The sequence below is a fragment of the Micromys minutus genome (genome assembly GCF_963924665.1).
Source record: "Micromys minutus genome assembly, chromosome: 10".
Classification (NCBI taxonomy): Eukaryota; Metazoa; Chordata; class Mammalia; order Rodentia; family Muridae; genus Micromys; species Micromys minutus.
This window is the reverse complement of record NC_137979.1, coordinates 56,322,635-56,394,723: the sequence shown is the minus strand read 5'-3', so window position 1 is coordinate 56,394,723 and position 72,089 is coordinate 56,322,635.

Here is a 72,089-nt window from a genome sequence, read left to right as displayed (position 1 = left end):
TAGGACCTGATAATTTCTTGAATTTCCTCAGTTTCAGTTGTTATGTCTCCACTTTCATTTCTGATTTTGTTAATTTTGATAATCTCTCTTTGCCCTCTAGTTAGTCTATCTAAGGGGTTATCAGTCTTGTAAATTTTCTCAAAGAACCAGCTCTTGGTTTTGTTGATTCTTTGAATGGTTCTTTTTGTTTCTATTTGGTCAATTTGTGCTCTGAGTTTGATAATTTCTTGCCGTCTACTCCCTTGGGTGTTTCTGCTTCCTTTTGTTCTAGAGCTTTCAATTGTGCTGTCAAGTTGCTAGTGTATGTTCTCTCCAGTTTTTTTTTTTTTTTTTTTTTTTTGAAGCATTCAGAGCGATGAGTTTTCCTCTCAGTACTACTTTCATTGCATCCCATAGGTTTGGGTATGTTGTGGTTTTGTTTTCATTAAATTCTAGAAAATCCTTAATTTCTCTCTTTATTTCTTCTTTGACCATGCTATCCTTTAATAGAGCATTGTTTAGTTTCCATGTGTATATGGGTTTTTTGTTGTCTTTGTTGTTATCATAGACCAGCTTTAGACCATAGTAATCTGATAGGATGCATGGGAGTATTTCAATCTTCTTATATCTATTAAGGCTTGTTTTGTGACGATAATATAGTCAATTTTGGAGAAGGTGCCATGAGTTGCTGAGAAGAAGGTATATTCTTTTGTTTTAGGGTGATATGTTCTGTAGATGTCTATTAATTACAATTAGTTCATAACCTCTGCTAGTTTCACTGTGCCCTTGTTCAGTTTCTTTTTCCATGATCTGTCCATTGATGAAAGTGGGATGTTGAAGTCTCCCACTATTATTGTGTGTGGTGCAATGTATGTTTTGAGCTTTAGTAGGGTTTCTTTTATGAATATGGGTGCTCTTGTATTTGGAGCATATATGTTAAGGATTATGAGTTTCTCCTGACAAATTTTCCCTGTAATGAGTAAAAAGTGTCCTTCTTTATCTTCTTTGATAACTTTTGGTTAAAAATCTAATTATTTGATGTTAGAATGGCCACTTCAGCTTGCTTCTTGGGGTCCTTTGCTTGAATGTTTTTTTTTTCACAACCTTTTACTCTGAGATAGTGTCTGCCTTTGTCTCTGAGATGAGTTTCGTGTATGCAGCAAAACTCTGGGTTTTCTTTATGTATTCAGTCTGATAGCCTATATCTTTTTATTGGGGAATTGAGTCCTTTTATGTTAACAGATATTAAGGAATAGTGGTTGCTGTTTTCTGCTATTTTTGCTTTTAGAGGTAGAAGTGTGCCTGTGTGTCTTTCTTCTTTTGGTTTTCTTGCTTAGGTATTTTCTTGCTTTTACTAGGGTGTAGTTTTCCTCCTTGTATTGGTTTTTCCACCTATAATTTGTTGTAGTGCTGGTTTGTGGTCAGACATTGTGTAAATTTAGTTTTGTCTTGGAATATCTTGGTCTCTCCATCTATGTTGATTGAGAGTTTTGTTGGGTATAGCAGCTTGGGCTGACACTTGTTTTCTCTTAGGGTCTGCATGATGTCTCTCCAGGATCTTCTAGCTTTCATAGTCTCTGTTGAGAAGTTGGGTGTAATTCTGATTGGGTTGCTTTTATTTGTTACATGATCTTTTTCCCTTACTGCTTTTAGTATTCTTTCTTTGCTTTGGGCACTTGGTGTATTGACTATTATGTGTCTGGAGGAATTTCTTTTCTGGTCTACTCTATTTTGGATTTCTGTAAGCTTCTTTCATGCTCATGGTCATCTCATTCTTAAGGGTAGGGAAGTTTTCTTCAATGATTTTGTTGAAGATATTTACTGTGCCTCTTAGTTGATTTTCTTCACACTCTTTTATTCTTATTGTCCTTAGGTTTGGTCTTCTCATTGTGTCCTGGATCTCCTGGACATTTTGGGTTAGGAGCTTTTTGGCTTTTGCTTCTCTGACTGTTTTGTCTATGTTTTCAATGTTGTCTTCAGCCCCCGAGACTCTCTTCCATCTCTTGTAGTCTGTTGGAGATGCTTGCATCTGTGACTCCTGATTTCTTTTTTAGGTTTTCTACCTCCAGGGTTGTCTCTTTTAGTGTTTTCTTTATTTTTTTCAATTTCTATTTTCAATTCCTTCTTCAATTCATTCATCTCTTTGGTTCTGTTTTTCCTCTAGTTCTTTGATTTCTTTGAGTGTTTTTCTTGTTTCCTCTTTAAAAGCTTCTATTTCTTTATGCTTTTCTTCCCGTTCTTGTTTAAGGGTCTCTATCATCATCTTGAGGTACGATTTCGGGTCTGAGTCTTCTTTTTCTGGAGTGTTTGACATTCTGCTGTTTGCTGTGATGGGAGAGCTGGGTTCTGATGTTGCCAGGTTGTCTTGGTTTCCCTTGGGTAAGTTCTTTAGCTTTTTCTTGCCATCTTGTTGTCTGTGGTTATATACTGTCTTATTGTCAGTGATTGGTTCCTGTCTCTCCCAAGTACCTGGCCTGTGTCCCTGGATCTCTGCTGTTCCCAGTGACAGATGGCCTGAGCACCTCTTTTGTACACACAGACCCTCCGGTTGGAAACAGAGTCCCTAAGTCAGAATTCCTGCTCCCCTGGGGGGCGCTTTCCTGGCACTCGGCCCAGACCTCTCTGCACCCCGGCTACTTGCCATGCAGTCTCACCAGGCCTGCGTCCCTGGATCTTCGCTGTTACTCTCATTTCCAAATTCTTGGCTGCAGAATTCCCCTTCTACTAGCATACTGCCTGTGCTACCTGATCCCCTTGGACAACAACAATACCTTTCCTCTTTTGTAATTGTATGCACATGTGCATGCATGTGTGTACATGTGCATGTGTGCATATGTGGGGCACGGGGGGGGTGCATACATACTATGCCACATGTATAGAGGTTAGATGACAACATTGGATGTCAGTCCTTACCATACACCTTGTTTGCAGTAGGATTTTTTGTTTGCCTCTCCATAGCACAAGCTATCCCGTCCATGAGTTTCCAGGAATTCTCTGCTTCCTATCTCTCTACATGAACCCTAAACTACAGATACACACTACTATGCTTGGCTTTACTGGCTACTAAGGATCTAAACACAGGTCATCAGACATGGATAATAAAGACTCCCTGAGACAGCTTCTCAGTACTTCTAGTTTGTTTTCTGATGTGATAAAAAAAAAAAAAAAAAAAAAAACATTCCAACCAAAAGAAACATAAAGATAAAAAATGGCTTTATTTCAACTTACATGTCTTCGTCCAGTCCATCACTGAGGAAAGTCAGGGCTGTAAGTCAACACAGGAACCTCATCCTGGAAACTGAAGAAAAGGCTATGGAGAAAAACACTTCCTGGCGTTTTTTCCAGGCTCACCTTCAGCTGCCTGTTTGATAATGTCTGGGATCACCTGCCTAGGACTGCTTCTGACTAGAGTGGACCGTGCTTTCTGACATCAACAAGAAATCAAGAAAATGCAAAAGGTCCACAAAGATATGCCCACAAGCCAAGCCAATCTGATGGAAGCAACTTTGAACTAAGATACCCTCTTCTCAACTTGACTATCGACCAACCAAGATAAACCATTCTCTCTCTCTCTCTCTCTCTCTCTCTCTCTCTCTCTCTCTCTCTCTCTCTCTCTTTATCTATCTATCTCTATCTCTATCTCTCTATCTATCTATCTCTATCTCTCATGCACATACACACACACACACACACACACACACACACACACACACACACACAATGTGCTCTTTCCATCAGTTTTTATTTTCAAATCACTACCACATCCTCAAGTTCTCTCTCAGCATGAAAAATGAACAAGAATGTCAAACAATACCCCTGAATGCTTACTTAAAAAGAAAAGTTTTAATGCAACTTCTCATACATTGTGTCAAGGTTAATTGCTCCAATATCAACATCTCCTTACTAAACCCCTCTCTGCTAAACCAAAACAAAAAGACAATAAAAAAATAAGACTATCAATCTTATAAAAATATGTGTAATCTCAGAGAAAAGTTGTTTTATTTTATTTTTTTACTTATCTGATCCAAATTCTTGAAAGGAGAACTTAAGGTTATTGAGGAAAGGTTATGCTTCAAGGTGAGATCCTCAGCTAATACACTTCACTCCTTATAAGTAAGCTTGAAACAGGAAAATCTCTACTTAAAGCTCACACCTTTGATTCTTTGGCTTGATTGGAGATCCAGTTACCGATGGCTTCTCTCTGTTGGTTTCTTTTGACTTGTCTGGCTTCAACAAAATGTAAACTGTCCAAGCTGTCTTGATTCCTGGGCTAGCACTTACCATGTGTGACTACCCACCACCCTCCAGTTTCCTTACGCTTACCTATCTCTCTGCACCTTCATGAATAAGGTTTGAATTAAGAAGGTTAAGCCATGACTTTTGCTTCCTGAGGGTCTATTCTGAGATGCTTTGTGTATTACAACCCAAAAGGCTATGATATCTGAGATGTTTTTTCCTCTTCAAATCTTAACTGAGTACTTTAAAATGAACAGAGTACTTTGTAAGGAAAGTAAAAAGAAGGAAAAAAACAACTATGGTTCCAAGTGTGGGTAAACATTCCAGAGAGGTTCTTGTTTCCCCGCCCCCCCCCAACAGGTCTGCCCATCCCTACAAATTGCATTCTTGTAGGAATAGTCCTGGAGTGAGTCACAAGACAACAAAGAAAACACGGTTTCTCAACGTGACAAAGGAAGATTTTTTTATTTGAATTTGCATGTTGTTTATATTTTTAAACAGGAACTAGAAGAAAGGGGTTCCAGTCTCAGTGAGTATATCCAGTCATGAGTCTCTCTGCCCAGTTCCCCTTAGTAGTAAAAATTTGGAATGGGGGACTATGGCTCAGTTTTGCTTCCTTTCATCCATCTTTTCCAGCATGCCAATGCGTAGATTCTGTGCCAGTGCTGGTTCTGAACTTTAGTTCTAATCACACCACACCACACCACACCACCAAACCCTCCCCATCTTGTGAAGTCCAAGTTTCCAGTATTTCCAAATTCTTCACATCCCTCTAATCATTCTCCGTTCCTATTGTAGACTCTATTAGCCCCTTGCATGACACTGCCTCAGCTAACCTTCTCTCTGTCTCCTCTCTCTTTTGCCTAAAACAATATTTTTGTATGAAATGCCACATTCCTTTTGCCTTTGATAACAAAGTGTTCTCCGTGTCTACAAATAGCTATTCTGAACTTCACCTACAGTCACTCTTAGAGCAATGCCTTTGACATTCATTGCTGTATTTCTCCATTCAGTATTTACTATTCACTATTACCCAAAGTATACTATCTAACCTGTGTAGGTTTACCATAATGTCTGAATTATTATATAAATCACCATAGTCCCATTATTGTTAGCTTTATGATAACTATCTTTCCCGAGAAGGAGCTGTCAAGAGCTCATTTTGTATATTTTTTCCCATCCTACTGCCAGAAAGAACACACCACAAACACATTTGGCACATTAGTGAGAGACAAAGATATCTGCTGTTACAGGAGAGATTGGAAAGATTGTCCTGAAGCTGTTAGGATGTGGATGAGGAAGAAGGGAAGAGAGGTGGTAAGCAGTGAAAGAAGAAACTAGCATAAAAGGAACGTGGCAAGAAAATTACTAACTCCCAAATTAGCATAATTTCCAGCTAAGTGATCTACCCAAGAGCTGCAAGATGAAGCAGGAAGATTTTTTTCAACACATAGGAAACCCCAGGGGAATAAGGCACATTAATCCCATAGAGATGGGGCAGGATAGAGGAGAATGATGCTTCACAGAATGTGCTGGGGTGAGTGAGTTTGGATTGATGGAAATGTCCTTTGCATCTGTATCAATTCAGTGTGAAACACCCTATGTAAAAGAAAAGAATGAGCCTGGCTTCAAAACTAAGACGCACAGAGCACGGCCGGCTGAGGATGTGAGTGATGGCTACTTTTACTTAGGTGCTTCATGTCCCTGAACTTCCGTGTCTTCATGTGCATAATGGAAGGACTCCTGTTTACCTTTCACTTGGTCAGATTGGGTTTTTTTTTTTTTTTTTTTTTTTTTTTTTTGTAACTCAGATGATGACGACAATGAGGACATGAGAAGCTGATGAAAGTCAGAAGATGAATGGTTGTTGTTGCTATGACTTTCTCTATTTGGGACCAAAAGTTTCCATGAGTTCAGTCTGGAAGTGAACAGAGCATCAGGCACTGTCATGTAAAGCCTAGAAAGACTGTCATCTTGAAGCTTATTTTTAAAGCTACTGTGAGGAGATTGGCTGGAAGGCATGAGAGTTCTGGAACAGCTACAGTTACTACCACTAAAAAACAATCTTCCACATACAATGAAACACTTCTTTTCAATTCTCAAAATGCATCAATCTACACATATCCAGATATGGACTTTTCAAGATAAAGAGGTTAATCAGCTTACCCAAGGCCATGATGGCTAACTTACACCCAGACGACCTGATGCCAAAGCCGATAGCATTCCCATTAATTCAGATTCATTAAAACTTTATTATTTATCAGATATTATATATTACTGATTATTTTATCATTTACCATTACTATTGCCCAGGCTTGCCTGAAACTCGACAGGTAGCCAAGACAGCCAAAGTGACCTTGAAGATTCTCCTGCCTCTACCTCTTGACTTTTGGGATTGCAAGTGTGTCTCATCAAACTACAGTTAGAAAAATCTATTATTATTTTAACAGAATTTTTAGAAACATGATACACATAAATGGGGCTGATCTTTTGAAGAAGAAATGGATGAGATGAAAAGAGCTTATACACTTTCTCTGTTAGCCCCAGAGTGCACATGCCCAACTGTATCCCCAGGAGCATGTGAACTGATCTCTTGGAATTGCTAGAAGATAGTTCAGAAATGTTGCCTTACTGACCCTTGCCTTTCTTTTAATATACCTTTCCTAAGTCTGAAATATGAGCATACCCCTGTAGATCAAGAGGGTTGAATGCTTTCAGAAACAGAAACACCATTTACCAGGGGTGCCAAGGTTCAATGCAATAGGCATCCTAGTTTCACATTAGCCCCGATGGAATTCTTCCTGTATCATTTATGAAACTTCTAGTCAGTAACTGTCATGGGCAAAGCACAGGAGGAGGGCAAAGATTGCTTAGGATCATTCCCCATGAGATGAATAAAGAAGAAAAATGTGTGTGTGGGGAGGTGGTGTAGTTGAGGGAAGGGGGGACTTGGGCTTCATGCAGTGACTGTCATTTACAGGTGATATCAGTTTTACAATGTCTGTGTCACTGTGAGGAGGGGTTGGTGGAGGATTTTGTTTTCATATTTGCAAATAGATCAGGTGTTTCCTGTAGCAAGTAGTTCTAAGGTACTGCCTTTAGCTCCAGGAGGTTACTGCACTGGCTACCAGCCCCCTACCAGCTTCCTTTGAATCCACAGACAAAAGAAACACACACAGTTTTTCCTTTTCAACTTGCCCTTTTGGCACAATTGCTGGCACTGCTATCTCCTTCCTGGAAAAGCAAACCCTTAATATTTTTAGCTCCACTTTTCCCACTTGCCCTAAACTTAAGTGGCTAGTCTCATCTAGCCCTTGCCAAACATCCATGGCCACCTGTGTGTAGCAGTAGCCACAGGACCTAGCTCCTCCTCCCAAGATCTCACATTGCTGCTCCCTTCTATTCTCTTCAGAGGATGGCAGAAAAACTCCTCACTCCTTGCGTCTGCTTCTTCCTCCTGACACCCGGACCCCACACCCCATACCTTCTGCCCAGGAATTAGTCTGGGACTTTCTTTACTGACAAACCAAGAACCAGTTGGGGAATAGGACCTTAGCATCAGCACCACCTCCTTCAGTTTCCTATTTCTGCAGTTCCCTAAACCCAGGACAACATCTCTAGTCCCATGTATCCCAACTCTCCAATAAAGTCAGAATAATGCTAGGACAGTTTTGTTATTTCTTCACATCCATCTACTAGCTAGCTGAGTGCTGGTAAACAATAGCCTTCCTATTTAAAGTATTCACTGGTGTCTTTATTCCCCCTAAAGCCAGCACTGAAATGCAGAGTTGTACATAAGTATATATTATTTTTACAAAAGTGATATGGTAGATATCAAAACTTCAAGAACTTAGCAGGGGCTGGAGAGATGGCTCAGTGGTTAGGAGCACTAGCTGCTCTTCCAGAGGTCCTGAGTTCAATTCCCAGCAACCACATGGTGGCTCACAACCATCTGTAATGAAATTTGATATCCTCTACTGGTGCGTCTGAAGACAGCTATAGTGTACTCACATTAAACAAACAAACAAACAAACAATTTTTAAAGGGGAAGGCTGGAGAGATAGCTCAGTGTTTAAGAGTGCTGACTGCTCTTCCAAAGGTCCTGAGTTCAATTCCCAGCAACCACATGGTGGCTCACAACCATCTGTAATAGGATCAGATGCCCTCTTCTTGTGTGTCTGAAGACAGCTACAGTGTACACTTAAATAAATAAATAAATAAATAAATAAATAAATATTTTAAAAAGAAACTTTTAAAAAAACTTAGCAATACTGACATATAGAAAAATACTTAGGAAGTAACAAGCTTGTCGTATCTTTAACCCATGCTTTATATACTCTATGTAACTTTACATCATTTAACTTCCTCTTGATATGATAATGTAAGCACATTTCTCCCTTGAAGTGGGTGAACTTAAACTACATGAACTTTTATATTATTCCAATTTTTACATTATTTTGTGTAAGAGATCTAGACTTCGATTAAGACTTGAAGTAGAATGTCCCAGCTGAACTCACACAGAGATGGTGGGGTGAATGTGTGGGGGAGAGGATGGGAGAGAATGAGAGAATATGGTGAATTTTAGAGCTGGCATGTTTCACAGGTATCTATGTGCTAAGATGAAGGATATATATATATATGTGTGTGTGTGTATGTATATATATATATATATATACACTGAATGTAAAGTTCATATAATATGACTTGTATGTCTATTTTTAGTGTTGAATGTTTAGCACTGGATAAACATATCATTTAACTTTTAATGATAACTCTTTTATCAGCTATCACTATTATAGCCAACCATGTAGATATCAACTCATAATGACAGGGTCTATGGTTCCATGGTTTCAGAGACTCTTGTCTACAATCAGTTTATCTCTCCATAGCAACATGTATTACATGGTTCCCTTTGAGGACACATGCTTAGTGACTCATGCATCTCCTACCAGGCCCACATCTTAAAAGTTCAAGCACGTTGCTTCTACTGGGGACCTTGGTCTTAGCACATAGATACCTGTGAAACATGCCAGCTCTAAAATTCACCATATTCTCTCATTCTCTCCCATCCTCTCCCCCACACATTCACCCCACCATCTCTGTGTGAGTTCAGCTGGGACATTCTACTTCAAGTCTTAATTGAAGTCGAGATCTCTCACGCAAAATAATGTAAAAATTGAAATAATATAAAAGTTCATGTAGTTTAAGTTCACCCACCTTAAGAGGTTAATAACTTTTAGGTCCATTCTTTAGTTTTAAATTGCCATGCTGATCAATGATCTGACAGAGTATGAATTTGAGCACAGGACAGCTACTACAAAACACTGCCTGTACCTATGTTAAAATAACCTCATAAAAATAAAGTCAAGACAACAAAGATGAGTATTTGGGGCATTTCTACATTCCTGGTCATTTTCTAGTGACTTGTGAATATGTTGACTGAATGGGACATATACGTTTGAGAAACAAATATTATATATTAAGAAAAACTAAATCCAGAGGTCAAAATACAAGCTTTATTTTGAAATACTGATAGTACTTTCAGTATTAGGTTTTCATTTTCTTGGACATGATGTGAACATTAGCTTAGACTTAGATAAAGTGTGTGGTACACAAAGCTACTGGCTAAAACTCTAGCTTGTATGGGTGAAGAAAATACTCAAAATCATAGCCACATACTTCTTCAAGTAGTCACTGATTCGTTACATTCAGCTACACTACAGGACTGAACTGATGCAAAACATCATTTGGAAAAAATAAAAGAATCATTTTGTTCTGTTATGATCCATTCAAAGAAGCAAACTATCAGAGGATTGTGGTATAGTTTCAAAGGGCAGATACTGGATGGAGGTTACTCTTTATAATAGTATCGAGAAGAAAACAAAGACCAGGAGAGACGAAAGAAACAGGAAGAGAAGGAAAAGAAGTAGAGAATGGAAGGAAAGAGGAATAGGAGAGAGAATAAAAGTTTAAGAAGAGGAAGCAAAGGAGAAAGAGGAAGCAGAGGAGGAGAATGAGGCGAGGAAGAGGAAAGTGTGGAAAAAAGAGGTGTAGTTAAAGAGTGCTGGATAAGTAAGTAGCACTCAGGACCAACTCAAACACTTAAAATGTATATTTGATAAAGAACTATCAAGCTAAGAACAAATGACAATTATGTAAGACTCTCTAAAAGGCTTGAAATAGAAATGTAAGCCATTGACAATTGTACTCTTAAGCACACTGATAAATACTATCCAGTTGTTGGAATGTTCAAAAAGCTTTAAGAACTCAGAATAAATCACATTTATTTATTTGAATTAACTTCTAAAGTAACATGGACATTGTCCTTTGAATGCTATTTTGTTTGCACAGCACCTAGGTACAGTGCATAGGTGTGGGCACTTTTTAATGAGTGTACTTTCTCAACAGAATGAAGATAGACATAGAGAATGAAGTAGTTTAAGCTTTTGCATCACTTAAGCAAACTGTAAGTTAACAGTGGCTTGGAACTGTAGTAATCTACAGGTGAAAACAATAAAAATGGTAATAATTAAAAGTAATTTAAGGAAGTGTGTTGTTTAGAATACAAAATAGAAATAAAAATTAATAGTGCTGGTGATTTATTGTGGATTTTAAAACTTATTTATAACATTGCACTGAAGAACAATAACAGTAACTATTAGGCAGAAGTGAGTCTTAGAATTGGTCACACTTAAATCCAAGTCACTAACACACAGTTCCGGTAATGAGCTTTATAAAATTTGCTTTTTTTCTTTTACAAAGGGCATAGTGAAGTGTTCTACATCAATTATTATTTGAACCTTGGAGAGCTGAACAAATTTTCTTGTCTTCCTCGTTTACCAAAGTTTCTGTGTCACCTGCTTCATAGGACTGTTTATTTAAACAAAACAAAAAAAAAAATCAATATAAGAAAGGTCATGAAGCCCTTAGCAACAAATCCTTAAGAAGAATCAGAGGAATTGGTATAACATTCCACTTGAAATTTTTGTTGAGAGCGTGAGTATGATGAAGCCAATCTGAAATTAGAGTGGAAAAAAAAATTAGTTGAGTTCAATTGTATATAGTACCATGTCATTCTGTGAAGAATGAGATAGTTGAAAGTGGTTAAAAGCAATAGTCTGGAACTAAAAATGGAAAGATTGGGCAAGATATTAAAAACAAAGCAACCACAACAACCTCCCAAGTCGTAACAAGGATTGGGCAATGGGGGGAGGGGGTTGAGTCATTGTGAAGAAAAGGATGTAAGCATAGGTTAGCGAGTAGATCAAACCATGCTGGAATGACTACACATGGAGACGGTTCTAGGTGGGTGACATGAAATGGTTTTTCCAATCCCGTCCGGTTTATTTTTATCTTCCTCATGAAATGTAAAATAATTCACATGACACTTTGATTGAGACCTTATGGGTACCATTTCCATTGTGCAAGACAGGAACATTAGAGTAGGAAGCATTTGCCAAATGGTAACAGAAGATGGCTAGTGTGAGAGTCAGGCAGAAGGCTGGGAAGCAATTTAGTGAGTTTGGGAGAAGAGGCCACCAGTGTTGATAATCCAAATCAAAATGTTTCCTTGTCATCGTTAGAGCCTCCTCTTGTTTGTGTCATCTGTGGGGTGGATGAAGAGGAAGTATTAAAAGCCAAGAAGGCAGCAGCCTTGATCAAGGCCCCCTGCTCTGAGTTGTAAGCGGTACCCTTGCAGGAGTATGCTCATATCTAGGAAAAACTCTAAGTAGCTCTTGAAACTTGATTCTAGAGAAATTCCTGAAATCTTTAGGAAATAATAACAGATTTTATTTTTTTTCTCATGAGACACTGGCTCCAGGTATATAAGAATGCTGTATGGCATCTACAGAAATCTACATAAAGTCTGGAAACATTTACATCTCTGGTGTGGCTGGAATAGAGGACTTACCTAGCTAGCATGACATTCTATGTTTAATCTCCAGTATTGCAAGGGAAGAAAACTCTCAGGAGCTTAAAGAAAAATCCAGGCCCTGTTTCATAAAATCTGTTCCTAATTTTGCTCTTTCTTTGGAGCACCACTGGGACCTTTATAAAAAGAACCACTTCACTGCTGGCCGGCCCGGGCAGTTTAAGTCTCCGATATATGGTTGAGAGTGAGAATAATTAGGGTTATGAAAACTCTATCAATCCCATCCATTTCCAGGTACAGGCTGTACCATTGCTGAGCAATTTCATAATCTCACTTGTGCATCTGTGTTTGTTTAATATTTGAGTGTGCTTGGATGTGCTTTTATAAATGGCTATCTATAAATCCCCATCCATTAGGTAGCCTGAACTTTTACAAGGGGATCCAAAGGCCTAATGAAAAAAACATTTTGACAATGATTTTCTGTTTACAGAGAGTGTTTCCCCCAGCTCCTGACTGCCAAGGAGCAGTAAGTTATTTTTTCATTAAGCCATAACAGCATGTCTATGAGGTAGAGAATAATTTGGAATCAGTAGCTTTGTATTTTATAGATGGCCAACTTACCTTTCTGCCAGTATGGCAGAGTCTGATAGGAAAATAACCCAAGATATTTAAGCCAGCTATGGCTGCTTGCTCTACATAGTCACTAGTGTACAAACCAAATAAAATTAGAGTCTAGAGCTGCTTCCTATCATAATCAGAGAAATATCTTTCTATATTGCAAATGAAAACTGGAGACAATGAACCCAATCATGACAGGATGGAGCAAACTGCTGAGACCCACATTTCCAAGAAAAATCATAGTAATATTTTCTTCAGAAAGTATATTGGACATTATTCACCATGTGCTTGTTAATATGTGTGCTAAGTTTAAGAAGAAATAACAAGACCAAGGGCCTCTCCTCCTGTTGATAGCTGATAAGGCCATCCTCTGCTACATATGCAGCTGGAGCCATGGGTCCCTCCATGTGCACTCTTGGGTTGGTGGTTTAGTCTCTGAGAGTTTGGGGGGCAGGGGGATCTGGTTGATTGATATTGTTGTTCTTCCCTTCAGCTCTTTCAGCCCTCTCTCTAACTCTTCCATAGGAGGTGGGAGAGAGTAGGTGGGTGGGTAGGGGAGCATTCTCATGGAGGCAGGGGAAGGGGAGAGGATATAGGGGGATTCCAGGGGGAAAACTGTGAAAGGGGATAACATTTGAAATGTATGTAAAGGAAATAGTAAATAAAAAATAAATAGCAATATTTTTTCTTTTTAATTCATAAAAGATAGTTTGAGTTACAAAATAAAAATCTCAGAAGTAATTTATCAAGTAACATAGCCCCTGATATTTGGTGGACCTGGAAGAATAATGATCCAAATGAAACTTGGTTTGTATGTTCTACCTCTCAACTTCAACTACAAGCTTTCAAAATGACTAAATAAATGTTCAAAACTAAATGGGACATCTCCACCACACTCTCTCCTCCCTCAGTTCAGTAATCACTACAGAAGAGGAAGAAGAAAGAAGAAAGATCTAGAGCCTCAGAGCTGGTAGATATCTATAAGGAGATGGTGTTTTCTGAACTGCAGGTACGAACTCCCAGTAGTTATGACAGTAAGAACAGATTCTTGAAAACTTAAGCGGAACTCAGAGATCGGAAAGGTGTGTGGTCTTTATATCCTACTGTTTGCAGAAGAGCTATTGCCCTAATAGCCACTGAGAAAAGGAAAGTTTGTTTAATGTAAGTGAATGGTTCCAAATATGTCAACCACATTCCAATGGAAGACCACATATCCATGAATATATGAACAACACAAATCAGGACTAATGGCTTTAACAAAGAAAGAACACAATGTTGGGTGGATGGGGAGTGAGGGTGGATCTCGGAGGATCAGCAGAGGGAATCAAAACACATCATTTGACATTCTCAAAGAATAAAAGGGTTAAGAGAGTTGTGTGATATTATGGTTTATTATAAGATAAAATTGGTCAAATATATAGGACAAAGAAAGGGCTGAAAAATTAAGCATATAATGGAACAGCATTCAAACTAAACAAATTTAGGGATGTTCTCATGTTTTAAAGAAAAGTAAGTGTAGGATACACACAAATAAATTTTGAAGGTAGTTTTGTTACCATGATTCAAAATTACAGGTTAAAATACTAAAATTTGACTAGGACTTGGGGACAAAGATGTGTAATTCTAGTAGTCAGGAAACTGAGACAGGAGGATTGCCACAAGTTAGGTAAAGGTCATCCTGACATTGATAGTAAGACATTTTTTAAAAATCAAACAAGACATTAATATCTGCTTATGTTCCCTTTCAATGGTTTGGATGTACGCAGTTCTTGGGACAAATCACTGTCAGATATTATATGTCTCCTTTCCACAAACACAAATTTACCAGTAAGCTAGATTGTTTAATATAAAATATTTCTCAGCTTGCAAATTCTGAACTGATTTATAAATTCCTTTGGAATCATAATGTAAATCATAACTTCTTTGGAGTCAAAACATAAAAAGAAACAAGAAAATAAGTGCTTGGTGTTATGAGATAATGATATGTAAGTTTGCAATAATCTTTTATTCACATACTGTACAGTAATGTATCATATTATCTGACAAGCTAATTTGTTCCTCCTATAAATTAAACCCTTCTACAATCTTGATTTTTCTTGCGTGTTGAAGCAGCATTCATCTCAGTCAGGAGTGCTGCAATCATCAGACATACATTACATTTATATATAATCTCTTTTGCTTTGAGGACATACAGCAAAAAATATGAGTTTTTCTCAAGAACTGAGAAAATGTTGCTCCCAAGAACAGATAATTCGAATCTTTGGTCACATTATGCCAGCTCTGAATGTTAGATGACAAGTGACAGGGAATCTTACACATTATTTGACAAATTGTGTGCATGCATGTGTGTTTATGCTTATGTGTGCATGTGAATGTGCATATGTATGTTTATGTGCCTGTGCACACACATGAATGTTTGTACATATGCATAAATGTATGTGTGTGTGCAAGTGTGTGTGTATGTCTGTGTGTATGTGTATGTGTGTGTGTGTGTGTATGTATGAGAGAGAGAGAGAGAGAGAGAGAGGGTTGGGAAAGTGTGTGAGAAAGTGTGTGTGTGTGTGTGTGTGTGTGTGTGTGTGTGTGTGTGTGTGTGCATGCACATGCATGCATACTTGTGAGATGAGAGGTTGTCTAAAACTCAGAACCCACAAGTTCTTTGACTTTAGGTGGATTCTGAGTTTGGGGATCTTAGAATCTTAATACTTGTAAGAACCTCTGCAGCTAGTCAAGAAAGAATGTTTGGAATATTACAGAAGAGAATGACTGCATGTACAAGACTGGTTTGTTTCATCTCTTATCATTGAATAAGATACTAACAAACTGGGCAGGTCAATCTTTCAGCTAGCTAGTAGAACTAACCAATATAATTCAGGTAATGATCTTTATAAGATTCATAAGACCATACCAATGTGCTCTAGTTTAACAATAGGAAATGAGAAATGTGTTTTATTTTATATCTCTCAGTAAAATAATGGCCCTCCCCCAAGGAAATGTTGTATGGTTAAATTCATGTCTCATACATCTGCCAAAAAATATGCAGCTCAATGAACAGAGAGGCACAGCATATCACAACCCCTGTCTCAAACAGAACCAAAAAACAAAAATAATATTGATATTAGTTTTCATAATTAGATTAATAAGCATGATGGGAGAAACCAAATAATGCCACTCAAAGACAGTGGCTGACCTGCAAAGAAAATTCTAGAAATAGGCCTAACCCCTGAGGAATCCATTCTGGGCCTGGGCTTCATAGAGAGGAAGGATTTTAAATGTCCAATGTCAGGGTTTGCCTAGTTGGTAAGGTAGGAGGGAAAGAGGGAGGAGAGGGAAGTGGTTTGAGAGGAGAAAGTTTGTCTTATCAGGAAACCAGAAAAATGAAGGGGTTGACAACTGGAGTTCTGGACTAGAAAAAAAGGAATAATGATGGAACAGCTTTCTAGCTTAGTTTGCATGGATCACCAGCTATTCTCTATGTAACTGAGGAGAAACGCCAATGAACAGGGCTGAGATTAGGCATAGAGCAACATAACCAGCTCCTTTTACTTGGTTTCTGAAGAACAAGCTGACAACTCCTACTTGCAAGGCAAGCATTTTACCAACTGATCTATCCTATCCCACCAACCTGAAGTTGTGTTCTTTATACAGTAACTGCTTTATACATGAAGTCCTAACGTTTTAGGTCAGGAGACAGCCAGTGTGAAGGAACTGACTCTTAGGAACACAGGTTGGTTAGTCCCCATGAAGTTATTTGGTATTTGACAGAAGAGGAAACAGGGTCATTCAGTCTGTAAATAAAATGGCCAGCTATCTCATGAACCAATTGGCATTGCATGCGGTGATGTCCTTAGAAATCTGCTGATAAAGTGGATAAAATAACTTGGACTGAAGTTCTGATTTCAAATAGTGCCAAATTGATGTGTACCCAAAAAAAAATCAAAGAAAGGAAAACCCAGTGTACTTGGAGAATTTTGAAGAAACATTTTTTATCCACACCCATAACATCCAAAAGCAAACTTTCTTGGGGAAAAGGCATGAAAACAAAAGACATTGTCAGGTTGTACAAATGGCTTCTGGATACATATTGCCTAGAATTCTGTGTTCTTTTAACAGATGTTGGGCATCTAGAAAGTTCTATCTTGTAAAAAAAAACTTGGAATCAAGTTCCACTTTACATACATACCACTTTGGAGCCAACTCTTATGTAAGCCTGCAATTGATTGGTGGTTTCAACACCTGCCATTACTCAGATGGAAGTGGAAGTGATGATCTGCAGATACAACTCAGAAAACGAGAAAACCCTTCTTTGCCTTCTTCTTCTATATCCATATCATGAAGAGTACGGGGGCATCCCTCTGTAACAGTGCCTCCATCTTAGATGAAGTCAATCAAGTCTCCAACAATCTGAGCAAAGATGAGGGTCAAATGTTTGACCCCTAATATTTGAGACATAAGAAAATAGTAGTAATTAGTGGTAGAAAAATAATCTGATGAAGATAAGAATAAAGTCAAGCTCTTACTGCATAAAATTTTGAGACATCATGTATTAAATCTCCTACCTTCCTCAAGTAGGAAACCATGAGAGCAGGTATAAAGAATATGTAACAGATATCTAATGCTCATTGGTAAATTACTATATAGAAGACAAAGTTAGAGTCCTTTGCATGTATTATTCCATCAAAGCATGGTAATTATTTTTATGAGCGGCATCATTGTTTCCTAGTTTTACTAAGAAAGTTAAAGTTGAGAGAAGCTATAAAATAATCTGTCTAAACTCAGAATTAACTAAATATCAATTCCAGTACATTCAGACATGATGGTCAATGACCTTCACTGTTTTATCATAAGCAAAAAAAAATTGTTTTAAATACAAAAACATTGAAAACAAAATTATAGGGCAAACAATTATAAAAATATGAGCAGTGCAAAGCTTAAGAATACTTAACACTCTTAACTTGGAAGGCTGTTTTTAAAACTCAGTATTAAATTAACCAGAATCAGCTAGGGCACAAGTGGGGTAGAGAATAGAAGACTAAAGTGCTGTAGTGGTAAGTATTAAAAAAAATAAAACAAATGGCTCTAAGCACTATGCCACACTACCTCCTGCTACTCTCTGGCCCCAGCAGTTCCCCCACACCTGCAACTTTCTGCTGTAGACTCTGCTCACATATTCAGCATCTGCCTCCTATTATTATAGTCACAATTCCCAGTAACCCAGTAAAATCAAAAATCTAGAAGTTTGTAGTTTATCAATCAGATTTATATCAGTAAATTCTCATTCTACAAAAATATCTACACAATAAACTAAGAGCCAATTGATATAAACTTCCCACCTAGATAAGACAAATTGTCCTATAACAATCCACTCCTTATGAGATGTTCATAGCTACCTGTGGCTATTTAAAACCACACAGATCCAGGTCATTCTTCTCCTCTTTAATTTTCTCTTCTCTTTCTCTCCTCTTATCTTTCCAGTCTCTCAAAACTCCGTGCCCTCCATACTCAGCCATTGTCCAATCACAGGCTTTGCTTTATCTGTACCTGTCTTCACCTGCACATAGGCATCAACTACAAAGTGCAAAGCATATTGTATATGTTACCACAAACATGCTGAATTAAAATAACATGAATTCATCATCAGAAGTCAAAGATTGCCCCACTATAGTATGATCCTGCCAGAAGCTCTTTAATAACCCATTACTTACTCTTTTTAGTTCCATGAGGATAGTCCTCTATTCCTTGGTCTATGGACCCATCCCTACACTGGTTTTAATTCTTCTGTCTCAAAAACTCTTGCCATCCTTCTCTAAGTTCTTTGGCCTACCCAAATTCACCTCTGTCTCAAAATTCTCACTTTAATAAAATCTGCAAAATTTTATCAATTGTATAACACTAATATTTTTTTTACATTTGAGGGGTTAGAACATGAACAATTAGAAGAAGGAGAAATGTGATCTAGCCTGTAATTGTTGAGACCAAATTTTCATTTAAAAATGATATGATTCACACTTAATGAATTGAAAAACCCACAAAATCTGGTGGCCCTCCTACTTCTGGGAGCACCATTAGGTGTTGAGTTTCTAAGAGGCAGTGGAACAATATATAGCAATTGTTTAATTGAATTAGAAACCCGGCTTGTCAGAGTCATTCATGTGGATATTGCCATAGATGTTAGCCAAGGGCAATTTATTTGAATGAAAAATTATAAATCATCTTAACACATTGTGATGTATCTTCTGATAACATTCAAAGTAGTTTCAGAGACAATATTGTATAAAAATAAAGACAAGAAAATATTCAATATGAAAAGAAGCTACAACTGTGAGATATAGTTCCCTTGTTAGGATAATGTTGGAACTAGAAGATGAGATATTTTCCATTATTTCTCTATTTCCAGATGTGTTTCAGTGAGTATATAAAATTGTTAGGACAATGTTAGTTCTACTCATCAAATAACCTTCTTCAATTTGAACTCACATGGGTAGTGCTCTAGTTTTGTCAAGTAGCAATAGAAGAAATGAGATCATTGTCGACTGCTAGCCAGACTTGGATTTCTCTAACTTTCTTCACTATCAATAAAGTCGTTGACAATTTATAATAATACAAAACTGGAAGCCAGGAAAACACAGTAGATAAAGAAAGGTTGTTGAATCAGCCATCTAAATTGGAAAATGGTTCAACTCTCTGTGGGCTATGCGATCCAGGATGATTTATTTAATTTGTCAAAGCCTTGGTGCAACATTTGTACATTGTTGTTGATGATACTCAACTCCAAAATTGCCATAAACAAGACATGAAATTATCTATAATATAAAGGTCACACACAAGTTGATCCACTGAAATTCAGAACCTGAAATTTTCCTTAATTAAAAATATATGTGGGGGAGGGCCTGTAAAGATGTCTCAGCAGGTAGTGCTGACAGAGAACCCAGGTTTGGTTCCTGGCACCAACTCACATAGCAAGTCACAACTATCTATGTATTGCCTGGTTTGGTGTGTCAATTTATTGTAAACTACAGTTATCAAAGAGAAAGAAACCTCTCTTGAGGAAATGCTTTCATGAGATCCAACTCTAAGTCATTTTCTTATTTAGTGATCAATGGTGAGAGTGCCCATTGTGGGTGGTGCCATTCCTGAACTGCTAGACCTGAGTTCTATAAGAAAGCAACCTCAGCAAGCCAGGGGAAGCAAGCCAGAAAGTAATATCCCTCCATGGCCTCTGCATCATCTCCTGCTTCCTGACCTGCTTGAGGTCCAGTCCTGACTTCCTTTGGTGATGAACAACAATGTGGAAGTATAAGCTGAATAAATCCTTTCCTCCCCAATTTGCTCCTTGGTCGTGATGTTTGTGCAGGAATAAAAACTCTAACTAAGATGATCTATAAATCCAATTCTAGGACATTAAATACCCTCTTCTGGCCTCCAGTAGCAATAGGCATAAAACGATATGCAAAGATGTTAAGGTGATATAAGATTGGACATAAGAGAGATAAGCGGTGAAAGGTCTAGAAAGGGAGAAGAGCAGAGGAAGAGGAGATTTGGGGAGGAACCGAGTTGGAGGCAGATGTGTGTAGATTGTCCTGAAGCTGTTGTATTTTAATGTTAATTCCACTTCCCCAAGAAGAATTGCCTAGACACACGATTCCAACTGAACCTTCCCATTTTAATTAGTAAAATTTTTAAAAAGCCAGTGGCAAGGGAAGTAGAGAGGGCTGAGAATTCTGAGGAGGTCAGAGAACAGAGGGTGAAGGTTATCATGGCAACATGGAGTTTCCCAAGGACCAGCTAGACCCAGGTGATATCAATTGGTGTTAAATAGCTCTGAGAATTTTATAGGTCTAGTATCTTATATGACGGGAACTTTGTATCTTTGTCTATTTGATGTAATCTTGTTGTGTAGAGGGTTTGTGGATTGAGAGTTGAACATATAAACCTGTATGAAAAGCTATCAGTCTGTGTTTGGGTGTGATTTGGGGGTACAGAAATACCCCGGGGCAGAGGTGAAGAGCAGGCAGTAATAAACCACCAAGGGAAGAGAGTTGCACGTACAAGTTGGGCCGTGGCGGCTCAGACCAGGCTCCAGAGTTGTACATGGCTTCGTATCAGGGTCAGTCCTGAGGAATGAGACCTCAGGGCTGGAAAAGAGCTAAATCTTTTGTATTTTTAATATTTACTGAAATAGATGTGTATGTTTCTTTCAGAGCATCTCTAGCTTGATGAGGTTGTTATTATTTCTAAGGGTTTCTATGAATCTTTTTATCTCATATAGAAGGGCAGTTTGTATCTTTGTCCACTAGATGTAAGCTTATTGTGTTGAGGGTTTGTAGGTTGAGAATTTCATATATAAACCTGCTTGATGAGCTACTGGGCTTTGGAGTCATGTTTGTGCTGATTGGTGGAGGAAAGGAACACACCAGGTGGTCATATCCACCGGACACACAAACAATAGGGGTGGTGGAGTGAACTGCGCCAGAGTTCATAGAGGCCACACAAGGCCATTAAGTTAGAGATCCCCATAGCATCAAATGGCCCCAAACAGAAGCTGGCAAAACACAGGACAAAAGGTTAAGCTATCTTTTTAATATTTACCGTAACACAAAGATACATACAGAGTAACACACACACATGAAAAAATTTAAAACTAATTGATAGACTTACATATATAACATGTACATGTAAGGTAGCTTCCTCCATTTATCATAAAACTAGTTGTACTTTAAAAATAATGCTATAAAACACTTTAGAGTATAGAGAAAGACTAAAATCAAATAGTTGCTTTAACAGGTACTAAATAAATAAGTTTTAATATATCCCTTTGTTATAAATTGGTTATTTTATTTATTTACATTACAAATGTTGTACCCCTTCCTGGTCTACCCTCCATGAGTCTCCCCATAAAATCGCCCTCTTTTTTGCTTCTAAAGAGAGTGTTCCCCCCACCTACCTACCCACTCCTGCCTCACCCCTCTAGCATTCCCCTATGCTGCTATTAAAAACAATGAGTTCATAAATTTTACAGGCAAATAGATGAATCTAGAAAATATCATTCTGAGTAAGGTAACCCAGGACCAAAAGGACACACATGATAAATACTCATGGATACATGGATATTAGCTCAAAAGCTCAGAGTACCCATGATACAACTCACAGACCACAGGAAGCTTATCAAAAATGAAAACCAAAGTGTGAATGCTTCAATCCTATTTAGATGAGGAGAAATAATCACGGGAGGTAGAGGGAGGAAGGGTCCTGAGTGGTAGAGGTGGGAAAGGGGAATAGGATCAGGCATGGAGGGAGATAGACGAGACATCCAGAGTACCAGGAAAGCCATCATTATTCTGAGAGTGTCACTTGGCTGTGCTTTAACAGTCCTCTGGTTCTGATTCTCTGGCACAAGCAGGCTAGTGATTCCTTTCTCACATTCATTCTATTTTAAGTTAATCAATGGTCAGCTCTTCACACTGAAAAACAATGTTTTTCAAATCCTGTACCACTTCCTGATGTCAATGAGAAAAGAATTATTAGAATATATTTTACATAAATTACTCGTGCTAAAAAGGCTAAGAAACTCCTTATTTGGGCTCTTTGTGGACACTTCTTGGATTTATTTTAAAAGAAGAGCAGGCCCAATTCATCACATCTTGGATTTCCAGGGTATGAATCATTTCTAGTTTAGAGATTTTTTTTTAAATAAGTTAAAACACATAACCCCAGCTCTTGACATACATTAAGTGTACTGTCCTCACTTCACTGCTGTCAATTTAAAAAAATACCCTGTTGAAAGCAACTTGAAGAGGGAAAGTGTTTTTTCAACCTATAATTCCAGGGGGATATTCAAGAGATAATCAGAGAAGTAAAGGCAGGAAAGAGATAGCCACTTCATGTCCACAATCAAAAAAGCAGGCAAAAATGTGTGTGTGTGTGTGTGTGTGTGTGTGTGTGTGTGTGTGTGTGTGTGTGTGTGTGTGTGTGTTCATCTCACTTCACCCTCTTTTCTTCAGTCCAGGATCCAAACCCAGAGACTGGTGGTCGTCTTCTCAAATCAATGAATGGCACCAAGACAGTCTCCTGAAAATAAGCCAGCAGGTGAGCCTAATCTTGGCAATCCCTTACTGGAACTTACCTGGTGATTCCAGAGGCATCAGACTGACAGTTAAAATTCTCTGTTAGAACTCAAGAAGTTAGACTCCAGAGAATCAAATAATACTATTTTAAAATGGGGTTCAGAGCTAAATGAAGAATCTCAACCAAGGAATATCAAATAACAGAATCACCTAATGAAATGCTCTGCATCCCTAGTCATCAGGGAAATACAAATCAATACAACCCTGAGATTTCACCTCACACTAGTCAGAATGGCTAAGATCAAGAACTCAGGTAACAACAGACACTGGCAAGAATGTGGAGAAAGAGGAACACTTCTCCATTGTTGGTGGGATTGCAAGCTGATACAACCACTCTGGAAATCAGTCTGGAGGTTCCTCAGAAAATTGGACATAGTACTACCGGAGGACACAGCTATACCACTCCTGGGCATATATACAAAAGATGTTTCAACACAAAACAAGGACAAATGCTCCACCATGTTCATAGCGGCCTTATTTAAAATAGCCAGAAGCTGAAAAGAATCCAGATGTCCTTTAACAGAGGAATAGGTACACAAAAATGTGGTGCATTTACACAATGGAGTACTACTCAGCTATTAGAAACAATGACTTCATAAAATTCCTAGGCAAGTGCATGGAACTAGAAGCTATCATCCGGAGGGAGGTAACCCAGTATCAAAAGAATACATATGATATGCACTCACTGATAAACAAATTACTAGCCCAAAAAGCTCGGAAATACCCAAGAAAAAATTCACAGACCTTATGAAGCTCAAAAAGAAGGAAGGCCTGAATGTAGATGTTTTTGTCCTTCTTAAAAGGGAAAACAAAGCACTCATGGGAGGAAATAATGGGACAAATAGAGGAACAGGGATTGAAGAAAAGATCATCCAGAAACTGTCTCACCTGGGGATCTACCACATATGCAGCCACCAAACACACACACTATTGCTGATGCCAAGAAGTGCTGACTGGCAGGAACCTCATATGGATGCCTCCTCAGAGGGTCTGCCAGAACCATACTGATACAGAGAAGGATGCTTGCAGCTAACCATCAGACTAAGCATGGTGACCCCAATGAAAGAGCTAAAGAAAGGACTAAAGGAGCTGAACTAAACTAAAGGGTTTGCAACCCCATGACAAAAACAACATTATCAACCAACTAAGCCCTCTACAGACCAAATGTCCTTGTCCAGGAGAGCATTCACCTTTTAGCCTCCCCCAACTGTCTTTTTCTTTTTGTCTGTCTTTCTCCCTCTCTGTCTCCCTCACTCTGTCTCTTTCTCAGTCTCTGTATGTCTGTCTGTATGTCTCTCTCGATCTCTCTCTCTCTCTCTCTCTCTCTCTGTGTGTGTGTGTGTGTGTGTGTGTGTGTGTATGAATGCAGATGAATGCAGGTCTCTCCTCCCACAAACACCAAGCAGGTCATTTTATTCCACGGTCCTGGAGTTACAGGCACTTGTGTGCTGCCCATTATGGATTCTAGGAACCAAACCCCAACCTTCTGGAAGTGCTCTTCACCACTAAGCCATCTCTCTCTAGCTCCATAATTCATTATTTTTAAGGACCTTGGCTATTGATTCATCTTCTACACAGTCATATAATCCAAACCCTTAGGAGTTACCATGGGTGTGTTTTTCCCCTTCTTCTTCTCTCCTATAATGCCCAGTGCATCATAACATGGCTACTAAAATTGCTGTGTCCTCTAGAACCATCTTTTTTTCTTACTCCATGAACTATTATATTTAAAGATACCACAACTCTTTGAAGTCTACTTCATCTTCATCTTCTTTCCAGTACTTCCTTCTATATTCTGTATCAACAGTTTCAAGAGTAAACTTGCAAGTTGACCAAGTCTCCATGGAGGAATCTCTAAAAGAATCTTTCCGTAGTCCCTGCCAATAGCCCTGAAAATTTAACTCTTAATGACAATCAAGGCATTTTCTTACCTCACAAGCCCACCTATTTTATGTCCCCTTGTGTGCTTCACCCTTCACAGTAATAAAATGAAGTTTAATTGTATAAGACCATCAGTATCCTCAGTCTAAAGTACCCATCACAGGTCCTTACCCCCAATTCCTAATACACTCCTATAACTTACTTGGCTAATTTTATTTTATCTTTGTCATCTCAGTTGCTGCTTTCTCTGGGAAGCTCTTTCCAACTGTTCAAGGCTGAGCTGATAGGCTCATAACAGGTTCTTAGAAACCACCTTTGATATTAAAAAAATAGAGAAATAAAGGAAGGAAGGAAGGAAGGAAGGAAGGAAGGAAGGAAGGAAGAAAGGAAGGAAGGAAGGAAGGAAGGAAGGAAGGAAGGAAGGAAGGAAGAAAACCAAATCCCTTGACCCCTCACTCAGGTGGATAAGGCAGCTTCATTTAAAATGAAGCCTGCACTCGTGCTTTGGTTTTGTTTGTGTATCTTCTAGTTCAGGCCATCTGCTTACTTATATATATAGGCATGTGAATTACTTTGAGTAACTTCAATATATTCTCAGGCTAGCTAGCCATTCTCAATGTATCCTCATAATTCACTGGCAGCCCTTGTTCATCAAAGGGCATGTCATCTAATCCATTCATCTGTAAGAATGAAGGCTCACCTCATCTAGCTAGAGTGTCTATGCACCTCATTCATCTCTAAGGATGAAGGCACAGCTTAGTCCTTGATTTAGCTAGAGGTCTAGCTACCCTATTCATCTCTAAAGATGAAAGCACAATGGCCAAAGACATCTTGGCTTTCAAGGATAGATCTGATGAGGACAAGTTTTCTGATAGCAGTGATATATTGTTGAATATTTTCCTCTGAGAATAACAAACCCATGTCATCTTAATCAGAGAAGTTGTGATTACCCAAAAAGCTCCCTCACAAAATCAGGCCTGCTAAGAAAAGAATGGAGAGACTTATTAGTTGCTCATCCAAAATTCTGGTCATCACTCTCTATGGACCTCTACACATACACAAAGTTATGTGCAATTCTGTTCAAGTTATATGTGGTCTCAGTCATTGGTAAAGTATATAGGGGTAGAGGATTTATGAAGGAGATGATTCCATTTTTTCAGCATTGGAGAATTTACCGAACATACTGAATGAGACTTCTCAGCTATGCAACTATACAGGGTCAGCTACACTCGTGTAAAAAGCTCCTCAGCCATGCTCTTATAATGAAGCCAAATAAACCCACCCTTTGACAAAACTAGACTTGAGTTGAGTAATTTCTTCAGCCTGTGATTGATATTCTGTCTGTGATGAATAGACAAATATTTTTACTTCTTTCCAGGAAAAGTAGTGGAACACTTGGCTTCTGAGCAAGGACATGAAAGAACCAGAGCTAAGTTTGAAAAGGAATCATTTTCTTGTACCTGGTATGGGTGATAAGTTTTGCAACTGAAGCACTGCATCCAGTTGCTATGTGGCTATCCTTCTCCATGTGGTATTGTGATGGTTTGCATATGCTCATCTCAGGAAGTGGCACAATTAAAAGATACAGCCTTGTTGGAGGAAATGTGTCACTGTGGGGGTGGGCATAGAGATGTTCCTCCTAGTAGCCAGAAGATGCCCAGTCTGCTCCTGGCTTCCTTAGGATGAAGATGTAGAACTCTCAGCTCTTCCTGCCTTCCTGGATGCTGCCATGTTCCCACCTTGATGACAATGGACTGAACCTCTGAATCTGTAAGCTAGCCCCAATTAAATGTTGTCACTTACAAGATTTACTTTGGTCATGGTGTATGTTCATAACAATAAAACCTTAACTAAGTTAGGTATGACATGAACAGCTCTTGAATAAAACCTACCATCAGCCATTGAGAATGATTGACCCACCAAAGAATATACTGCCATCACTCAAAAAAGACGTAGGTATAAATTGTAAAGAAGCAGTAGCAGTTGCTTTACAATACTATTGGTGAAGAGGCATGCATCTGAGGCTCAGACATCTGTCCAGGAAGAACTTTCCCGTATAAGTATAAAAGACACACAGGTGGCATCTTCTGAGTTTGTTTCTGATTTGGTGAATAGATTGGATATAGGAGCTGAGATTGAATTTGCCAGCTTGCATTGCTTGTTTTGCTTTGTTTTGTTTTGTTTTATGATAGAGGAATATAAAGGAAAGGATGTAATTAAATCATAACTATTTAGCTCTTCCTGGGATCCAAAGACTTAGAGCCTATGCAAAGAACTGAGCAGTGAGGAAAGAGAGAATAAGATAGAAATGACAAGAGAGTCTGATAGCCTATATCGTTTTATTGGGGAATTGAGTCCATTTATGTTAACAGATATTAAGGAATAGTGGTTGCTCTTTCCTGCTATTTTTGTTTTTGGAGGTATAAGTGTGCCTGTGTGTCTTTCTTCTTTTGGTTTTCTTGCTTAGGTATTTTCTTGATTTTACTAGGATATATAGTTTCCCTCCTTGTATTGGGTTTTCCACCTATAATTCATTCTAGTGCTGTGTTTGTGGTCAGATATTGTATAAATTTAGTTTTGTCTTGAAATATCTTGGTCTCTCTATCAATGGTGATTGAGAGTTTTGCTGGGTATAGCAGCTTGGGCTGAAACTTGTGTTCTCTTAGGGTCTGCATGATGTCTGTCCAGGATCTTCTAACTTTCATAGTCTCTGTTGAGAAGTCAGGTGTAATTCTGATTGGTCTGCCTTTATATGTTACATGACCTTTTCCCCTTACTGCTTTTAGTATTCTTTCTTTGCTTTGGGCACCCAGTCACAAAAGAACAGACATAATAAGCAGTCACTGATAATTGGATACTAACCCCAGAAATCTCTGAACACCCCAGAAACAACTCCAGACTATATGAAGTTCAAGAAAAAACAAAGGCCAAAAAGAAAAATGAAAAAGAAAATGAAAAACCATTATGCTTAATCTTTACAAAACTTTGACTAATTCCAGGTTACATCTTGTTTAACCTGTACTTCATGCTCATTGTAACTAGTAAGATTTTAATGCACACTATCAAACCTTTAAAAAAAAATCAAGTACTGACAAAAATGTGTTCGTATACTTTTATGCAAAAATGCTTAAAATCTGTACCTTCATCTTTGTTTTTTAAAATAAAGTTGTTCAATTAAAAAAAATAAAAAGAAATGACAAGAGATGATGTAGGTATGAGAGAGGTGGTGTATGATACCAGTTCATTGACCCAAATGGAACTGGTTACCAGAGTGTTAGGAAGGAAGGTAAAAGACAAGGACCTCAGGATTGGCATGAACTGATAATACAGATGAGCCACAGGTACATTAATTTATGATTCTTTGAGGTAGGAGAGGCTCTGCATGATGCCAGCAGCTTATAATCACATACAATTTGTACTATGCAGTGCTAAACTGATCAAGAGGGGAAATGAGAGCTCAGATGACGGTCCCCATCTGGGCTATTGATGGCAACTGCAGCAGGGTGTGTGCTAACCAGAGTCTCTGCCTAGTGGCAACAACATACTGAGCTTCTGGAAGACTTTAAAGATGGAATAAGAGATTGAAAAGAGGTGACAGAAACCCCAAGTCTGCTGTTGCTGAGGAAACAGGAGTCTTGGGGTAGGAACACAGAGCCTGTTCAAACAGGGAAGCCAAGGTTGTCTCTAAATAAGGACTCAGCAAAGACATGGGAGGTCCCATACCAAATTGTAGATTTACTCTTCCACTACCAATACACATGCCATTTGGTCTTGGGTGAACACTGGATCCAGATGCCCCTTGGTTCCTGGTTGCCTGGAGGAGCATCAAGGGCAATGAATAGCAGTGGATAATATGGAGCAAGAACAACGTAACTGACTAGGATTAAGTTTGTCCTAGGGATGAGCAATTATCTCACCTGACCCCCATCTCTAACAGTAAGCGGTGGACATTTCCTCCCAATCACTGAGATTATTACTGCATCCCCCACCCCACAACTCCAAGCCAAAGTAAAGCCAACAGAAAGGCAATGGATAGGGCTTAACAAGAGCCTGTCAGAAGCTGGAAGCAATAACTTCTATAGCAGGTAAGAATAAGGCCCATCTCCTGGTCACAGAGCTGTTAGTAGGGCAAACCAGCCTGGATGATTCCAGAAAGATAGGAAACACGGCAGCTCCTCAGCAGAACCAGGAGGAAACAGAACAGCTCGTGGAGAATGGCTGTGAGCTGTGCTGTTAAATGAGGCACTGGGTCTCATCCATGCTGCTGCAGAATTTTGCTTCTTTTTATAACACATGTATGTGTATGTGTGGTGATGCATATGTTACATGTGGAAGTCAGAGAACAATTTTCATGAGCCATTTCTTCCATCCACCATGTGGGTACTTGGGAATTGAATGTAAGTCATCAAGCTCGGTAGCAAGCATCTTTATCCACTGAGATATCTCTCAGCATCTCTATCCAGTGAGCTATCTCTCACCCCTATTGAATTACTAAGGACTCAGTTGATAGAAGCAAAGTGGTTTTTTTTTTTTTTTTTTTTTTTTTTTTTATGCTATATTAAATTCAGCACATACGGTTCTTCAGAGACCTTGCCTGCTCTTTGTAAAATATTTCTTTATGGAATGATGACCTCTGTGTCTCACAGATTTACAAAGACATCTGAAATATGTACAAGCACACCTAAGAGAACAAAGATGAACACTCAGTCCTACCCATGGTATGAGGACTGGGCAGAACTGGAAAATTCTTGGGAGTAACATGCTTATAATATCTGGCAAGGTTATTGAGAAACTCCTACAATAGCCTGCATATTTAGAACAGTTACAGGTGTATTCCCACGGTGCTGGGGTTTTCATTTCTCACCTTGATCAAGTAGCCTGTCTTTGTATCGCTTGATTAAAAATACTTCATATGAGGTTGAGACATAAGAGCTCTAGATGCTTTAGAATGAGAAAAGACACTTCAGAATGGGCTAAGTAGCTGTGTGTCCTAATGTCCCTGTGCCTGTTTATGTTGGAATTCACTAGACACTAAAAGGGCTAAATATGGCAACATGGGTAGAAACAATCTGATAAAAAAGGTTTAATTAGCAGTTTGATCCCAATAATAGAAAGGGGCAGGGGTTGCACACTCATATCTAAAATGCCAATTTCTAGCTGCACATCAATATTACCGAAGGTAGAATTCACCACCAGTTCCAACCAAGTGACAGTGAAAACCAGTTCCTCAATGAGGAGCTGTGCTAAAGGACTTCTGACCAACACTTTTTCTATGGTGACATTGAGATGGACATTGCAAAAGTGGCATGCATCACTAAAACAACAAAGCATGCAGACCTTCAATCCCTGCCACCCACTCCAGGCACATTATGCTGGGACCGATGTCTTTTCAAGCCAGCGTGCCTCCCCCAGGAATTTAGCTGGCAACCAAGCCAGACAAGATACTTGAAGAAGTGATAACTATTCCTGTAGATGCTTGGGACACAGATGGCTTAAGCAAGAATTCCAGACAAAGACTGGCCAGTTGCACCAATAAAAAGGAACAACAATACCATGTAGTTTGAAAAAAGAGTAGGCGGTGAGCTAACAGCAGTTTAGGAAGCAGAACGTCATGAGACTTGGCCTGTGACAATCTGTACTGAGCATTGGGCCATATTCAGAGGCTTGACTTTATGGGTGGCCCAATGGGAAAAGAGGTCTGGTAAGTGCTGAGTTGGCCACTGTGGAGACGACAGATGTGAAAGAAAATCTATAACCAAGTCCAGTGGGAATCGGTGCCACGGGTAGTTTTCCATGTGGCAGCCCAGAGACCACTGGTTCCTCGTAGATACCAAGTAACTCTTTACTGAAATATGGGCCATCTGCTCACCAGTACTTTTGGAAACTTCTCAGTGGGCTCGAATGTCTGGCTACAGGGAGGTAACATGGACTGGAAAATAGCTAAGGTTCCTGGCATTCCAGTGAAGTACTCTGACATTTTGTATGCTGGCCAATTGTGTAAGGGCTGTTCTCAATTATAGCCACAGAGGAGAGCTGCTATGGCAGAGCAAATACATAAATCTACCTGTTCTTTACAAGACTGACAGGTAGATTCCACAGGACCTATGCCTGGAAGTAAAGGATGCAACTAGGTCCACACCGTGGGAACTGCCATAGGCAAGCATTTTCCTGCAAACAACAAGTGATGTTTTACCCAACTTAGTGTTATATATGAGTGTTCTGAAGGACAGACAATGACAAGGACATCCATCTCACAAACACTGATGTGCAGGATCGGACTGAGAAGATCCAGGTCCAATGGTATGTCTGCCTACCTTGTAGGAGCTAAGTTGAAGGGATGGCTTAGTAGAAAACTGAATAGCTAAAACAAAGAGTAAATAACTTGACTTCATGCACCTTTTAGAGTAACAAACGCAATCCCATACATCATAGGGAACTAAATGAAAATCTCAGGGCTGGGGGTAAATGTCTAAGTTGGCCACGGACGGGCCTATGGCTTCCCAGATAACTGCCTCGTACTACTGCTATTAGCTCTACTACATGGATAGATGATAAGGCTTTATTACTGATGATATTGCACCTTTTTGTTTCTGGGAATGAAAAATCAAATCAGGAATAAGCCAAAAGCTGGCATCCGTACTGATGAAAGGTACTACGTGATTCTTTCCTGAGGGAGAATTGTCACCAATGTGTTAATGTGATTAGCATCCCAGACAAGATGTACCCAATGGTACAAGAATGGCATGGCATATGTACAGTAAACTTCTTGTTTTCATTTGGTTCAACACCCACTCTCTAATGGAAGTACCCATATTGGGTACTTTATGACAAAATAAACAACCTGAGGCTAAGGAAGCAATAGGCCCTGATGGACAAGCTGATGTTAAATAGATAATATGCCTGTCAGATTATTTTCATAGTATTTATGTCTGTGCCATGGATAATTGCTGTTGTTGGCCATGGTCAGGGAAGCTTCTTTTTGCAGTTGACAGTGGTTATAGTAGAGAGTCATCACTGGTTAAAGTGCTGAAAATAAGAGATTGTGCCTGTGGAATTGTGGCCCAATGTTCAGCCACAACTAGAAGAAATCTATGTTGCCTCCTCCAAGTCTCATAAACATCCTGGAAAAGGAATAAATGGGTGCTGAGGAAGACTGTCTTCAGACAGCACAGTCAGTAGCATCTTAATCAGAGCAATGCTAACTGGGGACCCTCAACAAGATATGGTGACATGCTCTCTCAGAATTAGACTATCACCTGGGTTTCCAGCCACTCCCTCCTGACAACCCCTTGCCACTAGATGTATTTAATCCTTACCAATTTTGCTAGAAGGTCAGTGCCTTGAAGATAGATTTGATGTTGCTGGATAACTTTATATGTTCTTCCCTTAGATAATATACCAGTTGAATCTTTCTCTGATTTCTATCGTTACTGTTCTCTGGACTTGAAGAATTGGGACAATAAGCCATACTCAGCAGCTGGCAAAGATAAAATTTTTCACCCTATAATGCTAGTACTGTCTCCTGTGAGTGTAGTGTCATCTCTTGCTATATTTACACACACTTCGTAGACTATAGACTGCCCAGTAGAATTTTCTAGGCTACAGAAATATGTTATACTTACTTTGTATAAACTGAAAACCAGTACCCACATGCATCTGTTTATCACTTTATATGTGACAGGTACAAAGAAATCAGAATTTTAAGTTGATTTAATTTGCTTGTATTGAAGTAGCTCATTTTGACAGATCTTATATGGGTGCTAACTAGGCATTTATAGTACATTCATACTCAGAGGGAAATAGCTCCTCATGACATGGTCATATCCAACACTGAAGAAAGCAGATAAATATCATTACATCCATGTCTTGATTTCTTTTTCTGTTGCTGTGATAGCCTGGCAAAAAGTAATGTAAGAAAGGGGTAGTTGATTTTAACTTGTAGTTAAAGGTACAGTCCAGTATGGCAAGAAATTCAACGCAGCAGAAACATAAAGATGTTGGTCACATTATGTCCCCAGTCAGAAAAAGAGATCAATGAGGGTATATATAATGCTCTTCTTCATCTTTCTACATCTACAAAGTCCATGCCCCAGCCAAGGAATGCTGCCACTCACAGTGGACAGGTCTCCCCCACTTAAACTAATGCAATCAAAACAACTATCAAAAGAGGCCCCACCTCCCAGGTCTTCCAGGCTCCCAGGGTATTCTAGACTCTGCCTACAATACAAACCACCACAATCAAGAAGCCTTCTACTTTAAAGAAAATTTCAATCTGCAAAATTCTAAGCTCAACCTCAGTTTATCTCTGCCTTTGTGCACATCTCTGAATAACCACATAGATTTATACGTCATGAGATACTGATAGGAATTCAGTTAACCTCTAGTTCCACACTCTTATCTGGTTTTCAAGAAGGTATATTTTGATTTCCTGTTCCCATGAAACTTTGAGTGGCTTCATAACTCCTAAAATGCTTTGTGGAAATTGTGGGGTTTTTTTTTCAGATTAAGAGATACCTGGGGGCATGAAATTGCTAAAGGAGACTTTGACCAGGCCGTTTTTATCTTTTCCCAATCTCTGGAGGCAGTGTAACATCTTCAGGACCACATACACCCCACTGTCCCAGGACCTGTTTGCTCCCTGGCAAAACTGAGAAGAATCATTTCACCTTTTTAAGTTCTCCCTGCTCACTTTACCAATATCCAGACTTCATATCAACCCCACCTTAAACAGCATTCTGTCTCCTACACCAAACATTCCTTCATTCCTGATGTGGTCTAGACTGGAAGGCAAAGGAAGAGGAGGAGGAGGAGGAGGAGGAGGAGGAGGGAAGGGGGGAGAAGAAGCAGAGGTAGAAGGAGAAGGAGAAAAACAACAACAAACAATATAGTTCCAAATTTTGACTCTTGTTCTCTACAGCCTAGCTTCATGATATTTTTAATGCCTCTAATTTTATCGTCATTGACATTTATGAGGACATTCTTAGTGCAGTAGGAGACACACAGTAAGTACTGAATAAACATTAGGGTCATAGATATGATTACAAGCTCCTTTCTTGCTACACAATATCCTGCCTTCCTTCTGGCTTACACTAAATACCTAAGAACTCTATGATGATGTTTAAAGCATCATTTTACTGCTAATTTTAGGAAATCATTGTATACATAGAAGAGAACGGAGTGTTGACCTGTGCTCTCTAATCGCAATCTGACAGGGACATTGAGAACACAGGCAGCACCCTAAAGATTTACCTCTAGTTACTCGGATCAGAAGCAGGGCACTTCTTCCTTTGCAGCAGATCCTCCCATGGGGACCTTAAATTCTGCTCACACAGTTTCTTACAGGCATTCTTCTCAGTAGTCTGCGTGCAGACCAGACCAACTTACAAATATTTCCTCAATGGAAAAACAGCATTTACGGAGCAGAAAGGAATAACTTGAGAATGGCTGCCTATTTGTTCTGCCAGGAAGATACGGGTCAATGGCTTGATTCCTGTAATCTGAAATTATAAGTCATGGGTAGCCTCAACATTAAACTCTTATTCTGGATCCAATTTAGTGTTAGCCTCAAGAATGAACTCTAGGTCATATCAACCGAGCAGAAGAGTATGGTGACCATTGTATTAAGGATACTATAATATGGCATAAGAGGCACACAGTCACAAAGGTGATAGCCGAAACCTCCCCTACTCCATAATGTTTAATGAACTCCCTAGCTGATACTTTGAAATGTCTAACAGACAGGTAGGAAGACCCACAGTGGAGATCTCTGCTTATCTATCATGATTTTTCCAACTCTTTCATTTTCCCCAAAGAAGGAAGATTTCAATAAGCTCCTCACAAGAAGAGCCTTAGTTATCTGGTAGACCACTAAGAACAACCCAAAGGTACATTAAGTGTCCCTGAGAACACGCACAGTCAGTTCTCCCCAGTGAAAGATGATGAGATCATCACCGAGGGAGATGGTAGCCTCTGTACCTAGGATAGATTTATCCATGGAAACCTGGGTTACATCCAGAACAAAAGTGCTAATGAGCTTCTATCCCGTGTCTAAGCAACACATTGTCTGTGCTGCTGCCTACTGATGAACTCTCAGGTAGCTCTTTCAAATGGTCTCCCGGGCTGCAATCCTTGGCTGTTACTTGCCTCAGCTATAATAACTCACACTGTTAACTGCGTCAATGGTCCACGTTCTGCTCATGAACTTGACTCATGGGGCTGCCTCTGTCCTCCATTAGGCTCTTGTCAATGTCCAGGTAGTAAATTCATCCCTCATAGATTTTAGATAGCTGATCTGATACCAACAACCGAGCCCACTAGATTAAAGCCTAAAACCAAGTTCTCTTCCCCTATTGAATTCAGATAAAGAGAAGAAAAGCATCAAATTAAATCCTTTTCAACCACTGGTTTTAGGACTTTGTGGTCGATTTGATGCTCTGTGTAAAGAGAGGCTAATAATAACAGGTCAGTCCAAGAAGGACTATCCCTAAGGATGGAATCCTGCCCACTCACACTGCCAAGAGAGTTAGCGTACATCTTCACCCTCATCTCCCAAGATATCTATCTCAGCCCTGACCCTCAATGCTTCTGGCTGAAATTTGCTTGCCCTGAGCTTTGTGAGAACAACAATCTTAAAAAAGAAAAGAAAAGAAAAAAGAAAGAACAATCTGTTCAATAGTTTGATGGCAGACAAGGGTTTTTGCCTTTGGCAATGTTCTTCACCAGTTGAAAGATTTAAAGATCTTTCAGCCCCGTTGTGCTGTTCTAATTTTTACACTTTCTCAGAACCCCCTTCTCAAGTATCTTGCTCCCTAGTTCTAACACTGTTCTCTGTAAGGTCATCCATGTCCTTGTGCTAAAAAAAAAAAAAAAAAAAAAAAAAAAAATTTCAAGATGATTTCTGTCTTCTGACCCTTTGCTACCACATCCTCCTTCCTTTCTTCCCTTGCCATTTGTGAGCTCTGTTGTCCCCATTTGCCAGCCCCCTCTTTTATTCCCCGATGCTTTTGTGTTATGACACTTTGTTCTCCAGCATCGATTTGGTAGTTCAGTGTCTGCCTTTGAGTCCCATTTACATGTCCTCAGCCATCCCTTCTGATCACCCAGAGCTCCCCAGAGGAACCTTGATTTTCAGCCAACCTCAGCTGCAGATACTGGCATTGGTTTTGCAGCTGGCAGAATCTTGCCTCCTCTGGAAAGAAAGATACCACTCCTGGTCTCCACACATTTAGGACAAAGCAAATGCTCTGTAATTGGTGATCTATGATCCTACCCTTATGCTGGCTTGTGTTTGACTTCACAGTGAAGTCCAAAGCCAGGTTTATTGAAATCTCCCTTGTTTGTCCTTAGGGGTCTCTTTTTACAAACTGAATACTAATTTTCCATCAATGCCTTTTCCAAATATTATTCTCCCTCTCGTTCTGTCCTCGTTAGCACTGAATCTAAATGACATCTGCTTGAATTGATGATGTGTTCTCCCTATAAAAGTCACTACTTTCCTCTCTATCCTCAGAGTCATAAGTGCCCAAAACACAGTACTTATGAACAGAGACATTAGCCATCTGTTTAATCACAACAGCTTCACACAGAATATTAAACTATTACAAAGTGTTTGACAGACACACTTTAAAGACACAATTGCCTAGTCTACCATTCTGGAAATTTAGAGAAAAACATGAGAGTGGAATAATATACCAAGAGTAAGGAGCAGTTGGTATTTCCTAGAAGCAGTAAAGAGGTATGCAATGGTATTGTAGCAAGAAGAACTACAATCCTTTTGAGGGCTGGAAGGAAGAGGTATATAACTGGGCACCATACAACAGAGACTGGAGACACCTTAGAAATAAAACAGAAGACAAACCAAGTGTAGTCTTATTGACTAAGCCAAGAACAGTCAATTCGTCATAAAAATAGAATAGTAAATTAACACTTTCCTGATAGAAATTCCCATCTAAGTAAAACACAAAAGTCATTTCAATTAAAAGTTGCTAAAGTTTATTTGAGGAAATTATACCGAACAAGTAGAGTGAGATTTTGTACTTTTCTCCTTCACCTAGAGAGACTAGCTAATATGGAGAGTCAAGTCGGGAATGTAGATCTCTACCTTTGGAGCTAAAAAGATGGCTCTGTGGTTAAGAACATGTGCTACTCTTGCTGAGGGTCAAGGTTCAGCTCCCAGCATCTGCAAGGCAGTCTGTAGCTGTCAGCTGTCTCTATGTTCGGCTCCAGAGAAACAGGTTCTGCCTTCATTGGGTACTGCATGTACATGTTAAATGTGCATACATGCAGAAAATACACATGGAGATGCAGACAAACATAAATGGATATATCTCCAACTTCAATTTGAGTTTTGTCTTTTCTTAGTAACTTTAGTTACTCATAAAGAAATAAGAATTTCTTTCTAAAAATCCATACAGAAAATAATTACTAAATAATCATCAAATAAAGACTGCATAAATGTGTCATTGATGCTGTGTTGATATTGAAGCCTATATAGGGGGGGAAATATATTTATGGAAAGCATACCTAAATACCACTCTGGAGAAGCTGGAAATGTAGTTCAGTGGACAGACCATTTACATAGCGTGCACAGAGCTGGGTTAATCCCTAACAACACGTAAGGCAAGATTTGGTGGCAAAAACCTATAATAGTAGTACCAGGGACATGGCGACAGGAAGGTCAAGGTGATTCTCAGCTACATAGCAAGTTCAAGCCAGCCTAGGCTACGTGAGACCTTGTCTTTAAAAAAAAAAAAAAATCTGGAAACTATTCTGTTCTCATAAGATGTAAAAAGAACAACAAGAGTAATCTGCCGCACCTGTCAGAGAAATTTGGGGGTGCAGCCAACCTTGGCTGAGAATTCAAGTACAGAGGGTGGTACAGTCAGTTCACCCAAGGCCACGGACAACCAGCTCCTGGCTGCTCATAAGCTCACAATCGCATGTTGATTCAGGCTCCAACAGGCTTCATACAGTCACAGGCAGCAAGCAGCAAAATCTGAAGGATTCAGTGGCTGGGCTGCCTGGGCTGCCTGCATGTGTGCTGGCCTTATAGCAGAGTCAAGAGATGCCAACTGGCACTGAGCTGCAACTCCCATCTGAAAGGGATACTAGCTCTGCTTCATGCACAGAAGTTACTCCTATTCTGCTCTAATCCCTGTAGAACACTATCCTTGCTTTTGCACACATATATAATAGCAGAGCCCCCACACCCACCATCTCCCCTGCCCTCCCCACTGTACATCTGCAAACCTCTACTGGGCACAAATGCAAAACAGTTGCCAATCATCCTTTTAGGGACTTGTAGGGCAGCCAGCCAATTGGCTGCCCTCGGGTTATTCACACTGCAATAGGAAACAAATTTCTTGCTGCAATTATCCTTACATTTCTACTGTTTACCCCCCAAATAAAGTAATTGCTCCTGTAAAACACCCTTTCCCACACTACCCAGCACACATCTGTAAATTCCAAGAGGATTGGGGTGTATTGGATGCCAGTTGGCTTGGGGAGAAGGAATGGCAAAGGGCCAACTGGAAGCTGGTTTATTATTCATGGTGGAATTGAACTTGAACTTTTTGTTGCAAATACCCCTGCATGTTTCACTGCTTACCTTGTAAGCACACAGGTTGGATCGTGATTGGTAAAGAAGCCTTTATTTAGGATGGTGTGGAGGGACAAGGAAGAAAAGAAGAGAAAAGAAAAAAAGAGAAAAGACAAGACCCTGGGTATATACTAAATGTCTGTTAAATGCAGGTGATATATTCAGTGTTGCCAATTGCCCGTGAAAATTATTTTATTATTAAAGGGATCCACAGAAGTGGGTAAATAAGTTTTTTTTTCAATGTGATCTATAAATAGATATTTGATTCAAAGAGCCTTCCTGATTCTCTTCAGGGCTCTCTCACAAGCAGAGTGGTTTCTCAAGTAACAAAGACACATAGTGTCCGCTGAGAACACTTTCCAAAGCAGCCCATTTTCAAAATGCATATCTTTTATCTTTTGAATAAACTTCTTCTTCCATGCCTGGAGCACCATTCTCCTGTTTTCGTTTTTTTTTTTTTTTTTTTTTTTTTTTTTTTTTTTTTGTTTTTGAGCTTTAAATTAAATTAAAATAATTAAAATCTATAACTCTTTAAAGACACAACCCAAACTGGAGAGTATGCTAAAGAAACTCACTGACAAGCACCTAAAATGAGTCCAGAGTTGAAGACATAAGAGAGGGAAGGTTCAGGAATACACACTTTTCTATATGTCTTGGAGAGTATAATTTTCGACTTGTAAGCTGTCGAGACAAACTTTCTCTCTGTCGCTCCCCTGACTAAAGCTCCTTCGGTGCCCAATGTAAATAGTAAATAACCTCCTGACTGTGTGGTGCTCAGTGACCAGAGCACACCATCAGTGCTTGTGTTCCCCAGTTTTGATTAATGTTTATGGGAATATGGAATGGATTCCTGGTCTTTAGGGACTCTTCTTGGGTCTGTCACTGGACTGGCTAAATCAGATTTGACTGGGGAAATGGAATCTATAGTGATCACCGCATATACCTATCATTTTAACAAGGCCGTGGACAGGCTCATAGTGGAAGGTTTTGTGAGAAACACATAAAATAGACTACCAGATAATTTTCCACACTTCTGATGTTAGTGATGGGTATAGTGGCACATGTTTCAAACTACTCTCTGCTCCTTCTCTAAGGACACTCATCTTTATCCCTTGGAAGAGTCCCTAGAAAGTAAAAAGGCTCGATCAATGTTTCATCTGTAAGTCTTTTTATAGATCCAAAGTGCATTATGTCACTCCCATGTTTAAATGCTTTATGCTAGTGGCTTTCTAGTATGTCTAATTTGGAGTGGGGGGGGCAAAGTCTATAGCTCAAGTAGTGCACTGCTTGACTAGCATGTATAAAGCCCTGGGTTTGATCTCCAACATAGCAGAAGTCGGGTGTGATAGCACAATCCTCTAATAACCACACTAGATAGATAGAGGGAGAAAGATTAGAAGACTGAAGTTACTCTCAACTCCATGGGAAGTTTAAGGTTAGTCTGGGCTACATGAGACTCTCAATAATAATAATAGTGAATTAAGCTTCAGAACAGACAATAAGCTACAGTTCTAACTGCAGAGGAAGTCAACAGTATCACAAGGCTTGGGTTAGTTGAAAGTGGTTGTTGGAACAGCCTGGTAAAAATGGCCATCTTACCAAAAGCAATCTACGGATTCAATGCAATCCCCATCAAAATTACAACTCAAGTCTTTATAAGATTGGAAAGAGCAATTTGCAAATTCATCTGGAATAACAAAAAACCTAGAATATAGGAATCTCTTCTCAACAATGAAAATACTTCTGCGGGAATCACCATCTCTGACTTCAAGCTATATTACAAAGCAATTGTGTTATAAACCACATGGTACTGGTACAGAGATAGGCAGGTAGATCAATGTAACAGAATAGAAGATCCAGAAATGAACTGTCACACAAATGGTCACTTGATTTTTGACAAAGGAGCTGAACACATTCAATGGAAAAAGGACAGCCTCTTCAACAAATGGTGTTGGCTCAACTGGTATGCATGCAGAAGAATGAAATAAACCCTTTCTTAGCTCCTTGTACAAAGCTCAAGTGCAAGTGGATCAAAGATCTCCACATTAAACCAGGTACACTAAAACTATTAGAAGAGAAAGTGGGGAAAACCTTAGAACACGTAGACACAGGGGAAATTTTCCTGAACAGAACAACAATGGCTTGTGTTCTAAGATCAAGAATCAATAAATGGGATTTAATGAGATTGCAAAGTTTCTGTAAGGCTAACGACACTGTAAAGAAAACAAAATGGCAACCAACAGTTTGGGAAAAGATCCTTACCAATCTCACATCTGATAGAGGTCTAATATCCAATATATACAAAGAACTCAAGAAGTCAGACTCCAGAGAATCAAACAATTCTATTTAAAAATGGGGTACAGAGCTAAACAATTGAGGAATATCGAAAGGCTGAGAAGCACCTAAGGAAATGCTTGACATCTCTAGTCATCAGGGAAATGCAAATCAAAACAACCCTAAGATTCCACCTCACACCAGTCAGAATGGCTAAGATCAAAAACTCAGATGACAGCAGATGCTGGCAAGGGTGTGGAAAAAGAGGAACACTCCTCCACTATTGGTGGGGTTGTAAGCTGGTACAACCACTCTGGAAATCAGTCTGGCGGTTCCTCAGAAAATTGGACATATTACTACCTGAAGACCCAGTTATTTCACTTCTGTGCATATACTCCAAGGATGCTCCAACATACAATAAGGACACATGCTCCACCATGTTCATATCAGCCCTATTTATAGTAGACAGAAGCTGAAAAGAACCCAGATGTCCTTCAGTAGATGAATGGATACAAAAATTGTGGTATATTTACACAATGGAGTACTACTCAGCTATTAGAAACAATGACTTAATGAAATTTCTAGGAAAATGGATGTATGTAGAGAATATCATTCTGAGTGAGGCAACCCAGTTACGAAAAGAACAGAAATAATATGCAGTCACTGATAATTCGATACTAGCTCCAGAAAGCTCTGAATACCTAAGAAACAACTCATAGACCATATGAAGCTCTAGAAAAAAAAAGGCCAAAAATTGGAAGCCTCAGTCCTTCTCAGAAAAAAAGTAAGTGTATAGCACCCTCTCAGATTGGGGTACACCTAGACCTTAAATCATTAGTAACTCAAGAGCTAAGAAGATAGCCTGTGGCAATAGTTGTCCCACTTCTGGGCATATACCCCAGAGATGCTCCAACATACAATAAGGATACATGTACCACAATGTTCATAGCAGCCTTATTTATAATAGCCAGAAGCTGGAAAGTACCCAGATTCCTTCAGTAGATGAATGGATACAAAAATTGTGGTATATTTACACAATGGAGTACTACTCAGCTATTAGAAACAATGACTTTATGAAATTCCTAGGAAAATGGATGCATCTAGATAATATCATCCTGAGTGAGGTAACCCAGTCACAAAAGAACAGACATAATATGCAGTCACTGATAATTGGATACTAGCCCCAGAAAGCTCTGAACACCACAGAAACAACTCATAGACCATATGATGCTCAAGAATAACAAAGGCCAAGTAATGAAAGCCTCAGTCCTTCTTAGGAAAAAAATAAGCGTATAGCACCCTCTCAGAGTATGGTACACCAGACCTTAAATTATTAATAATCCAAGAGCTAGGAAAATAGCTGTGTGGCAATTTTTGGTATTCAAAAATCATTATGTTTAATCTATACACACCAAGAAATCTCTGACTGTTTCCATGTTACATTTTGTTCTACATGTACGTTATGCTTATGGTAACTAGTGGGTTTTCAATGCATGCTATCAAACCTCTAAAAGAATTGCCAAAATGCTTTTAAATATTTGTACATGTATCTCTTTTCTTTAAAGTTGTAAGAAAAAAAATCATTATGTTTAATATTTACACACCAAGAAAACTTTGACTATTTCCATGTTACCTTTTGTTTCATATGTACTTTTTTTAATTGAACAACTTTATTTTAAAAAAACAAAGATAAATGTACAGATTTTAAAAGCATTTTTGCATAAAGGTAAATTAATACATTTTTGTCAGTACTTGATTTTTAATAAATAAATAAATAAATAAAGGTCAGCTCTGCTGCTTTGTCAAGAAAATAAATAAATAAATAAATAAATAAAAATTAAAAAAAAAAGAAAGTGGTTGTTAACTGCAAACACATAAAGAAACAGATAGATAGATAGATAGATAGATAGATAGATAGATAGATAGATAGATATATAGATAGATAGGTAGGTAGGTAGACAGGTAGATAGATAGACAGACAGACAGATAGATACAGGTAGGTAGGTACATACATCCATATTAGATACATGGATGGATGGATGGATGGATGGATGGATGGATGGATGGATGGATGGATGGATAAATGGATATAGGCAGACAGATAGACAGATAGATAGCCAACCTGACCACCAACCTACAGCATGGCATGAACTGACATCAAAATGTTGAGCAATCCTTTTGATTCCCGTTTTACAGTATTTTGACTGCAAATGCTGGAAGACTAAGGCATCTGAGCAGGAGAAACCAAAGCCAGCAGGAATATGAGATAAAATAAGGCACCAAAGCTGTGAGGAAGACGAAAATGAAGCTAGCACAAGTGAAAGGAAAGCAGGAAAAACTGTAAAAATTCAGCTGGAGAATGAATTCTGCCAGAAGCAGAAGGGGTGAGGGCTGTGCAAAGGACCCAGAAGTGACAAAGTACATTGTGCCACTGGTGCCACGCAGCCCTCCTTGCTGCCTGGTCTCCTGAATGTTTTCTACTTGTGAACTAAAAGCATTATTGTCTTTCAATAAACCAGTCTTTTCTTAAAATAATTCAAGTAGTTTTCTACTCCCTGGAAGGTTAGAAAAGATATAGATTTTTTTTCAGTTTTATTTAACAAGTTTTTAAATTTCTAACAAGAAGGCTCCCCCTTTAATCCCAAGGATATTTCATGGAGGTAATAGGAAAAGTAGGGGAAGGCCTATGGATGAATATATTTCTCATAACAATGTTCTGCTTAGTATCTCTTTATGGGGGAAGTATATTTTGAACCATCTTTGCTAACAGATTGTCAAAATGCTGGGATTTTCCTCATAATTTTTATGTATTTTTATTTGTTATTTTATTTATTTACATTTCAAGTGTCATCCACTTTCCTGGTTCCCCCTCCACAAACCAAATCCCATCCCCCTCCTCCTGCTTCTATGAGGGTGCTCCTCCTATCTCACTGCTCTGGCATTCCCCTAGACTGGGGCATCAAGGCTTCACAGGACAAATCTCTGTTTTTTTAAGGTTAAGGTCCAGTGGCTTTTTCAGACACATGATTCAGTAGCCTCCCATTGTAGCAATGCATGAGTGTATACAAGGTCTTCATAACCCCCTGTCATCCAAACTTAGAATCGTCTATAAGTAGTTACATCAACCTTTACAAGTACAGAAAGCAACAAGCTAATCTGGGGAAGAGTAACACATTAGCAATGCAAGGTAAGTTCACCCTGGGAATATTGTTTTAAAATTTTAAACCTGACTTTGATTAGAAGATTAAATCCCTAGAATAACTTACTCTGGCTTTTTTTGTCAGATTTATGAAGTTCGCTCCATTTTTAAAAGTATATATTGTTGAGAGATTGTAAACTTTAATAGCAAACAGACTACACACTTAAGAACAGGCTAAGCACAATTAGCTCACATGCCTCCCACTCCTATAAATAATTCTCTTTCCTTCCAACGTCTGCAAATTCCATTTAGAACAGGGAGGTGGAGGGGAGGAAATGCCTTCTGACTTTCTCTTACAGCAAATTTCAGATCCAATCATTCAACTGAGGTCTTTGTACACAGGAGGAACAGAGGTTGGGATGGGGTGTAAGAAGAGTTAAAAATGATTCCAACTCTTGAGTCAAAAGCTCCTTCCCTTGCTTCTCCCAGATCCAACCTATCTTCCTTTCTAACCAATATTCCAACTTCTTTTACTTTCTTGTCTATCAAGCCCAACTTACGTGATGCATATATTATTGAGTGTGTGGTCTTCCACTGTAGCATAAGCCCAGAGGACATACTCTTAAAAAGAAAAAACTCTCCCTTTACAGCAATTTCTTTGTGTTGGGGTAAGACTTTATACACAACTTTCTGTCTGTGTTGAGATTTGGTCTGGTCAGAACCACTATGAGTTCAAATGTACAGCTGCACTGGTGTATTTTTAAAAAACACTCTAATTATTTACCCGTTTCTTCCACATCCTATTTGAGGCTGAGAATCTCACAGTCCCTTATTTTCTGCATCTTAACCAGTTAAGGGAACAGTGTTGACCACCATCTATTACAAATAGAAGCTTGTCTGATCATAGTTGGATGACGCATTAGTCTATTGCTAGAAGAAGAGGAAGAAGAACAAGAAGAAGAAGAACAAGAACAAGAAGTCATTAGAAGTTAGTTAACACTATGTATATTTAGCAGAATAAAAGTAATAGGTTATGCTCCTTGGGCCTAGTATAGTTACAGGTTCTTGTCTTGATAATGGCATCAGGTTTGGAATTCTTGTAAGGTGAGGCTTAAATACAATTAGAAAATAGTTGGCTACTCCCTAGACACTTGTATCACTATTGCCCAAGTGGGTTTGTCTTGTCAGGCCATTCAATACTGAGTATACCAGGTTCAGAATCTACATCTAGATAAGATGATCTTCTCTAGTAGCATTCATAGCACCTACCCATCATTAATAATGCTACCAAGTATGGAGGTATTTACACTTTTAAATGGTGTGTTATTATTTCTTAGAGGCCAAAGACAGAGGTTAGAAGAATTTGGGGGAAAGTGATATTCCAAATATGTGGGTGTGTGAAAATTTCCCTGGAGTCTCTTGACCCCTCCTGCTACTTGTCTCTCATTTTCTCTTTAGAAAAAAAAAAATGTCTATGCCTAAACATATTTGATAAGTGCTGGGGTTTATGTTTCATTCTTGTAGGGGTCTGTTTGGACCAAATAAAAGGGAACATATCCTTTTCTATGATCTGTATATTATCAACCACTCTTACATAAAAGTTACTCATTCATCATTCTCTAGACTCGTGTGACCATAACAACCATTAACTCACAACAACTGCAGTGACCTACACTGGACCTATATGAAATTTGCCCTTTCAACAGTCAATCATAGAAGACAGAGGGTCTCACATGACTTTACACTTTACTTCTGAACTATTGGCTGTCATTATATTTTGTGAATGAGGAATCACTGTCTTTTGTTTTGTACCAACCCAAGTTCACCTCTGCCCTGGGATACAGGCACCATTGCACACCAGGCCAGACTTGAAGGAATGAGCCAGGTTCCTCAGGACCTTGGTTGTTGGTGATTCCAGGGAAAAATAACCTTCTCTGGGATGGTTTTCAGTGAAACATCTCTGATTATTGTGGATAACAAAGAATATATACACCCTGGGGAGTAGGTAAGGGTTTTCAGGATAAGTGTACATAATTGGCTGATGCCAAGTTGCCGGGAACGCTTCATTCATTCACATAAACAGGAATTCCATGTGCTTGCTGGACATATCCTTATAGGGAGAGAGGAAGTTAAGCCTGTAATTTGGCCATCAGGGTACATGACTACCTCAAGAATGGCAGAGAACAGGAGTCATGAAGACTACCTGCACCAGAACATGTAGGCCCAGAGCAAGGAGGAAGCACTCCTAACTCCTCCTGGTCTGAGGATGTGATATTTCAGTTCGGGCATGTCTTAACTTCACCTTTGATCCACACTCAATCCTCCAGTTGCATGGCTTTCTGACACCAGTTGTGTACCCACTGCTCAAGGCCACCAAGCTTCAAGGGGTCTCCCGACCCCAGAGTTGCTCAGACATTTATGGTCAAATCCAATGGGTCATAGACAAAATGAATAGACATGAACATGAAAAATACGTGGGCAATCAGGAGCGGTGAGGATCAAGGATTTCCAAATATTATGAAGAGAGAGTCAGGAGTTTTTATTTAATGTGTTCAGAGATTTCGTTTATAATATAAACAAACGTTTTGAAAATCTGTTGCCAAAACAATTCTAATAATTTTAATGCCCCCAAGCAGATGTTTCAAAACAATGAGGATATGAATTCTACATTGTGTGCTTTTGATCATAGTGAAGTTTTTCCGAAACACATTCAAACTCTGAGTTGCATGATCCTGGATCTAAGAATACTGTTACCTCAGGAAGGATGAAGATGATTCACCATGACAGGCAGGTGCCTGCAGCTGATGGAAACACCCAGGACTGTCCCTGAAGATGTGTTTTAGAAAGGACTATAGCGGAGCATGAACCCGCTCCATCAGTCTTGCGAGGAATGTTAATGCTCGCTAATTTCTAAGCTGTCAAACTAAATAAAAACACAAGAGTACTAATAGTTCCGTCACTAACGCCCAATATCTCTGACATCTGAACACATAACATGACCTTTGTGGATGTCTAAAATTAAAAGAAGACTCAGATTAAATTTATCTTTGTCTTCATGTATGTGTGTATGCACATGTTCATATATACATGTTAACGTGTATGCATGTGCACACAAAGGCTAAATGGTAACTCTGAGTACCACTCTTCAAGCACTGTAACATCGTTGTCAAGACAATACCGCTCACTGTCCTGGGGGAATCCCTGAGTTGGTGGTGTAGACTGGCGTGCAAGCCCTAGGACAGCACTGTCTCCGTATCCCACAAGCTGGAATGATAAGGCAGGCCACCATGCTTAGCTTTGCTTTGTAGGCTCTGGGAGTAAATCTAGATCCTCACACTGCAAAGAAAGCACTTTTACTGACTGAGCCATCTCTTCAGCCCAAGCTTTCCTTGCTTTTCTTTTTTTAATTATCAAATGGAAGAATACTTTCAGAATGATCAAATTCAGCTCTAGGGGTAGCTATAATATTTTCCCCCTTTTTTTTTTTGTAAAAACAAATACCTTTAAAGTCCCAACAAAGCCCTTCGCTGCCTATGATTCTTTATCTTTTCCATGCATTTGGCTTAGTCACCTTTGAGCCTCCTTTGGAAGTAGGGCTGTACGGTTAAAGGAATGTCAGAGACTGCTTTCTTCCCTTGGAGACGTGGTCACTTTGCAATCAGCAGATGATCGATGATCGGGGTGCATTTACAAATACAACCAGTGAGGGGTCAGTAGTGAACCACTTGGGAACCTTTCTTTGTTGAAAGTGCCTTCAGAGGCAGTCCTGATGCAAACGTGATGACTATGGAGATGTGTTTAAGTCGGGAGCTAAACTGTTAAATTCTTTAGTGTTTCCAAATGCAGCGCAAACTTCGATCTCTTCTCCAAGAGAGTTGCATAATTAATAAATTTCATATCACTGGACCAACTCTTTGCTCTTTTTGCCCACAAAAGTCAAAGTTTATTTTCCTGTTCTCCCTTTGAAGACTGACACTTGTGATAGATGGCGGATGACAGTCCAGGAATTTGACCAAAATGACAGTCCACGCCCTATAAGCAGCTGTGGGCTGGCTACAGTTTGGTCTTTTGTGCACATCTAGTGCATTGCAGCCAATGGAAAGAAATAGTCACACTCAAGCACGCCACCAATCCAAAAGGACATTTGCATTGGATGTCACAGACACCCAAGGCACATCCAGTGGGGTCAGTCCAGCTTCAGAGACATGGAAACAGGTGGGACAGTATTGACAAACACAGCATTAAACTTCAAGGTAAATATCCCGTGCCTAATTTCACCACTCTATCGATTCTGCTCCCGTGGCTTGCCATGCTCAACTGATTTTCCTACACCAACATCCTTGACAGTAACAGGCTGTGATCACATTACTAATAGTTAACATAGACACACCCACTTTCATGACCTTGAACCTCTCATAAATTTAGTCCTGCAATGCTTAACTGAATGGGGGAGGGCTTTGTGTTGTTGTTTTTTGTTATTAGTTCATTACTGTTGTTTACAATAAAATATCCCAAGCCAGTGTTTATAGCTCGGAAATAAAACACCACCACCTTACAGTCGCCAAACCGTGAAATGTCACCCCAGAACAGAGATCATTTTGAATGTTTTAAATTCCAGATTCCTTGGCCCCAGCGGAGAGGAGTCTGCACGCAAGAGTTGACACCCTCAGGTGATTGTAGGATGTACAGTCAGAGGCCGTGTTACAGGCTCCATGTGGGTACAGTCTCAAATCACTTGGTTCTTGCAAAAGCAGTGTTCTGGACTGTAAGGACTAGGCTTTGGAAGACAGCTCCCTGCTAATTAAATCCTGATTCTACTGTCAGGGAAAGAAAAATGCTCAATAGATTCAGTAGAAGTAACTGACATAAAGCCCAGTCTCTTTCGGTTTTTTTTTTTTTCATTTCTTCATTTTTTTTCTATGTTTTGTTGTTCTTCTCTATATCCTTATTTTTATCTTTCTTTAAAATTTCAAATGTTTCTTATGGGCTTCTACCATAAGATCAGATGGTCTTTTCTGATGTAACTAGCTACATCAAAAACGTTGGTTGCTTCCTTAGACGCAATTAGAGAATACAATTAGAAAATTGCACTATTAGAGAACACAAGCTGGTCCAGAGCACAGAGATTCGTGACCCTGGGACGTTATCATGAGATCTCAGGGTGGATCATGTGGGTGAATTTTCCAGTTTGTAACTCAGAGTCACTTTAATGCCAAGGATATTCTTCAAATGCATGGAATTCAACCACCAAGGGTCCTGGCAGAGTTCCCCAGACAAGCAAAAGGAAAAACTACCAAGGGTGTAAGTCACTCTAGAAACAGCCCAGTTTTCACCAAAAGCAGTGTTCTAGACAGATAGTCACTGAATGGCAGCACAGTGGGTATGTAGATAGTTGGTTTATAAGGGAGAGTTAAACTCAGATCATTCTAGAAGACTTTTTCAGGTACAGGCAATAGAATAGAAAAAAAATAGAGAGAGGGAAAGAATGTTTTCAAAATAGATTATCATGTGTATTTTGAAGTATATCAAAAATATACATTCATGCTCCACTATGTTCTTAGCAGCCTTATTTATAATAGCCAGAGGTTGGATAGAACCCAGATGCCCTTCACCAGAGGTATGGATACAGAAAATGTGGTACATTTACACAATGGAGTACCACTCAGCTACTTAAAATAATAACTTTATGAAATTCTTAGGCAAATGGATGGAATTTGAAAGTATCATCCTGAGTGAGATAAACCAGTCACAAAAGAACACACATGGTATGCACTCACTGGTAAGTAGATATTGGGGGGAGGGGCTCAGAGTACCCGAAATACAACTCACAGACCACATGAAACCCAAGAGGAAGGAAGATCACACCAAAGTGAGGATGCTACAGTCCTACCCGGGGAGGGGGGATAATCTCAGGAGGTAGAGGAATCTGGGAAGGAGAGAGGAAGGGAAGGGGAAAGGGGGACCAGCTCAGATCAGAGAAGAGATAGGGAAGAAGTGAAGAGGGTCAGGAATTTTAAAGGAGATGTGTAGCAGTGGGGGATGGGGACCTGAGGGCAGCCACTACAAAGTCCCATATGCCAAGGTCCCAAGTGGTTCCCAGGACCCAAAAGAGAGGACATTAGACAAAATTCCCAACAAAAGTGAGATAGATCTTAGAGAGACCATATCCAGTGGTCAGGGGTAATCCCCAGTTGAGGGATGGGGCCAACCACCCACCTCAAAAATATTAATCCAGAATTTCTCCCATCAAAAGAAGATGCAGGGATGAAGACTGAAGCAGAGATTAAAGACTATCCAGAAACTGCCTCACCTAGGGATCCATCCCATAGGCAGACACCAAACCCAGACACTATGATGGATGTCAAGCAGAGCTTGCTGACAGGAGCCTGGCATGGCTGTCCCCTGAGAGGCTCTGCCAGAGCCTGACCAATGGAGATGTGGTTTATGCAAACAACCATCAGGCTGAGCATGGGCATCCTGATGAAGGAGTTAGAGAAAGGACTGAAGAAGCTGAAAAGGTTTGCAACCCCATAGGAAAAACAACAGTATCAACCAACCAGACCACCCCCCAAAGCTCCCAGGGACCAAACCACCAACCACAGAGTACACATCGGGGACCCATGGCTCCAACTGGATATGTAGCTCCAACTGGATAAGGTTGGCCTTATCTGGCATCAATGGGAGGACAGCCCATGGGTCCTGTGGAAGCTCTATGACCCAGGGCAGAGGAATACCAGCGCACTGAGGTGGGAACAGGTGAGTGGAGGGAAAACCCTCATAGGGATAGGAGGTTTGTGGAGGGGAAACTAAGAAGGGGGCTAACATTGGAAATGGATATAAATAAAATAACCAATAAAAATATGGGAAAAATAAAGGTCATACACACACACATATATGTGTGTGTATGTATATGTGTATATGTATATATATATATATATGCATTCTACATTTAAATGTATTTGTACATTTTCCCCCAAGTTTCTATTTCATGCTCAGTATTAAACTATCTTAAGAGCAAGATGGAGAAGTGGCTCTCTCAGTAGTTAAGAGTCTTTGCTGTTTGTCCAGAGGACCCAACTTCAATTTTCAGTATCCATGCAAGTTGACTCACAAGCAGCCATAACTCCAACTTCAGGAGACCTGCCATTTACAGGCACAAACACACCACAGACATGGGAGGAAGCGTGTGGGTATGTGCACGCACGTGCTCAGACACACACATAGACAGAGAGAGAGAGAGACAGAGAGAGAGAGAGAGAGAGAGAGAGAGAGAGAGAGAGAGAGAGAGAGAGAGAGCATTCACTCACCTCATACAGCCACACAAACATAAAAGTTATCTTAAGACCCATGGACATAAGAAAGTAACTTGACTTTCAAATAATCACTCTCCACTAACAGAAAGTATCTAGCACACAAGAAGTAGCTGATAGTGTTCAATAACTAAATAGTTGATCTAGAATGATGGAATAAGCCATAAGGCATAGTAAAATCCTTCCAAATATCCCTGTCTGATCCAAGTCTGGAGTTAATTTCTTCATATCAGGCCATATTTGATAATAGGATAATATCAGCAATCATGAGTAAGTACTGCCTGCTCTAAATAGAACCTTGTTAACAACAACAACAGCAATGTGTAAGAACTGGCCATGCATTTGTCTTAGGTTGTTTGGTGTATGTCTGCAATCTTAGCACTTGGTAAGAGGCAGAGAGATAGAAGCATGAAAATTGGGAGTTCAAAGCCTGCCTCAGTTAAATAAACATTCAAGTCCCATCCGGGCTACATGAGACTCACTTCCAGAAAACACAGCCCTCAAAAAGTTAACCAAGCGTTAGACAGTGCACAATAAACAAGTCACAAAGAAATGGGCACTTTCAGTGTTCAGCCACAATTTAAAACAAGTTATTGAAAAGAGAAAAAAATGAAACTTTCTTTATGTTTAAAAACAAATGTTCACATATCCCTTTGGTTATGCTAATATTCTTTCTTCTCTGTCCTTTACATTTCCTAGTCTCTACAATAAGAATTTTATGAGATAGAAACAGAAGAACACATGTTTGTGGAGGAAGGAAAGGAAGGAAAAGAAGGGAAGAAGACAGAGACCAGAATGAAGACAGAGGGAAGGATGGGGAGGCAGAGAGGGAGAAAGAGACAAGCAAATGAGTGAAAAAATAAGAAAGAAAATGAAGGACAGACAGAAAGAAGAGAGGGGGAGAGAAGAAAGAAGAGAGAAATGATAAAAAAGAAAAAGATTGGCAGAAAAAAGAGAGAGGGAAGGAGAGAAGGAGGGGCAAGAAGGGAGGGAAGGAGAAAAGTAAATTTACCTCATGAAATGTAAAAAGAGAAGGGTGAGTGGAAGAGAAAGAGAGGGGACAGGGACCTTATAAAATGAAGAGGCATAGATAAGACATCCTCCATGCCTTACATCGCTGACAATCACCCTTCTGTGTTGATGCCACAGCACTGGACTCCCCTGGATGCACTCTCCAATGATATTATAAATTGATTATCAACTTTCATATTACCTGAACAACAAAGCAACAAATGAGAAACTGGGGGAGGCCATAGACATACCAAATGATTGAAGTGTTAAAAAAAGGAGGAGGGAGATGGGAAGGGGGAGGGGGAGGGGAGAAGAGGAGGAGGAGGAGGAGGAGGATGATGACAACAATGACGAGGAGAAACATCACAGACCTGATTCTATTCCACCATTGGAAGGTACCTGAGACCCATCTACTGTCTACTCTTTGGGAAAGGAATATGTAGCCCAAAGCAGGCTATTGAACTGCACTTTCTGTCCTACCTAACACGGAATAAACCTCATGACTCATTCCCAGTTGTGAAAAAGAAGTTGTTGGGAAACTTAAAGACAAACTGAAAAGTGATTTTCTTTTTAATTTATGTGTGTGTGTGTGTGTGTGTGTGTGTGTGTGTGTGTGTGTGCATGTGTGTGTGCCACATATGCATGCATACGTGCACAGGTGTGGGTATAGTCACTCATGCATTCAAGTATGAAGAATGTGCACAGTATGTTTTGAGACTGAGCAGATACTCTGCTGCTGATTCTGCTAACTCATATTATGCCGCCACACACAAGACAGTCCATTACTGTGCATCATAAACTCATTTTGAAGAGTTCAGAATGAGAACGTGCTGTGAAACAAGAGCGGGAGTCTGCGTGAGCCACATGCTGTCTGTTGAATATTTTGAAACTTTGATTCTTCATGACATGGTGACCAGAGAGCATTTGCTTTGAAGAGAAGTGACTTCTTGAGCAAAGCCAGGAGCAGGAGAACGCATCCTACAGCCCAAACTTTGTGCCGGCCGTTGAACAGAGTCCTTACATGCAGCGTGTCCTCAAATCAATAAGAAGTCCATCACTTGTCATTTGATGACACTTAAAATGTCTCAGACAAGGGCCGAAGAGAAAGGCCACTGGGTAAAAGTGCAAGCCTGACATCTGGAGTACCATCCCTTGATCTCAAATGAAAGCACAGATGTGCTGATATGCATCTGCGGTCCCAGCACTTGCATGACAAGATGGAACGTGGAGAGAGGAGAAATCGGCTAGAAGCTTGGGGTACAAAATCCAGCCAAAGGAACGAGGGAGCCTCTGTTACATGAGGAAGAAGGCCAGACAGACTCCTGAGAGTTGTCCTTTGATCACCATGCCTTCTCTGAGACATGTGTGCACCCACGAGTACACATGTGCATGTATGTGCTCACGTGTACACATGTGTATGCACACACATAAAGAAGTAGCCTTTTGAAATATCAACTGTTCAGTCATAAGAATTAAAGGTGTCTCCGGTATAAGTGAGAATTTTTAAGAATTCTTTTCTCTGAGAACTGTCAAAAGAAATTGGGTAGCATGTACCTTAGTGAGGTGTATTCCGTAAAGACAAAGAAATTTCTTGTGTACTGATCCCAGCTGCCCTTCCTTTTCATGCCATTTGTGAAATCCTACCACCCACGGTAACAATAGTTGCCAGCATCACTGTCTCATGGCACAACTGTCTGCTTCGGGGACCCTCCATTAACCAAGAAATTAACCACCTCTGCTTTCCACAGGATCCTGTAAAATGCCAACGAAGTAGGAAATAGTTGTAAAAGTTCCCCCGAAATCCTCTAGGGATGTCCTGTAACATTTTCCATGGAAATGTCTTAAAATATTCCATGCAATTAGCTCCACTTAAAGAAACATTTGTCAACTTGTTTTAGCTTCTTAAAGGTGCCATTTTTCCTCCTGAATGTGTGTCATTTATTAAGGGAGAGAAAGTTCTGTGGCTTAACAAAATCTGTAGACATCAGTCCCCCCACAGCACACTGAGCGACAGAATCCTAATCATGCCGAGGTTAATTTCATCCCAAGGAAAATACTATAAATGAGAAACAGAGATGGCTGACTATAAAGAGTGAACTTTTTTTTTGCAGAAATTTTTTTTAGGGGTGAGCAAAGCACTACATTTTCATAGCTCCGTTTCCCAAGTTCAGAAAATATAAAATCACCTGCAAGTACAAAGTCACTATGTTACCATGCAAACCTCGATACTTCCTGTGGATTGAAACTGACACCCAGACTCCTCAAATGACACCGGGAGAGAATGTGCTGAAAAGCAACCCAAGATTTTCCAAAACAGAGAATAATGTCACCACCTGCTAGGGATGGAAAACAGGTGTATACCGGACACTTTCTCAATGGAGGGTTTCACACTCCTTCCCCAGGTGGCTTGTCCATGCCCTGTTCTAGACAGGGGGCACTCCTAACTCACTGTGAAGTGTTTTTTTCCACTAGGATCCCTGGGGCTTTTGTGATGGATGGCTTCCAAACTGCAGGGTTCCCAAAGGTCAGTTTGCATCCCTGAGCCCTGATAACCTTAGGTTCCTTGTAGTTTATCAAAGAGTCTCTGCCACCCACAGACCGCATTCGCCCAGCCCAGTCTTCTTGGGAGCAATGTGAAGCCAAAAGTCCCTTGGGTCTTTTTGTTTGGTTTGGTTTGTTTTTATTTGTTTGTTTGTTTTTTATGGTTTTGTTTGTTTGTTATGGTTTTTGTTTTTGCATTGTTTTTATCTGGAGTTAGTACTCAATTCTTCATGTTCTTAGTTTCTCACTTTCTGGCTGGATCTTCAGTTGACCTCCACAGGTAAAGAAGTGATGTGGTGGTTTGGGTGAGAAATGTTTCCCTTAAGGTTCTTTTATTTGAACATTTGAGCACTCTCTGACTCTCTAGTGCTCTCTCTCTCTCTCTCTCTCTCTCTCTCTCTCTCTCTCTCTCTCTCTCTCTTCCTCCCTTTCTCCCTCCAAGTGTGTGTATGTGGTGTGTGTGTGAGTGTGTGTGTCTATTGGGCATGCACTCTCTGGCTCTATGGCGCACGCGTGTGTGTGTGTGTGTGTGTATGTGTGTGTGTGTGTGTGTGTGTTTCACTCTCCTCTCTGTCTCTCCTCACCCCACTCCTCCTTCCTCCTTATTCCCTCCCTCTCTCCTCCCTTCTCCTCCCCTCCACTCCCCTGCCCTGCCCTGTTTGCTTCCTGTCTGGATGAAATGTTGTTAGCCAGCTTCCTTGATTCTACCACCATGCCATGCCTTTCTTCCCTGTCTTCCCATCTGGGGCGAGCAAAGGCAGCACCAAAGAGTTATTAGGATGGGTAAAATTAATTAGAAGAATGAGCTCAAAGGTCTTGAAGACTACATGAAAATATCCAACAAATTTATATGAGCAATGAGTTGATTGGATCCAACTTAAAATATATATATATATAAATAAATAAAAACAGGACAAAACAGTGTTACTCTTCCAGTTGTAGCCGTGGGGGGGTGTGTCCCACTTTTTTGACAAGATCAAAATTGGGGATCAGAAATGGTGGGGGGGATGCAAAGAGTAAGCAGAGGCAGCTGACAAGTTGAACCATCCGGAACTGTTCTGGGAATCGATTCGGGTCAGTCAATAAGAGAGGAGAATTGAGCCTAATGTCAAAAATGAGAAAATCGTTTCTCGGTAAGCAGAACAGGGGCACAAGACGTTGCCTCAATAACAAACATGTCTGGGAGCATCCAGAGAGATGCTCTGAGAGGGGAATGTCCCTAATGATTGTGCCAGAGCCCCAGGCACCCTCATACTCGTTCTTCTCTTATTATTAATCCCCTTCTCACTGTCCCCTGTGTTCTGTGCAAGACTAGAATGCCAATGTATGAATTCGCATGTGGAAGAAACAACAATGTATTTATAAACATACAGTATAGGCTCTCATCTCTGAAAGCTGGCTAATGAATATTTACTAGGCTGACTGACACATGTTGGGATATTATCAAGGATGCTGACATGTGATGTGAATACTTCATGAAACCAATCTAAGAAGAATATGAAAAATTTAAGACTTCTTCAGAGGTATAGCCCAGCTGGCTTGATTAGAGTCTGCCTCCTAACGCTTTGCCCTGCAGATTGTTTGCAAGGATGCTGCCAATTGTTCGCTTTGCAAATGTTCTCTTGGCTTTGCTCACACATGCAACCTGCACATCTGACCCTAATGCATCTCCGCAGGGTACCTTGACTGTTCAGTCTTTCCTTTCCTTTTGTGTGTGTGTGTGTGTGTGTGTGTGTGTGTGTGTGTGTGTGTGTGTGTGTGTGCATAGTTGACGTTTAACTCCTAGAGATGCATCCCACAATTCTTCGGGCTCTGAGGAGACACAGAATGGCACTGGTAATGATTTCCCTGCAATCCCAAGTCCTGGAACAAAATTCTCCCACTTTCCTTCTTACTTAAGAAATTGAGCACGCTTTTATAAAAAGCCTTTGACTGTAATTTTCTTGTTGTAGATGTCCCTATCAACAAACCTCCCATCTTTTCAGTCCCGGAGGATTGCAGACACGAAAAGTTCTTTTTGATCCAGGTTGTTCATGAGTTCGTGCCGTCGGAGACACTTTCTCTGTGTTAGGTTTGCACATTCGCAGTCGTGACAATACCAAGCTGCTCCTGTGGATCTCTGGCCAGTGATAACCAAAGGCATCAAGGAAACAAATGGGAAGGAAGATAAGTTTGGTGCAAACTCTGTTTGTGTTTTCAGAAAGACGGAGTTAAAAGAGTGAGACAGATTTAAGGCACACTCAGAATTATACAATGGAAAAAAATGCCACACTGAAGATTAAAAGCCTGCCTGCTAAAGAGATAGTGCCAAATTTGATGCGAAAATGCATTGCATTTCCTTTCCTTTGAAATCTTGGGTTGACCTTTTTCCACTCTTACTGGAAAGAGAAGGCTTGGGGGTGTCACTCAGCACCGGGATAAAGGGGCCTCCCTCTCTAGATGCAAAACCATGGAAACACCTAAATGCTTTCTCTATGAAGTAAAAGTCGTTGGAAGGTCAAGACCAGCCTGCTGACTAGCAGAAATGTACATTGGATCCTTTGTTGTTTAGCTATACATCTCTCTCTCTCTCTCTCTCTCTCTCTCTCTCTCTCTCTCTCTCTCTCTCTCTCTCTCTCTCTTACAAAACCTAACCTGGTAAAAGTGCTAAGTGCAGAAGGAGTACATGGCATTGATGTTTGGGAAGCTCTTGGAACCTTTGGAAGGCTGAGAAGTGTGGTTGATGTCTATGCAGGTAAGAACAGCCACAAGGTAAGGCAAAGCCTGTGATTGGGCAGTGAAAAAGATTTCAGGGGACCAATTACTAGATGAGGAGTAGGCGGAACTTCTAGGTCAGAGAGAGGAAGAGGAGAAGCAAGAAAAAGAAGCTTCCTCTTTGGGAAGGAGACAACATGTAGGTTGGAGAGGCAGCCAGTTCAGGTTGCGAATCCGTTGGGATCCACACCAGAGAATTTATAATTTATGAATTATTACAGGACAAACAGTCTTATCTAGGTGGGCAGATTATATCATCATCAACTGGTTCTGAGTTTACTGTGTAGATGTTTTGTGGGGTGAGAATTTACTGATATAAATCTGATTGATAAATTACAAGCCTCAAGAGTTTTTATTTTACCAGGTTACTGGAAATGTGAGCAGGATCCACGGCAGAGAGACCACTGTGGGCAGACTAGCCAAGAGGGATGCTGCTGGCAGGGAGAGAGTGGCTGGGGGTAGCGTGGGAGGAGATTGAAACTGGCTGCCGCTTTTCTAATATTTACCACCAGAGAGAAGCACTGAAGAAAGTGCGTTATGGGTTCTAGAGAGACTGCTGCAGGAACCCTTACTGCTCTTGAGGAAGGCCTAGGTTGAAGTTCCAACACACACAACTACATGTAATTCCTGTTCCTGTTAACTTGGTGCCCTCTTCTGGCCTTCACATGGCACTGCATACACATGATTAATATACAAGCAAGAAGACAAACACATGCAAGAAAAATCTTCCTTCCTTCTTTCCTTCCTTCCTTCCTTCCTGTCTTTCTTTTTTAAGAAAGAGCCCAATACCACATACAGTCTTGTCTCTACTTCTTGCTCTCAAGAAATATGAACAAGCATGCATGCAGCTTCCCTATCCTGCAATCCTAACCAAGAATCTGCTTATATGGCCATGTCCTTTATAACACCAAGGACTGCATTCTCTGAAAGCCATGATTCAGCCACCAAGTGTGAATTGCTTCTTGACAGATAATTGCTTACATCAATGATAAAATTACAGACCAACTAAGCCAACCGAGTGTCAAGAGATGTAAGTTTCTTGACAGATTAGGCCCATGATCACCTGCCTGTCTTTGACTTAGACCTTCAGCATTCTGCCCCAACACCTCTCTCTCTCTCTCTCTCTCTCTCTCTCTCTCTCTCTCTCTCTCTCTCTCTCTCTCTCTCTCTGTCTCTCTTCCTCTCCCTCTCTTACTTTCCCCCATCTGAACAGCATTATAAAGCTGACCCTGTCTTTGGTCCATGCTCCACAACCGTACCTCTGCTTCAGAGTGCTTTCTTCTTGCCATCTTAAAACTCCCTGTTTTCTGCAAACCTTTCATCTTATTTGGCACAAGACCCTGAAAATGGCAAAGCTGGTCATGACAGTGACCTTTTTTCCCCACATCTAAAAGCCCAAAGTACATTTGCATTCAGACATGACCTTACAAACCCTTGTCAAGTGGGACAAAGTGCGGGTGAGAAAGAACCTAGATCAGAAACCTAAGTGGCCACCAGCTGAGGCTCAATCTATACACACTTACCGCAGTTGGCAGATAGTCGAGAATCTGCTTCCGTTTGTTTTGGCCAATAATTGAAACAAAACTCAAGCTTCCAGCTGTGTCACACACATGCTAACATGGAAGGGACCAGGAATGTCAGAATTATGACTGGCATTGATTGAAAAGTCTTGTACCGATGTTGGCTCTTGCTCTCCAACACCAAGAAAGTTCAGGGCAAAACTCGATGAATTCCAGGAATATGTGTAGAAAAGAAAGAGCAAACCTGGATACCTACCTTGGTTTAGAAATCAAAGACTACTGATCTGACACTTTAATTGGCATCCTTTATTGAAAACAACAACAAAACCCATCCAGACAACTGGAACCAAGAGCGTGTTTTACCCTGTTAGATAATTATTTCTTAAGGACAAGAAAAAATTATCAGGTGCTCATATGCATATTAGAATTAAATGGCTACTTTCTATCTGCTGGGGAAAGATCTGTCACCCTTCTTGTCCCCTTGCCCCCAAACATTCATTATTTGTTGGAGGGGGACAAGGCAAAGGATTGAATTATACATTCCCTAGTCTTTCTTTGTGGCTATGTTAATAAAGTACTTTCAACAGAGGATGGGGCCGAACCAGTAGTTTGCTAGTAGAAGACCCTAAAAGTGGCTCTTACTAAAGTAACAGGTTCTTATTAAAGTTTCTTTTTTTAGGGAGCTAGAAAGGAGACTGAAGCGCTGATATCAAAAGCATGAGGTTCCTTAGCATTCTAATAAAAAGCTGAGTAGTGGTGGCAGGGCGCTGGAAAGACCTGTCAGAGGTTCAAAGTTCTCATCCCTCTTGCAGGAGACCCTGGGTCCGTTCCTATCCACCGCATGAGGATTCACAATCATCGGTAACTCCAGTTCCAAGGAATGCTATGCCCTCTTCTGAGTATCTGCGGAAACATAATATGCACATAATTCACATACCTTCGTGCAAACGAAGCGTCCATACGCTTAAAATAAAATCGATGAACCTCAAAAGAAAATGCATGAGCCAAGCATGATGCCATGTGCCAATGCCGGGGAAGCAAAGACAGGAAGATCCCCGTGGATCCTTAGCCAGCTAGTCTGACCGTATCAAGGAGCACCAAGCTGAGTAAGAGACCCTGCCTCCAATGTAGTGTGAAAAGTGACTGAGGGAGACACCTGATACCAGTCTCTAGCCTCCACATTCATGGACACGCATGCACATGTATGCACATACGTCACATGTACACAGAGAGAATTTTCTATTTCTTCCAGCTTTCATGCATGTGTATGTATGTTGAGAAACTTTCTGAGTGCTTACTTCCCTGGAGGAAGTGAGTGGCAGACTGGGAATGGTTCTTGAGCCCTAGAGCCAAGCTCCATTTCTGTTTACTATGTGCTTCCTGCATGTGGATATAATGTGGCTGTCCAGGTTTCCATCCCGGCTGCCACCATGACCTCCCTGCCTGGTGAAGTGTATCTGCTAGAACTGTGAAAGCAAATTAGAGACCTTCACCCTTCCGTGGCTTTTACCAGGATAAATTTATCCCAGCAGCAAAAAAAAAGTGCCTAAGATATTTCCCATAGTAAAAACTCCATAAAATGTCTTTTAACGCATTAGCGGCCTTGCATTTCCCATTTCTCCACTATATAATATTAGGCAAACTGCTGTCTGAGCCTGTTTCATCTTTGTCAATTGTTACAGTAATGGCTGCCTTTTTGGGAGGTGGGGGGGTCAAACAGATGAGGCTGTGTGTCCAGAAAACAGCAGCATTTCCCAGAGGAAAGGGTTCTTCTGTCACAGATTGGTCTCTTCTCCCAGGCAACCTGTGGAGTAGCATCTGCTCTTAGACCTCAAAGGAGTGAATTCCTTTCTTTTGTGCCTGTGTCAGCCAGAGTCTAGACTAAGGTTAAACCTCTGCTTACTTTCTGAAATCAGATAAGGCTACAAGAATTCAGCTTGCCGAGTGGAAAGCTAGAGGCCTGATGTCCCCTGTGACTTCCCTTCTAACTCCCACCCTTTTCAAAAGAATACAAATATATGTCTGGAGTTTCCATAAACAGGAGCACGTGCCAAGCAGGTTTGTGCAGACAGCAGGAAAAAAAAAATGTTCTTTTCATTCCGATCCTGAAAACACATCACCGAACAAGTGTTCTGAGAAACAGTATCAACAGGGGCTTTCTGATTAAACCAATTCCAAGCTGCCCATGACAAACTAATTAGGCAAACTTTCCATTGTCACCAATGCCGATTTGATAGTGCTGGCTTTCTGAACCTTTCTAACTAAGAATTCTTGACCAGACTTAGCCCTGAATCCCATGACATCTAATGACGTAAACAAAAGGATGAGATACCCAATCTTGCTTACCCAGGTGTCACTCCACTGTTCTATACATCCTTAAGAAAGGGTAAGTCAACCCAAGCACTACAGCTGATGCTAACAAGTGCTTACTGGCAGGAACCAGATATGGATGTCTCCTCAGAGGCTCTGCCAGAGTCATATGGATACAGAGGAGCATGCTTGCAGCTAAAACATCAGACTGAACCTGGGGACCCCAGTGAAAGAGCTACAGAAAGGACTGAAAAAGCTGAAAGAGGTTTTCAACCTCATGGGAAGAACAGCATCATCAACCAGCTAAGGCACTGAGGTGGAGAGGGCGACGGGGAGAGGGAGCACCTTCATGGAAGCAAGTTGAGGGGGAAGGAGGGAGGGGAGTGGGGGAAGGGTATAACATTTGAAATGTAAATACAGAAAATATTCAATAAAATTGGGGGGGGAAGAAAGGGTAAGTCTGTGTAAATAAACACACTGCTCGTCCAAAGGGGCTGGTAGAGAAGACTTGAAGACATGCAACAGTACCTCCTTTTACAAGTCATGAAAAGATATTTTCACTCTAGCTTTATTTTTGGACATTGGAGGGATGGTTTTCCTTAGCACATCTGGGTCTTCGCTTGGTCCAGCATTGTGCTTCGGAACTGGAAGAGTAAAGACCAGGAGAAAATAAAAATCACAGCAACCAGCTTGTGCTAAGGGTGACTGTGCTCCAGGCCACAGGAGCAGTTCATTGAACAAATACCAGTATCTATTTTATGGTTGGCAAGACTCTGCTTCTGCGGATACTACAGCGATTGCAATGCATAGAAGTGCATGGCTACATGGAGCCATCCGGAAACAAAACTATGGAACTTAACCATCAAAGAGGCATATAAAGACCACCCTTTATAATTCCCCTTTGCAGAGGAAAAAAAATGAGATATATAAAGTATGTCTTTAATATGCTAGTGGATGATAAAGCTAGACTTTATATCTGGACATTTTCTCTCCAGAGCAGACTCCTTGTCATGTTGACCTTTGCTCTAGTTTGTACATTTGTTACCCAAAATAGCAACTAAATTAGACCCAAAGTGACACTCTATCTAAGAAACATTGTTGCACCAAACCAGGACACATTGTTACATCACTGACCGAAGACAGATATGTAGAAGGCAGAATTGGACTGGGTAGATCATACCTGAGGCGGGGCATGGGACAAGCCTGCTGACGTCAATACTAATGATGTGGGAACAACTGATTCAGTGCCTGCTGCACAGACAGGAGGAACTGAGCTTGCTCCCCAGCATTCAAATGAGGAAGGAGGAGGAACACTCGGATGCCACGGCATACCTTATAACTTTAACACTGAGGAAGTGGAGGCAGGAGGACCTCTGGAGCCCAGCCAGTTAGTGGAACCATAAACCTCCTGGTTCAATAAGAAACCTATCATTTGTGGGGGGGATGGGTACACAAAGAGACAAAAACACAAAATGAACAATACAATACAAACAGATGTTGAAAACGGAAAACCCACCCAGGCTGGTCTATTCCTTCCCCTAGGCCACCCTTGCCAGCGTCACTCTGGACCAATGCTCTTACCAGTGGTTGTCATAGATTCTTGAACCGCTAAAATGAGAAGGTGGTTCAGTCCCTAAAGCCCCTGTCTGGCAAGCATGAGGGCTTGAGTTCTGATTACCACAACACACATAAGAAGATGGATGTGATGAATCACACTTGTAATGCCAGGGATGGAAAGGTGGAAGATGGAGGTACGTGGATCCCGGGAGCTACATGGCCAGCTAGCCTAAACCTGCCGTACTTGGTCCAGGCCAGTGAGACACCCTGTGTGCAACCAAAAGGAGAACGTTAGCCATGGAAGAACAAACAGCTTGTCGGCTGACATCAACCTGGATGTACCCATACAAGTTGCAAACCTTTAAGCTGAGAGGAATTTCAGATAATTCTAAACCAGGCAAGCTGAGAAGCAGCCTGTGATTGGCACCTCTCTTCGCAGACCTAAATTAAATCTGGAAAGCCACATATCACATTTCTAATTCTTTCTCTCCTTGACCTTTTTGCCACTTTAATCTCTTAACCCCAAATCACAATTGGTACAGCGGCCCTGAGCCTAACCATTTCCATCAAACTCCTGCCGGATATAATCTTTGCACTGCCGAGGCTGGAGGGCAATTAACTTTCATGAAATAAGGGTCACACGTAATTTCCTGAGAACCTCATAAACTTTGAGTAATCCAAAATAATTGGACATCTATCAAAGGGGTTCATATTCTAATTCTCCTGAGAGATCATTATACTCGGCTGGTTTGATTAATTACCTAGAAATATAAACCTCCAGCTGATAAGCTGAAGCCCTGGTCCTGCTGTGCAGAGAAAACTCCAGGCTGCTGGAAGCCTTTCAAGACACTCTCCAGACCCTACCTGCCTGTGGAAAATTGCTTTCACACCTGTAGAACAGTTTCCATGGGCTATACTCCCAGGGGAAGAAGCCAAACTGTGGAGACACAGAACCTCTATGTTTACCTCCCATCCTCTTAAGATCTTGAACCTCACCTTTGAGTGGCATCCACAAATCTGGTCACTCCAGCATGGAAGAAAAGGAGGATCTGGTGGGAATGTGTGACTTTTCCTGTACATAGTGTTGAGGCCATAGGAAATTGGCTGCACTCTGGTTAAAAGTGAGTACAGGTCGGATGCACACTCTGCTGTCAAAAGGAACCATAAAGCTGACCTGCCAGAGACTCTCAGATGTATACCTGCAGATTCTGTTTATCCCAATGCTCCCAATGTCCCACACCCTTCATCTCATTCCTCAAAGTTTCTGAGAAACCTGGCTCTGCGTGTTGCCACACAGCAGTGTGACAGTATCATTCCTGTTTTCCATCCGAGAAGAACAAGAATTACCACACCATAGGTTTTCCCCAGGTATTCTGTCATCAAGTGCTTTAAGCATAGGGAGTAGTTTGGTCACCTAGGACTCCAATTGGTTTGGACTAGACACAAACACAACATAGGACATTTATCTGCATGCAGTACTAACACATATACACTCTTCCTCAAACAATGCACCCAGCAACCTGTTAGCAATCTAAGACCACACATGCATTGCGCTGCATAAACATCCCATTCAGAACAATGAAATAAGTTTATCCTCTACTTAATGATCATAACCCTTAGAAAGATTCTATACAGATATTTCCCTTGTGTGTCTAGAAACCATCAAGAATGTGTCAGTCAGGTCTGGACTAGTTTAAAATGGAAACCCAATAAGGAAAAATGGTGTGCTCAAAGGAATATTTAGATAAAATCTCTAATTTACCACCTTATGTCTTTACACCATGGTGTGTGCATATGGTTAAAATCTCTGAGAGAATCTACCAGCAGCTGACTGAGGCAGATGCAGATACTTATAGCCAGCCATTGGGACTGAGGTCAAGGCCCTGATGGAAGAGTTAGGGGAAGGATTGAAGGAACTGAATGGGATGTCAACCCCATAAGAAGACAACTGTGCCAACTAAACTGGAACCCTGAGAGTTCCCAGAGACTAAGCTACAAACCAAGCGTATACATGGACTGATTCTAAGCCCCCAGCACATATGTAACAAAGGACTGACTGCCTTGTCTGGCCCAAGTAGAAGAGGTTGCACCTAATACTGCAGTGGCTTGATACCCAGAGAAGGGGGATGCCCTTCCAGGGGGTCACCTCTCAGAGGCAAAGGGGAGGAAGGAGAAGGTGAAGAACTCTGGGAGGGGGAACTTAGAGGGAGGCCAACATTTGGGATATAAATAAATATTATTATTATTATTATTATTATTATTATTATTATTAAAAAGCAGAGGCTGGTCCTGGGACCCCTACACATTTGGAGTAGATATGCAACTTGGCCTTCATGTAGGTCCCCTTACAACTAGAGCAGGGCTGTCTCTGTTACCTGCAACTTGAATCCCCTACTCCTACCTGGACTGCCTGGTCAGGTCTCAGTGGGAGAGGATGTACCTGCTGGGACTAAATGTCCCAAGGGTGGGTTGGTACACAAGGGGGCTCCCCCTTCTTGGAGGAGAAGGGGAAGGGGCAGTGGGGAGAGCAATTTGTAAGGGTGGGACTGGGAGGGAACGAGGGGACCCTATGATCAGGATGTAAAGTGAATACAAAATAATTATTTAAAAAGTAAAAGTAAAATCAGAGCTCCCCAACCCCAAAACTCAAATGCATTATGGGAAAGGACATGTGCAGTAGAGAAATGTTTACATATCTCAATCTGCCATTCAAAATAAAGAATGACTCCTCAAACTATCCTTCTCAATAAGCAATTCCTTCTTTCTTTAAACCCCATAAAAAGAATCCACAAACAATAACCCTTGCACATTTCTACTCCCAGCAGCCTATGTTACTTTGCAGTGTTTTATAATAATCTCTTCTATCATTTTCTTTGCTCCTTTTTAACATGTCATCTTTTAACTCAATCTTAAATATGAGGCCAGGACCCCAATCATGAGGCTGTTTGCTCAAATAATTAAAAACAATTCTCCCCGCTTTGAAGTGGTGTTGTGTCATTGATGGTCTATGTAAGAGTAGTGTGGGACTGTGTTTTCTCTATATTATTCTTTGTTTCAACTACTCATCAAACAATTTGAACCAAATATTAAGAGAGTACGTGGGATATTTTAGGCATCTGCTCCAGAATAACCTACCCTGCTCCTTTGTCTCCCTAATTTGCCATTTGGGTTGGCAGTTAATCTGTTTTCAGCAAGGACTCTGCCTCAAGAAGTAGAGTGCTGCATTTCATCTAAAATAGAAGAGACATAAAGAAATAAACCTTGAGTTGTCACCCTATATATCAAGGGAATTGTTACATCACCACCCATGTTCTCTTCCGCTCAGAAGGGTCTCCCAAGCATCATTAACTGAAACTTTCCCAAGCCAGCTAAGCCAGCTTTTAAAACTCATAAAGCCCTGACCCAGAATTGTTCCTATCTGAAAGAATGGCAGGAACAAAAATGAAGAAGAGATTGGGGGAAACGGGGGTCCAGTGAGCAGCCCAACTTGGGATCCATTTCAAGAGGAGGCTCCAAGGCCTGACAGTACTGCCGATGTTAGATGCTCACTGTCTTCCTTTGCTCTCACTCACCTCTCTACTGACTCAGTGATACCTGGATTCCATTGCCAGTCAGACCCCATGGTGAAAATACCAGGATCGCTGGCACCAAATGAGTCAATGGCTGTTGATACCACATTGACTCCGAGTACGGGGACAAAAAAGTCCAAGATGCTTGGATTCAGTTCGTTTCTTTGACTTTGCAGTGGCAGGGTACCGACAATGCCAAGTGTAAAACGTATAGCACTCTGGATCCAGGAACCAAAGAACAAGAGCAGCCCCTTCCAACAGTAAATACAGAACGCATTCACTTCCACAATCATGGGCGCTAGCTCTCCCGCACGTGTACATGCATGCACGTGTGCATGTGTGCGTGTGTATGTAAGTCACACTAGGCATTCCTAAGCATCATGCTGTTTCTTCTGTCTTGACCCAATACCTGAAGTCTTCACTCTCCAAACCTTATTTTCCATACTCCTCCACCTTTCCGAGGAAAAGGAAATCTGTAAGCCTCGGTAACCTGTTCCGAGCCAAACAGAATTTGTTGAATTAAGGATGAATGAAGGATTAAGGATGGATAAAGGATTGAGTGACTGTCCCAATCACTGCCATTTGTAAAGATAAAACCAGTGTGATGAATTAACTAAAGAAATTCACAGTAAATTTCTGGAGGGGTGATTGAACATGAAGAAGAAGAACTAGCTCCCAGGCTCGGCCTTCCAACTAGCTCTCACCCACACAAGACAAGAAGTTTAGATTCACGAGTCCTTGTTCAAGAGGGTGATGACACAGGGCTGGTGGAGGACCCAGGAAAACCCACTTTCTGACTATGACTCAAAAATAACCTCCTGATGTCTCCAATTCAAGATGCCTGGGTCTCTCCATTTCTTCAGTCAAGTTATCCAAAAACCCATCCTAACTTTGGGGCAAATGTGTTAAGATTCCATTTTATTTGACTACTGGAAAAAAATGTTCTTCTTGTTGTTTTACTAAATGTGGTCTCCCCTCCTATAAAAAAAAAGTGGCGATAAAATTTGACTTTCAAAGTCTGGAGATACAGCAAATGATACAGTCGCTGGGAGCTTGCAAATAAAATCCTGGAGCGAACACAAAAAGTTTCAGTCTTGTCTTTCACTTTATAAAAAGCTTTCTCTTGGTGAAATGTCATTGTTCCCTTCAGGACAAAAATACCCAGAGGAAGCATGAACACTCTTAAAATGATGGGAAAAAAAAAAGTTGATCATCCTTTCTTGGGGATTCTCGGTACTGTCATTAAGCTGAATGACTTAACTGTAAGTGAAAAAGCCAGTATGTTCTCTTGAGGTATTTTCCGTCCCTCTCTCAGCATGGGCATTTTGCTTTGACGTCACAGACAGTCAGTGAGAGTCAAGACAGACCATGGTCCAACAAAACCACTGCTAGGGAAAAGCCAACCAATGTGGCTGCTTCTATGGCTATCATTTGCTGCTGGAGTGTTTTATCACATGATGTTGTGCAAGGGGTGGTTCAGCCCAACTGTGCAAGAACAGAGGTGAATTATACTGCTATTCCTGGAAAACCAACACACAACAGAGGAACGCAGCTCCCCGCTTGAAGCCATCCATGAAAAAAGCCTGCTCACATTATTTATGTGGGGCTGTAAGACAGCTAGTTCCCTCAATGAAAATCGGTTTCAAAGCTGCATGCAGTTGTCAGAGATGCTGGAGCAAAGATGACTTCGTTGCATTGTTTATCCCTCTACACACAGTGATTCTGCTCCCTATAAATCATCCTGTGGAAATGAAAATCGTGGCTCACCAGCTAATTAAATCATTATTTATGGGAGCTTCGGAATAGGCACAGAGGGAAAAACAATGACCACATGAGAACTACTTCATCACTGTTTTATGGGATTATGTGTATGTCTCTGTATGTGTGCAAAAGCTCATTCTTCTTTAACTTGTCTAAAGGCCTGAAAAGAAGACATGGGCTCAACTCATTCTCTAAATCCTCTTCATGTCTGATGTCATCAAGTCCTAGACGCGGGACCCTTTTAAGCAGATTGAGAAGTACCAAAAAAGGAAGTGTATGAGCACCAAAATAACCACGATTTAACTTGGGGTAAAGTGCTTGCCATACAAGTGTGAACACATAAGTTCATATCCTGAGTACCCTTGTAAATACCTGGGCATCACAGAACACATGTAGAACCTTACCACTTAGTGGGGTGAAGACAGGAAGCTCTATAGCACCCTCTAGACAGCCAGTCTACATTCAGTGAGAGACCATGCATCAAAAATAAAATGGAGAAACACTCAACGTGGACATGTGGTCTCCACAGGAAGGCATGCATACGTATGTGTGCATCCATCTACATGCCCAATATACTTTCCAATTCCCACACAAATGCATGCATATATAATACATATATATACTTGTGTGTATATGTTATATATATATATATATATATATATATATATATATGAGAAGTATACATTAACACTTAGATGACTTAGATATACACTTAGCAATAATAACAGATTTAAAGCTCCAAAACACCTGTAATGGCTAATCTTGGCTAATCTTGTCAATTTGGAAACATCTGGGATCAACTGAAACCATTCAGGCTAAAGCTAAGGGCTTTTTATCCTTGATTGGGTTATCTAAAGTAGGAAGACTCCCCCCAAATCTGGATCACTTGTAGTCAGAAGATCCACCCAAAATCTAGTCCACACCTTCTGACAGTAGCCCACATAAAAGAACAAGAAAGAAGGAAGCGTTTACAGTTTGCCTGCTTTCCTTCACTCTTGCTGGCAAAGGCATCAGACCTGCTTTTGAGGCATTTCTTTGCAGGTGTTAGAACCTACTTCGTCCTTCCTTCCTTCCTTCCTTCCTTCCTTCCTTCCTTCCTTCCTTCCTTTCCTTTCCTTTCCTTTTTAGAAAACATGTTTCTTTTTTATTTATTAATGTTGTATTGAATAATAATATCCGTGCCTTTTGAGTCACAAAGCAATATTTTAATTAACAAATATATTTAGTAGCAGCCAGCTCAAGATAATAAGCATGCCTAAGAGAATAAAATGTTACCATTTCTTTCTCTTTTTTTTCACTTTTTTTTTTTTTTGCAGTCTAGTTGCTACCCTCTTCTCAGTTCACCTTCCCACACTTCCTCATCCTGTTCCTCCTCCCCACTGTCTCTAAGAGAATGTCTTTCCCCTAGATAGGCCTCCCTACTCCCTGGGGCCTCAAGTCTCTCCAGGGTTAAGTGCATCTTCTCTCCCCTAGACCAGACCAGGCAGTCCCCTGCTGTATATGTGTCAGGGGCCTCGGAGCAGCTAATGAATGCTGCCTGGTTGGTGGCTCAGTGTCTGAGAGATCTCAGGGTCCAGGTTAGTTGGGACTGCTGGTCCTCCTACGGGGTCAGTCTCCTCCTCAGCTTCCGGCCTTTCCTAATTCAACCACAGTCAGGGGTCCCCGACTTCAGTCCAGTGCTTGGATGTAAGTATCTGCTTCTGTCTCAGTCAGTTGCTTGTTGGGCATCTCAGAGGGCATCCATGCTGGGCTTCTCTCTGTAAACATACCATAGCATCAGTAATAGTGGCAGGACTTGAAGTCTTCGGGTGAGATGGATCCCTAGTTGGGCTGGTCACTGGACTTACTTTCCCTCAGTCTCTTCTCCATTTTTGTCCCTGCAGTTCTTGTAGACAGGAACGATTCAAAGTGAGACTTTTTGACTGTGGGAGGACAACCCCATTCCTCCACTTGGTTCCCCGTCTTTCTACTAGAAGTGGGCTCTGCAAGTTCCCTCTCCCCGCTGTTGGGCATTTTATAAGGTCCTTCTCTTTGATTCCTGAGAGTTTCTCACCTCCCAGGTCTCTAGCACTTTCTAGAAGATCACCCAAGCTCCCATCCCCCACCCCCACCCCAAGGCTGCATAAATCCATTCATTTTGCTGGCCCTCAGGACTTCTCTCCTGTTCCCCCTCCAATACTTACCTGATCATGTTCCCCCTTTTCCTTCCCCATCCCCTGTCCAACCCAAGTTCTTCCCTCCCTCTGCCTCCTGTGATTATTTTCTTCTCCCTCCCAGTAAGACTGAAGCATCTCTACTTGGGCCTTTCAGCTTGTTACTATTCTTGAGTTCTGTGGATTGTATCCTGGGTGTTCTGTACTTTTTGGCTAATATCCACATATTAGTGAGTACATGCCATGCATGTCCTTTTGGGTGTGAGCCATCTCACTTGTGGTGATATTTTATAGTTCCATCCATTTGCCTGCAAAATTCATGATGTCCTCGTTCTTAATAGCTGAATAGCAATGCATTGTGTACAAGAACCACATTTTTTGTATCCATTCTTCCTTTGTGGGGCATCTGGGCTGTTTTCAGCTTCTGGCTATCACAAATAAGAATGCTATGAACATAGTGGAGCACATGTCCTTGTGGTATGATGGGGCATTTTTTGGGTATATCCACAAAAGTGGTAGAGCTGGGTCTTCAGGTAGATCAATTTCTAATTTTCTGAGGAACCAGCAGACTAAGTTCCAAAGTGATTGTAACAGTTCGAAATCTCACCAGCAATGGAGGAGTGTTCCTCTTTCTTCACATCCTCCTTAACATGTGCTGCCACCTGAGGTTTTAATCTCAGGCATTCTGGTTGGTGTAAGGTGGAACCTCAGGGTGTTTGATTTGCATTTCCCTGATCACTAAGAACTTTGAACATTTCTTTAAGTGCTTCTTGACCATTCAAGATTTCTCTGTTGTGAATTCTCTGCTTAGCTCTGTACCCCATTTTTAAAATTTGGTTGGGTTTTTAGAAATTGGCTTCTTGAGTTCTTTATATATTTTAGATATTAGCTCCAATTTCAGTATAGACAGGAAACCCCCTGAGACATCCGGCTTCATGAACTGAACAAGTGCTAGACACTTGCCCCTTTTACATATAAATAAGCTACAATAAGCATCCCCTTTGAGATACATATATACAGATAGATAGATAGATAGATAGATAGATAGATAGATAGATAGATAGGTAGATAGATAGATAGATAGATAGATAGATAGATAGATAGACAGATAATAGATGGATGGATGGATGGATGGCTAGATAAATAGATGGATGGATGGATGGATAGATAGATAGATAGATAGATAGATAGATAGATAGATAGATAGATAGATAGATGGATAGATAGATAGATAGATAGATATTCTTTCTATCAGTTCTGTTTCACTATAAAGGACCCTAATACAATGCCTCTTACCAACTATATCTTCTGTCTTTATGAGAAATTAATACAGAATGTTCTTATTGTTACAATGACTTCCTTTGTCACCAATATGTGTGTCCCTTAACTATATATAAGAGTTAAGCTCTCAACTTCTGCATGACATTATTCTGTATACTTTCTTGCAGTTGGCGTGTTGGTTTTATTTTTGTTTGTTGTTTGTTTGTTTGTTTTGAGCCCTGTGCCATATTTGTGAGCTCCGCCATAGGATGCCATCACCGTGGAATAACAGAATGATGAGAGAAGTGGTATCCATGGCTGATTTTCATTCATTGTCTTCATCCTGATTGCCAGTACATTGCTGCAGCCTACCAGCAGTTCATACTATGACACAGTTTTCTGGATGACATCCCCATCCCTAGACTCTTTGTTTCCTAAAATAACTTGCTACAGTGTCAGACACGAACCTATGAACACTGTGTTTAAAATACTTATGTGCAAAAATATTCAGGGGTCTCTATCCTGTACTACAGTGCAAACTTTATATCCTCACTTCCAAAGTATTTGGATCATTCCTGTGATCTTCAGCCCATGGTGCAGATCCTTGTTGATTCAGTTACCT